The sequence below is a fragment of the Protomyctophum parallelum genome, assembly GCF_964188405.1.
Source record: "Protomyctophum parallelum genome assembly, chromosome: 18".
NCBI classification, from domain to species: Eukaryota; Metazoa; Chordata; class Actinopteri; order Myctophiformes; family Myctophidae; genus Protomyctophum; species Protomyctophum parallelum.
In genome coordinates, this window is record NC_139716.1 from 32,998,881 (window position 1) to 33,070,969 (window position 72,089).

The following is a 72,089-nucleotide window of genomic DNA, read 5'->3' on the forward strand; positions in this document are numbered from 1 at the left end:
GTGTCTGTGCGTCCATCCGTCCGTCTGTTACCAGCTAATCTCTGGCACCGTTAACCCGGTCGATGCCGAGGCATAGCCCAGTGTTATAATTGTGTGTGTGTGTGTGTGTGTGTGTGTGTGTGTGTGTGTGTGTGTGTGTGTGTGTGTGTGTGTGTGTGTGTGTGTGTGTGTGTGTGTGTGTGTGTGTGTGTGTGTGTGTGTGTGTGTGACTCACCACACTGATCTCTAGTCTAGATGTTATTATAGCCAGCAATTCTTGAAAATGCTGTCTACGAGGTCTTCTTTTCTGTTGTGTAATAGCGGTCTTTGGTTGCCACGGTATGTTATCAGCAATACAGAGCTTAAACAAAGAGAGAGAGATAATCATTCACTAGGCCAACTGTTTACTGATAGACATGTAAGTAATAAACTGCTCTGTTGCAGCCCGGACAACAAATTATGTTAATGAATAATCTACACTACAAAATGCTATAGCCTTGGCCTATTATGATACTCTTTGTTTATAAACAAAGGGTATCATAATATATATATATATATATATATATATATAATGATACCCTTTGTTATATATATATATATATATATATATATATTATGATACCCTTTGTTTATAAACAAAGGGTATCATAATATATATATATATATAATGATACCCTTTGTTTATAAACAAAGGGTATCATAATATTATATATATATATATATATATATATATATATATATATATATATATATATATATATATATATATATATATATAAACAAAGGGTTAACAAGTTATGTTAACATGCAGTAGGCTACACAAATAACACATAAACGTTGGTTTATGAAAGCACATGCATCAATATTTAATAGGCTACTAGTGCAACTCCCAACATGCTCTATTAAACTCTTGGCAAATGGCAAATATGCTCCTTGTCTTCGGTTAGCGTGCTGTGGCCTCGTAATGATGAAACACAAAAGCAGCATGCACTTACTTTTTGATCCACGCACAGGCAATCCAATCGGAATCAGCTCGTGAAAAATGGTCATCGTGCGGCATTTTCCACATACAGTAGGTTACTACAGTAGGCTTGTTACTAAAGTATCTGGACTTGAGTCCAGAGTGCTGACGAGTACAAGTTGGGACAAGTTGTCAGTAAAGATCCTGATTCCTGAACTTCCCCCTCATTAGACATGGAAACTGCGCGCGCGCGTGTGTGTGTGTGTGTGTGTGTGTGTGTGCGCACGTGCGTGTGCGCAGTGTGTGTGCGCGCGTGCCTGTGTGTGCGTGTGCGTACCAATTGCCGAACACAGTAGGCGGGCTCTAACCAGCCATGTGACGCTAATTTCCCCATAGTCACTTGACAGTTGACACGTTGATAAACGTGATAGGTCATGAGCAAGCACGCACGCCAATGCCAAGCCATTAAGCAAAGCCAACCCTCCTGTCCTGGAAGCTAAACCCTCACCAAATTATCACAGAAAATTACATCTGCTCTACTCTGTTAAAAAAACGTTTCTGGGGGAGTTAAATAAAACATTAATTAAACTTGTGCATGGATTTAACCTAACAGTGCCTAGGCTCTAGATTCTAGAAGCTCAACTGTTGATGTTTATACCACATTACGGTAGGCTACAATGTACAAATACAGCATTGATACCGGTATACACAGCATATTCTTTGGAGTATGTTTTGCACTCCGTCCGTGTGTTTGTCCGTCCGTGACTTAGTTTTTATATTACTATATATGTGTAACGTGTTCAAGACGGATCTGTCCGATATTTTATATTCCAACTCTGGTTTACCAACTCTCCGTCATTTAGCTGGGGACCACCTGGAGGCTGGAACCCCCTCGGACTGAGGTGGTCTAACATCTAACACGGGTTTTCAACTGATTGTGAACCAGGGACCTGGGACCACCACCTTGACTAAGGATCAACCTGGGGACCACTAGTGTTGTAATGGGATATGGGCTAAGATTAGTGCTTTCGTAACACTTGTTATGGAATGCATCCCATGTCTTATGCTGTTTCTCAAACGATGGTCCACGGACTTAACTGATATACAGTACTGACAGTAGGCTACTGATATCTTGTATACAGTACCTACTATAGCCTATATTACTATATAGTAAAAATGGCAAATACGTGCAAGATATAGCACATGATGACATGATTATATGGGCACATTTCCTAATAATGATGACTCAATCAGGCAAGCTGGTACACCTTTTCTGTGGAATGTCTTAACCTCAGACTTCCCAGTAATTCTGATAACATTGACGCACTTCCACAGAACAGTGCATGACAGTGCACGTTCTTAAATCTTCTATTAACGGTGTGCTGTCATGCTCATTTCAGCATATTAGTTTCAGTTCCTCAACATTAGAGAGAGAAAAAAACCCATATATAATATAATATTTTTATTTACGCTAAAGACTAGAGGCTGGTCTGCGTTCATGCGAGCCCCGGAAGTTGACAGTAACATAGCTCTAAATGCAACGCATTAGAGCTATATGGACCAGAGCTACTGAACCCCATGTAGGCTACAGTATAGATCAGTGCATGATGGCTCTCAAACCTTTTCATGTCAAGGACCCCCAAATTAATGTGCATTTGGCTGCGGCAGACCTCTGAAAATAATTTGTGCCAGGAACCCCTATACGATTTGTATTACATACAAAACGTTCACAATTTTGAAATGGCTGATTCTGGTGATTATACTGACTGATTGTGATGATATGTGCACTAATATTGCTGGGGACCACTCAAGGACCCCTGGGTGTACCTGGACCCCACTTTGAGAGTGGCCACGGTCTGTCTGCATGCCTGCCTGCCTGCCTGCCTGCCTGCCTGCCTGCCTTCCTGCCTGCCTGCCTGCCTGCCTGCCTGTGTCGTGTAATTTGAATCATATATATATACTTGGTTAGTTATAGTGCAAGCCTTTCTCCCTTCATCCCATTGCAGTGTTGTAACTATTTGCATATCAATTGTCCTACAGGCAGGAAGCCTGTGGCTTCACCCTTTAACTTCAAGATAATTCTTGGGGCGTGATCTTTCATCTGATATTATCTAAAGGCCTTCCTGTTTGATAAGGACAGGAGGCTACAGTTTGTCTGTCATGCATTTTATGAGTACTACAGGGACTGTCACAGTTGGGGGTCTTTTGATTAGCACACACACACACACACACACACACAGGGACAAAAAGGTGACACCCACTGCAAGTTAGGTAGTATAAAGATATGTGCTGGGAGGTTTTGGGGGGGACTTGTGAGTTGGGAAGCGGAGGACAGGAGGCAGGACAGGGCTTGACCTGGCCTGGAGGTATACCATGAGAGGATGACTTGAATGCTTGTAACTTGATGTAACTATGGGACATGCCTTGATTGAATAAAAGAAGGACTTTGCCTGGGAAAACGGAGCTCATTTCTCGTTCTTGTACAGTGGGGAAATAAGGTCATAATCTACAAACTCCTGGAAGAAAATATACCACAGATTTTGGCGCCCGACGTGATATTTCGATTCCGTGGTTTACTACGGCACGAACATTGGACCTGCGAAGGATTTTGTGGATTTTCCTTAATTTCTATTTTTTTTTTTTTGGAGTGAGTTCTGCGAACCAAGGACTGGCAAGAATTCGTAAACTAAGTGTGTGGATGATAGTGTAGGTCAGTGCACACTGTGTTAGGATGTTTAGGGATTGTGCGTGTGTGCGTGGTATGAGTGAGCGACTGTGTGTGTATGTGTTTGGTTTGTTTGAGTTTTGTCTGTGGGTCTGTGGTCGTATATGTGTTAGTGCTGGTAGATCATTGTGAGCTGTGATTGAATGCCAAATAGTTCTCAATCAAGTCTTTTGTTGCTATTTTTAATTGTGCGGTCTTGGCTGTATAAATTGCTGTTGTTCAGTGACTTACACGTTGTTTGGGTGTGATTTGGCATTTATTCATTGTTTCGCGTTTGCTCTCCTGGTTTAGTGGGAGGCCTTCCTTTGTCTCAAGGGCTGAGGGCTGGGGGAGGATTTTATTTTTTACTTGGGTGGTTTAAATTTGGGCTGGTTTTTTGTAAAGCGTTAATTGGTTTCTTTTAGATATTTCTGAAACATGTGAAACAAGTTTCAGAGGGGGGAGTATATAGACAATTACATTGGGGGTTTAGTTCAGGTTTAAAATTAAATTGGCTTTAATTTGGGGTTAAATCTAAATTTTGAGTTTAGTATGAGAATACATTTCACATTTAGGATATTTCATTGATCTTTTGTAAAATTAGATAGGTTAAATTGGATTGTTAAGCCTACAGGTTTATTTTAGTCAAAATGTATAGTCTGCATATAAGTAAATTGACCTTAGGGCTGGTTGCTTAAATGCAAATGAGATAGTGAGTACATTTTGACAGGCTGGTGTCAGGTCACTGAAGTGATCAAGGGGGGTATTTTCCCTAAATCAGTCTAAAAGAAAATAGAGGCATTTCTATATTTCTTTCTTAAATTGCAGACTAAGTATATAGTTTGTCTATCTCATTTCTTTATTTTACACTTTCCTGTGTGAACGGGGATAAGAAAGTATTGCCTGTTTTCCTTGAGTGAGTGAGTGAGTGAGTTTGTGGACTATCTACTCATTCTATGCCAGTATGCAAATGAGTATGCGTGTCTGTGACTGTGTGAGGTGAGGAGACATGCATGCGTGAGTGTCCCAGAATGAGTAACAGTTAGTGAGATTAGCTACAATTTAGTAGTTATGGCCACAAAGCGTACTCCAGTGCAGATTATGCACAAGAAATATCCATCTAAGAATATTCCCAGCATTTCAGGAAAATGGCATAAGCGTTGGCCGCCATGGCCAAAAGAGGGCTCTTTCGAGATAGAAGACCTTGAATCTATAAAGGCAGAGGTGTGTAGATATAGAGCAGATGAGACGACAAAAGAGAGAGAAATGAAAAGGAAAGAAGAACTGTCAGTTTTAGACTTGTTCTGTGAAGAGGGGCGGACTCGAAGATTGAAAGAAAAAGTGAAAATGGGTCCTCATATTGTCGCACATAGAGCGAGCCAGAGGCCTACTGTCAGGGAGGAGATGAGCAGGAAATTGTCAGACTCCGCACCATTGTCTGTGTCAGTACTGCCGGAGGAGAAGATTTCCGCTGATTGCAGCACAGACAACCAGAACCAGTGCATTGACATTGTGGGTCACAGCGACAACTCAGCACAGACTCAGGTGGACGTTATGGAGAACAGTGACATGAGGACATCAAAGCCAGACGACAGCGACACTCAACGCTCTGTTAAGAGGGAGCTGGAGCGGGTACGTTCCCTGAAAGAGGACGTGACCAGTGAATTAAGGACACAGAGACAGTATATGCGTGCTATAGAGACACGTTTGAGTGAAATTCTGATGAAAGAGGCCCATCTGGTCCTCGACTTGATTGACCTACATGATGAGGCTGCGCACAGCCACAGAGACAGTTTACAAGACATCTACAGAAGGGCAGCCCGCCCCAACACAGACACGAACATTGATTCTGACACTGAGGAATGGGATGACAGTTCTACTCAAGCCCGCAAGAAGAGAGACTTACAGCATTTGAGACGACTCTATGAGAAATGTGGGGACAAAGACACTGCGCAGAACTTTATGGAAAGTATTGCTACAATTGCTATGGAAGAAGTGGACTTGACCGCAGGATGTGAAGCTGCTCGAGAACCGGACAAGCTGAAAAACAGGCAGAGTGGAAGTAAGAGGAAGAGGAAGAGCATCAACAAAAGTGATGAGGACTTTGAACAGGACAGCAGTGATTGTGAGAGGCTTCCCCGCACTCGCACACATTTGAGTCAGAGACGTGTGAGAGACTCCAGGGGGGCTTTGAGCAGGCGCCCATGCAGACCACAGAAGAGGACTGCCAGTCGCGCACTAGGATCGGAGGACGAGGGTGGAGATGGCGCGGAGGAGAGAACACCCGAGGCTTCCCACAAAAGACTGCTCGAGATCAGGGAATGCAAAACACGACAGAAGGCTGACCTGAAGGGATACAAACATAACAAGCCCATCATGGCAGCACTGGTGGCTAGTCTAGAGGAGCTGTCGAGGGAAGAAGAGGAAATCAGTCGGTTTTTGGTCCAATGGGAAAAGGGGCAGGAACTGTCAAAGCAGGGCCGAGAGCGACAAGAGGAGGCGGCACAGGACTGGGAGGAAGCAATCGCTGCCATGTCATTGACCCTAGACCGGAAGATGAGAGACCTGACGGAGGTTCAAGCACGTCAGACCGCATACATGGAGGAGATCATGGAGAAGAGGGCTGAGATGCCCACACCTGACATTGACACAGTTGTCACTCAGCTGCCAGTGATGAGAGGGAAATATATGCCATGGTACCATTCAGACTTGTCATACGTTTTGAAACGTCTGCCACCCCTCGAACAGGGAGCATATCATTGGATTTCGAAGTTTCATGCATTGATGAAGGACCCACAGTTGGGAATCAGGGATAATCAGTTGGCTATCGGTGACATGAAAGCGTTGATTGACAAGCTGGAGAATGTGCATGTTCTTAATGATCTCTTGACCAGAGCAGATCTCAGAGAATATATCGACAATGCAGAGAATGACAGTGATCCTTTTGTGGCACACAGAAGTGCATTCTGGCGTGCTCTGAGAGAAGTTTACCCGCTCAAAGTGTACACGGATAGTGTCAACATTGACCCGCTGAGAGCCACAGAGAATCCGAGGGGGTACGTGGCCAAAGCGCATCAGATTTGGATGGACGTGACGGGGAATGACGCCCGCGGTCCAGGTTTCGACCGGACACTTGTTAGAGACAAGATATTCCAGGGACTGCCAGGGCCTGTACAGACGAAATTGGAGGAGGTCGTCTCCCTCTCAACACTGCCTTTGGAAACCTACACAAACCATATTGCTCACTGTGTCGACCTGTTCCGGAAAAAACAGGAGTTCCAAAGACTTGAAGATGTTGACCTTGTACGTCAAATGAACGAGAATACAGTGTCACTACAAGCGGAAGTGCTGACAAAGATTCAAGAAGAGAGACTGATTCAACCAGAAGTGACACATTTGCAGGACAGCGCAGACCAACAAAAAGTGCCGCCATGGAGAGTGAGGGCACCACAACAGCCAGTGTCACCCTATCAGTGGGCTGCACGTGCACCTCAGCAAGGATATATTCCACTGACACGTCACAGTTCAGAAAGCTGGAGGATGAAAGGAGAGTGTCATAACTGTAGGACACATGGTCATTTTGCTGGACAGTGTGACCAGAACCCACAACGGGAAACTTTGAGGGAAGTCAAGCTTGACCGGATCTCATGAACAATGATTTGGACAGCTAAAGGAGAAGTGGCATGGCTCCTCCATGTTCTTCTTTTGACAGTTGACTTGACACGCCCCTCTCTGTGCTATTGACAGCATGGCTTTTGATCTGTCACCTAGCTGTCATCTGACAACTGACTCTTCCTAGACTCCATCTAAGTGCGCTGAGGAATAGTGCTTATCTATTGTTTCCATGTTGATGTATTGATGTTTGATTTTCATGTACTGTATGTTTCTTCATTCATTTATTCTTGAGATTGAGATTGCAATAGTACAGTTTGATTGACAAATATTGTTTTAGCTCTTGGTTTGTGTTGCTTTCCGAATCATGGTCAGGTGATGGTTTCTGCAGGACTATCATCTGTCCATTGTTCTGTGAAAGTTACTCACAAACTAAGAAGGGGGAAAGGGGGGTATTTGTTTGTGTGTCTGAGTGTATTCAAGTCCTGGCCAGGCCTGTCTGTGATAGAAAAAATGTTGGGGTACATTTATATATTTGAATTAATTTTAATTATTCTGTTTAATTCTATACAGTTTTCTTTTAATGTGTTAAGTTTTATTTGTTGTGAGGAATTCTCAAATCAGGACTTTTATGTCAAGAACAGTATGTGAGTCTAAAACAGTCGCAGGGCAAGATAAGACTGATAGGGTCATTATCTAGCAGATGTCAAATAACATAGCTATTGATTTTGTTCATTTTTGTTTCGAGTGTTGTGTCAACCTGACTGTGTTTTACCTTCTCGAAGGACAATGGACACACACGTGAGTGGCAGTGCGCGGGACAAAACATTGCAACAAGGTTTCTTCATAACATGATGCAGTTCTCAGTTTGACCACAAAAGGTACGTCATACAAGTCACATGTTTAGGAGGGAGAAATTATATTTGAGAGGATTTAAAATACAGTATGGACAGTTTCTGTGTCGGAAATGTGGGCTAGAGTAGTCAAAGTGAAAATAGCGGTCAAAATAGGTTAGTCTATTACTTCACTGTAGTAATACGTGTGGGACTGAAAGTAACTATGGTGAAAAAGTAGCATGATATTGGGTTATCGCTTCATCTTGGGAGCAGTGACTGTTCTTAAAGTAGATTGATTGTTTCTCAAACGAATAATAGATATTAAACAAAGTTAAGAGACAATGTTTTGCGACACCAAAAGAGTTCATTTATAACAGATGGAAGAGATTCAACAATCTATCTGTATTCAAAACGTTTGTGTAACGTAAGTTTATTCAACATATAATGTAGGCATGTGTTGGATGTGTGTTTTGTCGAAGTTTAAATTAGTTAGAAAGTTGATTAAAGAGCCTATAGGGTCTTGGAAATGATTAAATAATGGTAAGCTTTATTAAAACAATTGATGTGGCTGTGTCAGGCGGACGATAGCGGTCCTATCAATACGCGTCAGTACGTAATTCGTCTTGGTATTAATAGAGCTAATTATGGTTTTCTCGTATGAAATTTAGTGTGCGAATATAGTCAACTATGAAAAGGCAGTTAGTTGCCAGCGATGTGCGAGATTTTGCTGTTAATATCGAGATAACTTGGACCTTTGGACGTGAGTGAGTAAACAGTAGTAGCATAGGTCGATTCGTCATTTACCCAGGCCCTTAAAGGTGGGTACTGGGATAATGTAATTGCAGCGTGCTGTCATCAAGATCAAACTTTTGAAGGGAAATAGTTTCAAAATATAAATGGATTATTGAGCGTGTCTGAAAAAGCTTGTGTGTTTAAAACTGAAACACAGGGTAAGACAAAGTTGTGGTGTGTTTAAATGTCAGTTAATTGTGAAGTGCAAATGTAAATTTTCATATATGCATGATGCCTGGAATTATTTTTTGGGAACTTTTAAAGTGGAACGTTCTGTTGTTTCTTTCCTAATGTTTAGTATAGTACATGTGATTGGGTCAAGGGGGGTGTAATAGAATTATTGTTCCATATTTTTATGTGACCATCATCATGGTAATGGTCAAGGGGGGAATGTCGTATCTGGACTCGATAATTCTGTACTATAGCATGCTATAATCAACTCTAAGTTGATTGTCTAGTCTGTCTGTCTGCAAGTTTGAAAGCAATCACTCAGTCAAGTACTCTGCATTGTTCATTACTCCTTTGAAGCTTCTCTCAGGTGTGAATCAAAACACACGTAGCAGCCATCTGCTATTCCTATGCACGTTGTTGATCTTTATGTTAAATCCCAACCCCTCCCAGAACTCAACTGTTTGATGTAAACTATATATATGTCTGTAAATACAATGTTGAGTTAGTCTTGTGGGGGCAGCTGCCCGTACTGGTCAGGTATGCTCTAGGGCTCCGCGGCTCAACTCAAGGGCCGCGGAAAGCCCTCTGTCTTTGTCTGACTTACTGCAAATAAATACATCGATGGATATTCAGCTCATCTCTCTGCCTGCGTGATTTTCCTCATCCGACCGTCTAAGAGTTTACCGTCTATACTCTTCGTTACTTTGTCTATTTTAGTCCAGTTTAGATGAGTGTACTTGTTGAATTTACACGACACCTGCCTGCCTGCCTGCCCGCCTGCCTGCCCTCCATTGCTCTCCATTGCTTCTTTCTACTTTTTGATGTCAAGAACCCCCAAGTTGATATAACGGTATGTATTTGTAGGTAGGTTTAAAGTGGTTCAACTGATTTATATGCTATATTAACACTGTAGCATCTGAGCCAAACCAAGACAAGAGCCAGAACCAACATCAGCCCAACAGGCATAATTTAGTACAAAATCACAGCGGAATTCAGCGTTGTCAGGTAAGTGGGGGGGAAGGGGTTGCAGCTTCAATAATAACTTAAATTGTAGTCTTCTTCCAGTAGGTATAGGTTCACCTAGGTATATGTAGGCCTATAGGAAACAACTAGAATAGGATTATTACACGGTAAGGCATGCATGAAGTTAAGTCAAAGTATCTCATTTCACAGGATAAAGTCAATGGTTTGTATTTTCTGAGTCCACTTATCCTTCCTTTAAGAGTCAGGTGAGTGGGGTTTAATTTAGGCTTCCTCCTTCCTTCCAAAGCGACTCGTTTGTGAGTTCCTTAAACTTTCCTTTTAAATCATTGTCATCGGGAGTCAGATGCTCTGTGCACTTGCCTAGGGGCGAGAAACAAACAGTCACTTACCGACACTATAGAACACTATAGAGCACTATAGACCGAAGTCCTGACGTCACTGTCTGAAGAGGGCGTCAGTCCCCAGGTTCATGTATTTTTTATTTGCATTGAAATCCCCATTTTAGATCTCTTCATATAAGAACTGCGTTTGAAAAATAAACCGATCACCCCGGCCTTTTCACTCATATGGATATGAAGCATCGACTGAAGGTGGAAATGTACAAATATACCCAAAGAGTAACAAAATAAGCGTTATAAACGAGTCAAACAACCCAGAGACTACATTTCCGGGTAGGCCGGGTTGCTGCATCTGCCCGTCGCACAACAGAAACTGAATGTTAATTACGTTTATTTTTATTTTATTGATATTTAATGTTCTGTGGTTAGTACGAGTCGAGTCACCACCAGCTGAGCTTACGTCAACAAGGAATCTCAGGAACCCAATGTGTTGACAGCTGGGTGTGACTTATATTAGCAGCGACATTGCCTTCATATGTAGTTTCATGGCTTTTGCGGCCACATTAATTCCATTTTTTCCAGAAACTGGCTGTATCAAATATGAATGGACATCATTAACGACGCACAGCCACTCCCCTGACAGAAAGGCCGGGGTGGTCGGTTTATTTTTCAAACACAGTTCTTATATGAAGCGACCTAAAATCGCCCTATGGGGATTACAATGCAAATAAAGAAATACATGAACCTGTGTATTGGCGCCCTCTACTGAAAGTGACGTCAGTCTTCGGTACTCTATAGCTTGCATACATCATATACTGTACACTTGGTGCTAGATTTATGTGGTGGAACAATGAAAAAGTACAGTATTTACTGTTGTTTCCACCATCATATACTGCATGCTTGAAACTATCATGTTCCAAGTTCTGTAAAATGTAGCCTGGGCCACATATAGACTTGTTGCCTGTCTCTCGTGACATCAAGATAAAGCAAACAGTTTGGCCAATCACACACAGCCGCACACAACTCTTAAGATGCGGCCTACATCCGTGAACTCTTTCCACTCGAGACAAAACTTGAAGAGGATGGCAGCATCAACGATTGTCCTGCATTTAATGTGTCTACTTCTGTGGGGAGAAGGTAAAACAAAACACACATTTAACCAATACTGTACAACCATAACAAACATCCATTCTAAAAGTAATGTTTGTTTTTTTGTAAATATATTTAAATACATTTTCTTTCTGTTTCCAGATAATTTTGCTCAGTTATCAGTGCTAGAACAGCAGAGGCGTTTCATTATGGCCGATGTCGGAGACAACGTGACTTTGCCCTGCTTCCACCTAGAAGACTTCCTGTACGTCCACTGGTTCAAGCAAGATCTCGGAGAGAAACCTGAGCTGTTGGTGTCCCGGAGCAAGTACAATAAGGAGTCTGAGAACTTAAAAAATGGCCGTTTCTCCGTGGTCTCACTCTCAGGAGAAGGAATAAATCCTCTCAATATCTCGGACGTGCGGTTGTCAGACTCTGCAGTGTATTACTGTGGGATGCAGATGTATAGTGACATTCAGTTCAAAGAAGGAATCACGCTCCATGTCAGAGGTTCCTCTTCCAGCATCCAAGTGATTGTCCAGCAGCCTCCAGAGAAGAAACCAGGAGACTCTGTTCATCTGAACTGTACCGTCGTCCACACTGCTGGTGCTTACCACTGTGCTGTGGCCTCAAATAAAAGGTTGGGCGATGAGGAAAGGGACTGCCGTGACCAGTTGGACAACCTGGTGTTTCTCTCCATCTGCAGAACTGGATTTGTGCTCTCCATCGTCCTCGTCCTCACCATTGCCTACATGGCCAGAAAATACACCTGTCATGTTGAGGAAAGATAAAAACATTCAATTGTGTCCTGATGTTTTCTAATGCCAATATTATAATGATTCAATTTTCATCCAAAATAGTGTAACTAATAGCTTAACGTATTGTACTATTTACTTAATTCTATTCTATTCAATATTCTTTATTTTGTGTATTTTTTCCATCTTTATTATATAACGATGTTTCTTATGTTATATATAATATAAAGTTGCAATTACATGACCATTTTTTGCATTTCTTCTATTCACGTTGTTCAATATTGTCTTTCAAATGTTCATTGACTTTACTTTGCATATAGGTGTCATTTTAAAACAACGTTCACTGTGTGCACAATGTGAGATGTGTTTTACCAGCAGACCACATATCCTGCGTAATAATAAACCTCTTGTTATGAAGACAGTTCCTAGTTGTCTGTGACAATGTGGTGATGTTTGTTTCGCTTTTCGCTTTCACATTGTAGCCATAGAGTAAAATGTTATTACAGTATAGCCTATAGGTATATTTTTGCACACTATAAAAACAACAATACTTCCGGACTCCAGTAGTCATTAATAGTGTGTGTAACTATGATGAAGTAACTGTGAAGAAGCATATTGCAGTAATGGCATGGTGTGCAGAATGTACACAGGGGCAGGGGCACATCATCCACCAACACTAATGCATTCACAGCAACAACATGCAGGAAGCACAGCTATGGCGCTTTTTAAACCACAACAACCACTGATCATATATCATAGGCCTCCAGCCCTCCACAACATGCAGGAAGCACTCTGTTTTAGCCTACTGAAAGGCAAAGCATGAACACAATAGAAACCAATGATAAGTAATCATTATTTGTGATAGTTATTTTTTAATGAAACAAATCAAGGGTATAGGCTAATCTGGACTAGAGGTGTATATTCCGGACTATCTTAATTGCGTCATTGTCCTATAAACCAGGTTTATAATTAAGTCACTCTGGATTGGAGCGTACAAAATAGTAGTGTTGGGTGGTAGTTGTGTTATTGTGCAAATCTGGCGTAAACACAGCACCCTGCACTTTCGATATGTTTCCATGGCCATGGTATAGTCACCATCAATCTCTCATGACCTCGTCACAATTCACAAGGCAGGGCAAACGGTTTGCCCAATCACACACACAGCTGCACACCTCTTAAGATGTGGTCTATGTCCTTAAACTCTTTCCACTCAAGAGACAGACTTGAAGATGGCGGCAGCGACAAAGATCATCCTGCATCTCATGTTGCTTCTATGGGGAGTCAGGGGAGAAGGTCAAAATCAAATACCACTTGAAGTTCAGTGGTTCAATGGTTCATCGAATGATTTAATCATGGCCGACGTCGGAGACACTGTGACTTTGAACTGCTCCGTTCCACATGACTTCAGGAGCTACTACTGGTACAAGCAACGTTTCGGAGATAAACCTGAGCCATTAGCCGTCCGGAACAGTGTGGGAGCTACTATATTCAAGAAATTTAACAATTCCCGTTTCTCTGTGGTCATAGGGGAAAGAGAAGATCATCTCAAGATCTCGGATGTGCAAATGTCAGACTCTGCAGTGTATTACTGTCTGATGCAAATATTTTTGTTTGACATTCAGTTCAAAGAAAGGATCACGCTCCATGTCAAAGGTTCATCGTCCGGCATCCAAGCGATTGTCCAGCAGCCTCCAGAGCAGTCAGTCCAGCCTGGAGACTCTCTGAATTGTACCGTCGTCCACACTGCTGGGACTGACTATGCTGTGGCCTTGTGTGGGGAGATGGTGCCCATCCACTATGAGGAAGGTGAGGAAGGTGACTGTCGTGACTGTCTTCACCAGCTGGAGATGCTGGTGACTCTGTCCATCATCAGAACTGGAGTTGTGCTTGGCATCATCTTCATGTTCACCATCATCTACATGGCCAGAAAATACACCTGCCAATGCCATGTTGAGGAAAGATAAACAAAGAAAACCAATATTTTCTTGTCACTCAATTTCAAATGTTTTCTAATGCCAATATTTTAATAATTCCATTTGCATTCAAAATAGCTTCTGTACTATTCAATAGTCTTGTTTATTTTTTCCATATTTATTATACAACGATTTGTCTTATTATTGTCAAAAAGTTGCAATTAATTTTTTTGCATTTCTTCTATTCACATTGTTCAATTATTGTCTTTCAAATGTTCATTGACTTTACTTTACTGCGTATATACGTATAGGTGTCATTTTAAAACAAGGTTCACTGTGTGCACAATGTGATGTGAGATGTGTTGTACCAGCAGACCACATATCCTGCGTAATAAACCTCTTCTTTCTATGAAAACAGAGTGTAAAGTTCCTATAGTTGTCTCTACATCTCTGAGCCGGGAGGGCCTCATCACTGTCCGCCAGCAGCCAGCACTTTGACAATGTGGTGGAGATGTTGGTTTCGGTCAACAGCGCAACAAGAAAACAATAAATTATTAAGAATGACACGCAGTAGTAAGTAAGGTTTTAAAGCTACATCTCAGTAGACACATCCACCGTCGTGTGGATGTGTAGTGCCCCCAAACAAGACCTAGCTATAGCCATGACAGCTCTGCCAATCCTGCTCAGTAGGTTGTGTGTTGGTTTGCTGAGTGGGAGGCTGGGGTTCTACAGTACTACAGATGGGTCATACTGCTGAATATTTAATTGTTTATGCGTAGTGCCACACTGCAACATGCACCATGCTTATTTATAATCACAAGTTAAAGGTGAACATATAGCAATATACGTTGTCAACTAATATTAGGATGATACGTGGTCCCGGGAGAAGCGTCAAATCATCAAGATCTTGGATGTTCAAATGTTAGACTCTGCCGTGAATTACTATTCACTAGTCACTATTATGACATTCAGTTCAAAGAAGAGATCACGCTCTTCGTCAAATGGTCATCGTCCAGCATCCAAGCGATCGTCCAGCAGCCTCCAGAGAAGAAACCAGGAGATTCTGTGACTCTGAACTGTACTGTCACACACGACTACTGTCCACACTGTACTGTGGCCTCAAATAACAGGTCGGACGATGAGGAAGCTTGGTGACTGTTGTCACCAAATGGAGATCCTGGTGTTTCTCTCCAATCGGCAGAACTGGAGTTGTGCTCTGCATCGTCCTCGTCTTCACCATCGTCAACATGGCCAGAAGATACACCTGTCATGTTGAGGAAAGACACCAAATATTTTCATGTCACTTCATTTAAATTGTTTGATTGAATACACCTCCTCATCCTAACTATCCAGCCAATATGGCATACAGTAAACGTACATAGCTAGTAGCTACATTGTGCCAGCTTGTGGACAGATGCAATTTGTCTCTCACTCGTTTAGCTTGCTGAACTTCATCGTCTGATGTCATTTTGATAATGCTGCTATTAATAATAATTGCATTTGCCTCCAAAATAGCTTTATTTTAAACAAACTTGAGGAACAACAAATATCATTATATGATTATTTTCTATAGGCTACTATAGTCTATTGTATCATACAATGATACATCAAAAGAAGTTTCAATTTCATGTTTTTCAAAGGTGCATTTACTTGCGAGAAGTTTAGTGGCTAGTGGTTTCTCTCTACAGGGGGGCCACGGGCGCCTGGCTCATCACGCTCTTCAGCCTGTAGCCAGCAGCTTACTATTGTGGTAGATAATAGTTTCGGTTCCTCAACATTAGAGAGAAAACAAAGCCAAAACCAGGTGTATAATAATAAGGCAATATGATATGCCCATGTGTATAGGCTATAGGCTACATACAAAATAAGATATGTGTGTGTTATTCATCTAACAGTAGCATTAGGCTGCATTGAAACTATAAACACTATATGCCAGATCAATATTATATGACCTGGCATCTGTCTACATAGGCTATAACATGCTATAAAGGCCTAATGGTAGGCCTATGCCTATACCTTTATGATATTTTTGCCTTTGCATGTGCCTGCAAGGCGAGGTGAGATACCTTTGGTTGCTTTGTAGGCCAACATCAGTGTTTTTACCCCCCCATTAACGAGCAGCAGTTTTTGCACAATCTCCGAATTAAAACAATACCAGCAGGGGGAGGGATCTCACTTTAGGCAGATTTCAAGCCACTAATCAATACAAAAGTCTGACTAGGCTACAGTGGGCCCCGCGGCCTACTTCAGTAGAGCACATAATTAAGAGATGTCATTTATTTGTACACATTGAATACTCTATAAGTGAGAAATGTCATGTTTAAATTTGATGTTTGCATTGACTGAAACATTTAAGAAAAAAAGGTTTTGAGATACAATCTTGAAACTTTATTTAGCAAGATAGTTTCTGTGGCTTTGATGCCATAGGCCTATACATTTTTGTTCAATCAAAACATGTCTGTATTATTTGTGGAAGAAAGTCTGAGCAACGAATGTGGAAGGAAAGTATTTACTATTATTTACTAGTATTAATAGTATTAATAGTATTTTACAGTTCACGAGGAAAAAGAGAGTGATGGACTTTATATACGGGCCCGGGTGCTATTCATGATTCACGATTGCCCTCTAGTGACGGGCTTTGGTACTGCACTAGACCAGTTAGTAAAAGCTTCACTTCCTGAATCCTGAGCTAGCCAGTGTGTGTTTGTGTGTGACGACCATATACTGTAGGGTCACGGGAGTCTGTGTCAAATCCAGTAGTTTAGTCTTCGTCCAAACCTTGGAGCAGTGAGATTTATCCGTGAGTATCAGATGGTTATATGTGTATTGTTATAGAATGGGGGATCTTGACATTTGAGGTTGACTTGAGGGAATTCTTGTTGTTTTCCATGTTGCTACATATGCTTCTAGACAAGTCCATGTTACGTGCTGTCTTGTTGCCTGGAATGATAATTAATGGGTTTATGTTCCTGTTTCTGGATAAATGTAAAAACATGATGTTTGTCCCGTGGTTGTAGAACAGACTATAGGCCACAGACAGTATAGGCCTACTATTGGACTTTGTCTTTACAAGTAGCTACATTATACTGACCTGTAAGAAAGATATTTCATAATTCATACTTCCTGTCATGTGTACTGTAAAGCAGCCCTGGGTCTTCAACAGGGGGTCCGGGACCCCTAGGGGGCCCTCAGAGGCCATCAAGGCAAAATAACCAAAACAAAAACATTTATAAATTTACACAGCACTAATGACAGTGCTGTGACTGTCAAACAGGTATATGAAGTAATGCATGGAATCTAAAAACAAATTGAATCTTCAACACAATTTATTACAAGGGCTAATGGTAATTCAGGATTCCAATTGAAAAGAGCAAATACAGCAGCTCTACAAGCTCACATGTGTAACTGCGACACACGTTTTGAGCTTGTAGATCGGCTATTTCTGCTACTTTTGTGTGACATAGAATAACGATCGTAGGGCATTAAAATATGGAGATTGCTGCCCGACAGTATATGCAATGTGGCCTTCTGGAGTGAGTGTGGAAATGTAGTTGCCCTCTGGAGTGAGTGTGGAAATGTACTGGCCCTCTGGAGTGAGTGTGGAAATGTACTGGCCCTCTGGAGTGAGTGTGGAAATATAGTGGCCCTCTGGAGTTGGTGTGGAAATATAGTGGCCCTCTGGAGTTGGTGTTGAAATATAGTGGCCCTCTGGAGTTGGTGTTGAAATATAGTGGCCCTCTGGAGTGAGTGTTGAAATATAGTGGCCCTTTGGAGTGAGTGTGGAAATATAGTGGCCCTCAGGATTTGGTGTTGAAATATAGTGGCCCTCTGGAGTGAGTGTGGAAATACAGTGGGCAGTGGCCATCTGGAGTGAGTGTGGAAATATAGTGGCCCTCTGGAGTGAGTGAGTTATGTTCACTGTTCAGAAAACCAGGAAATAGCTTGAAGCGGTATCTGTCTGCTATAAAGCGAACAGGGAAGCAAACCGCACGGCCGCAAACCATGTGGCTGTGTTTCAGGTCAATGGTGACATTGTATTGTTGCAACATTGTCAGAAACAATCAGATTATGACACTGCATTTTTGAGTGGGGCAACCACTCCCTTACGGAGCTATGTGTGTCGGTGGGTAGCTGGCTGGGTGCCTGGGTATGAGCACGAAAACAACATGGTTGTTTTTCACCACCTGTGCGCAACCTAACGCACACACAAATACACATGCACATATTAAATGTATATATGATGCTTTCGGGTGTGCCAGTACAGTACAGTAGAGGGTACAGTAGAGGAACTGCTGCACAGTAACTCTGTCATTTCTCAACCATTTCGGACGCGGGGCGGCACGTGTCCCCTGGGAAACACCCACACGGAGTTGCACCACTCACTTCACACGGGTGTGATTTTTTGTAACCTTTTCTGTATGGGTTCAAAATGTTACAGCAACTGAGCTGTGTAAGAGTTTACAGAACAGATGCACTGTAGTGTGTGGATGTTGAGAACCATGTGGAAAAGATCTGTCTGGAAGTTAGTAGTTACTTTACAAATACTTACTCAGGTCTTTTAGTCCTTTGGGAACATTGTTGTGTTCATACTGCTCATTTTCAAGCATTGTCAGGTTGATTTCATGTAGCCTGTAGTCCTGTATGGTAATTAATGATGCTGTATGCAAGCATAATGCCTTTGTCAGATCGATATTAGTGGTTGCTTACTGTAATTATTATAACACACACACACACACACACACACACACACACACACACACACACACACACACACACACACACACACACAAATGCTCATTGAAGTCCTCTGTCGACATCCCTAGCTGGGAGCCAGATAAGCTAGCCAGTTCTACACAGTCCTTTCTTGTATGGTATACCCCTCACTAACAGTTTCTGCCTTGGTCTTATCCTTGGTCATCCTCTCCAGCTGTTTCCACCTACAGTAGTCCAGAAGGTAGTAGTCCAGTCAGATAATCCAGCGGTTCTCAACCTGTGGGTCGGGACATGCAGGGGGGTCCCCACATGATTTTTGGGGGTCCCCACCCAGATGACAGTGACGTGACAATTTAAGGACTTGTTTACTTTGGACCTTTTTTAATAGCAGAAAACCCCCCCAAAAAGACCATTACTGCATCAAAAGTAATCAACAAACTATTCTATAAAAAACTGGTCAAACATAACAACCAAATAATATTCAGATAATTTAAGAAAGAGGCAAACATTTAGAAAATAGCTGATCTACGCGAGGCGTTGTGAGCTTGTAGTGATGTAGTCGCATTCATTCTTGGCTTAGCGCCCGCACAACTCTCTCTCTCTCTCTCTCTCTCTGTCAGAGGGAGGAGGACCCAAAATGCACTGCGATTTTGGTCAACAACATTCGAGGGCTTTAAAGCGTGATTTTAAAATGACCGATTAATCGATCCAGTGTTGCTTTTTAATTCTTCTGTTTTGTTTTAGATCCGGAGCTGTTCATTAAACGTTTGACACGACGCCCGTCCGTTTTCCATCTGTGTGTGTGAAGAGTTGCAGGAAACCACCATGGTTAAAACAGCTGAGATCAAGTTGTACACAATAGGTATGTAATGTTTTCATTGTAAACATTTAAGGCCTATTTATACTCCATTTATTATTATTTACTACCCTGAGAGATGTGTTTGGGTGAGCGGTGAGCCGATTCCCACCGCGGCGTCGACGTCATATTGTAGTTCACCGTATCACCTAAAACTGGAGTATGAATAGGCCTTTAGTCAAAATGGGTACATGGGGCCAGATTCACGAATCTAATTTACGATCGGGGGTGTAAATGAACTGCGTAAATTAGTGTGTATAATCCGTACGATCAATCTCACCTGTCATTCACAAATGGCTGTAGCTCATTTTTGCCTCACAGTTACGGGACTCGCTATTTTCGAAGCGTTTCGCACCGTTTCACCACCCATTCTACCTCCATAAATGGTAACTGGAAACTAACGTGTTTCTGGTTGCTCCGAAATGGACAGATCTTCAAGCCTTCCTTCACTCCTTGCTGAACGTTAATAACTGATGAAGTTACATTCACGTATAATGAGAAAGAAGTTAATTTGTACAGTTCAACCTCACGACCAAATGCTATTACAAGTTGTCAAGGATATTATAAAAGCCCTTCCTACTGAAGAATTGCGCACTGCACCTTTGCAGAGGTAAAAATCAAATCTGATAATTTTCATGAGAGCTTTATTGTTTACTGGGGTGATTGATTCCCTGCCCTCCGCTGTCCCACTACATCGGATTTGGAAATGAAATGGAATAATGGACATGGACACAGATTTCATGGGACCAGAGTTTTTCCTTTATTTACTGAAGGTTAATCAGTTTTTGGATTTATCATTGTTCTATACGTTTTGTAATTGTTTCTTTCTTTTCCCCCCTTTAGATCCAGAGCATCTCAAAAAACATTTGACACCCAGGCCTGAGTCTGACGACATCCATCCTAAAGTCTTCCATCAGAAAAGGAAGAACGGAGTTGTAGCAGTGATGCAGACCACCATGTTGAAACCAGTGATCAAGTTACACAGACTTGGTATGTGATGTTTTATTATAACTTTAAGGAATATGATCTGAATGTCTTAGTACTGATGTTATACACTGTCCTACTAGATAGATAGATAGATAGATAGATAGATAGCTTTATTGTCATTCAGCAGATACATAAAATGCATAAGAGAACGAAATGTCGTTTCACTGGCTTTTAGTATGCTAGTTAAAAGAGAGCTAAAATACTATTAAAATCTAAAATCCACATAAAAACAAATAAATTAAAAAGCACCATTAGTTCATTGAGAGATAGATACTGTATGTATAGATACTATGTAGAATAGATACTATGTAAATAAGTACTGTGAAAATGGGTACGGCACTGACTCTGACAACGAGCATGGTGGCTACAGACAGCCCTACCAATTGGTAGGGCTGTTGTCTCTTATATGAGACGACAGCCCTAACAATCGGGCTCAGCCCTATTGGCGCGATTGGTTGAGGCCAGTGGTCAAGTTACACAGACTTGGTATGTGATGTTTTATTATAACTTTAAGGAATATGATCTGAATGTCTTAGTACTGATGTTATACACTGTCCTACTTACACAGAGTGGGGTTCAATCCTCGCTAGCTGCATATCACTGCAATACACATACTTATGTTTTTGATCAACATTATTGAGGGCTTTAATGCAAGATTAGAATGACCAATGAAATTATTTGGGGCTGTTTATGTTGTTATTATTATTAATATTTTCTATTGTATTTCCTTTTTAGACCCGGGGCTGTTAAAACAACATTTGACATCCAGCTCTAACGACATCCATCCTAAAGCCTTCCATCAGAGGGTGAAGAACAGAATTGTAGCAGTGATGCAGACCACCATGTTGAAACCAGTGATCAAGTTACACAGGATACGTATGTGAATTTCTGTCAATAAGAACATCATAGAAGCCTCAATCAATCAATGACTTTACTGCCTGATTGGACTAAACTTTCATGATTGGGGCCAATTCCCCCCCGCTCCTCTGTCCGCGACCACACGACAGACTGTATCAAATATGATTGACTGACTATGGTAAACGATACAGAGACACCTCCCCAACAATATCACAGAGACAGTTTGTTTATTTTTGGACCACAATTCTTATAATATATAAGACGATTTAAGATGACCCCATGTTATTCTCCTTAGAGAAAAACTTCAGTGAACCAGGGGATGAGCGATTGCGTCAGGACTTTGGCTCTATACTAATAGTATAACGCTTTACAAACACATCAACCAGCCCAGGCCCTTTCGCCAACCCCACCTATGGTATGGCCACTGATGACGTGGAGGAGAGAACACGCCCACAGCGTCCCCAGGGGGAATCGAACCCAGGACCTTCTTGCCTTGAGGCGAGGAGGTCCCAGACCTTCTTACCGACTGCGCCACCGTGGCCCCCAGTGTCTGATATTGTTATCATATCATTCCAGGTCCGTCTACGGAGTCCAGACTGCAGGTGAGGATGAACTCTCCAGACACAGCCACACCTGGCTCTATTCGACAGAAGGAACATGGAGACCACCAGGACCTCGGTAAGTTGCATGCTCTCTGTTTCTTTACTTTGTCCTGAGTCCATCTGTCAAGGATGCAGACAACAATGCCATTATTTCAGAATAAAACTCTATGAAAACATATTTCAGAATTGCAGTGTTGATTTTGCAGACTAAACCTATGTCAATTTTCTTTTCCGTTAACCACCTTTTTTTTTCACTGACAAACTAAATAAAAACTAAGCTGCGATGACTAAAACAAGACTAAATATATTCATAATTTCATCAACAAATAAAAGCTAGACTGAAATGTTAGGGGAGATTAGTGGAGAAGAGATCCAGTAGAACTGAAAGACAGTTTAGTCATAACAGTCATTTTATGTTCGGTTGCACTTACAACATACAGTACATACATTTTAGTCTGTAGACTTAGTCGACTAAAATCTAAAACTAAAACATTTCAGATGACAAAAATATTCAATCGTATTCAAAAGACTATAACTAAAACGAAATCGAAATTGACTGTCAAAATCAACACCGTCGTTTTGTAATGAAATTAACCTAGCTCTTATCAGCTCTGTGTTTTCTACCTCAGATACCCGTCCTGTCCTGTCCTCGGTTAATACGGAACGGCGCCACGGCTGTGACGAATGTGGGCAAAGCTTCACTAGAAAAGCTAGCCTCGTGGACCACCTGAAGATTCACACCGGAGAGAGGCCATTCGGCTGTGATATATGTGGCAAGCGTTTCGCTCGGCGCATGCCCTTGAAAAGACACAAGCGCGACATCCACACCACAGAGAGACCTTATGGCTGTGACGAGTGTGGGCAAAGGTTCACTCAGATCGCGAAGCTGCGGATTCACCAGAAAAGACACACTAAGCCCTGCTGTGAACAATGTGGGAAAACATTCTCACACAAATCTAACCTCAGACATCACATGATGATTCACACCGGAGTGAGGCCGTACAGCTGCGAAACATGCGGGAAGAGTTTTGCTCAGGGCACAAGCCTTAAATTACATCGGCGTGTCCACACCGGAGAGAAGCCCCACCAATGTGCCGAATGTGGGAAAAGGTTCGCTCAACTGGGTAGCTTAAAATCACACCGGAGAATTCACACTGGAGAAAAGCCCCACCAATGTGCAGAATGTGGGAAAAGGTTCAATAATAAGTCTTACCTCAAAGCACACCAGCGGATTCACACCGGAGAGAGACCGTACAGCTGTGACCAGTGTGGGGAAACGTTTAAATTCACCAGTTATCTCAATACGCACAAGAGGATTCACACCGGAGAGAAACCGTACGACTGTGACCAATGTGGGGCAAGCTTCAGACAAAGGCAACACCTCGTGGTTCACATCAGAGTGCACACCGGAGAGAAACGTTTCACGTGTGACGAGTGCGGGAAAACGTTCAACGAAACATCTCTGTTCGACGAACACAGGAGGATCCATGCTGGACAGGAGCCCTACCACTGTGACCAGTGTGGGAAGGAGTTCGCTGCGTTGACCAATTTCAAAAAACACCTGAAAACTCACAATTTAGAGAAGCCTTACTCCTGTAACCAATGTGGGCAGAAGTTCAAGGCTTTAGCTCATCTCAGAGTACACCACAGAATTCACACGGGAGAGAAGCCTTTTGGCTGTGACCAGTGTGAGAAAAGGTTCAGCACAAGTGCAAGACTCAAATTACACAAGACGGTACACAGTGCAGAGAAGCTTTACGGCTGTGACCAGTGTGAGAAAAAGTTCAACTTCAGGACAAATCTCAGAAGACACTTGGTTTCTCATACCGGAGAGAAGCCTCACGGCTGCAACCAGTGTGGGAGAAAGTTCGCTCAGATGACTTATCTAAAATCACATCAACGAAGTCACACTGGAGAGAAGCCCTTTTGCTGCATCCAGTGCGGGAAGTGGTTCGCTACATCGGGCAATCTCAAGTCACACCATGTAACTCATACTAGACCTAAAAAAGAGAGGCCTACTACTGTTGTGTTCACTATGGCACCCGCGAAGACACAGGCCACCATTCATTTTCAGCGGAAGCCAGCAGCGACATGAAGATGCAAAGATGCATCCGACGTTTGTAGCTACTGGCTCACACTAAAGGTCCCCAAAGTAGTGGACATTTTAACAGCGATACGATACGTATCACAATACACGATATGATACATGGACGATATTTGTTCATTCATGGCGTTACAATACAATTCAATTATTTAAAATCGGTAGAGTAACTATTTAGCAAAGAAATTTACGTTTTTAAGGAAATATATATTAAAAAAATTAATATGGATATGTAAACAGTGATTCTCTGGCAAATACATGTACATTTACATATTTGTACAAACCCATACCTTGACATGAACACAGAGAATACACACATTTACCAATAGACCAAAGTGTAGCGATATTGAATGGAATAGTAATTAAACCCCTCTTTCAGTTACTTTTCTTCCCACACCTTCCAATCGACTGATGCCTTGAATAAGAGCTCAATCCTGCATGCTTCACCCAATCAGTTTAAATTAAATGCAAACATATCCATCAATGCATCACATATCAAATGAGATTAATTGTTTTTGTTAAAAAGTGCCAGCTAACTCCAATAAGATTCAGATCTTATGTCCTTTAAAAAAGAAAGAAAATATAAGCTAATAGCTATGGTGTGTGTCTGAGACATGAGTTGCACTAAAACAAATTGAAAATAATATTTTATTTGCATTTATTAATGATTAAATATTTTGCATTTATCCATTAAAGCATTATTTATTTGTATGTGTCGTTTTTCAAATTGATTTGGAAACGTACTTTTCTGACAATATATTGGTCAAAAAACAACGGCGATAGGTGGTCTAGGACTCTGCAAAAGTAAATTTTGTAGGACATGGTCATTATTCAAAATAAACGTGTATTGCGATACAATAATTGTATCGCGATACGTATTTATCGTGAGGCTGTGTGCAATACCCCGCCTATGCTAAATCCGGTGTATTTACATTTAATATACGGTGTCCAGTCTGAACAAACAAATTAAAGCACCCCATTCGACCGTTATCTCTGTATTGGATAGGTGAAATCATCCGTTATCAGCACCTTGGAATACGGCCAATATGGTCATACTGGCATACTCACTGTTTCAGTATGTCATTATCACCTACATATGATTCTCTCTTGTTGACACCACTCTGTGGTGTTAAACACCGTGTTCACCTCCAGGCGGGTCACAGTGCCACAGTCTCCAGCAAAACGGTACAATGTGGCTGAATGAATCTGTGGCTTCTGTGAATGACATGAAGGCTGTCTTATAGCGCAGAACCACCTGGAATTATGAGAATATGACATAATAAAAGTCATACACTGCATGACTTTGATCCTGTCTCTGTTAAGGTGGATACAGACGTTTGTAAATTTGTTTTGTGTCATTTGTGAAATTATCACATCTACAATCTCACCACGCATCTCGATGTGATGTGAGATTGTAGATCGGTTATTTTCACTATTAGTGAAGCTTTGAGGCACAGGGCTTTGACAGGGCTTGAAACTGGCACAGCTAAATTACTTGAGTCTAAAACAAAGGACATGTTTTGTGATTTCAGTTTTTGTTCATTTTTTTCCACCGCATTCCATTTCAGTTACTTTGTTCTTAAAACAGCACGAGATAACTTTTCTCTTCTACTCCGGAAGTCCGGATTTGAACCTGGTTTCCTGTGCAGTTGCTGATATATATATTGCCTGCTTGCTCAGGGGATGAATTGGATCTTGACCATCAGGTCAACATTCATGTCAGATCCTGTGTCTATGTGTGTCTTTGACACAAACTAAATGTCTCACTTGAAGAGCAGTGAGACAAGTTATATTGTATTGGCATACCTTACCATACAGATTGGTCAAAATTACATTTATTTAATTAAACAAAATTATTTCCGTCACCTAAAAGTGTTTTATTTTTTTATTCTAGTTTTCGTTTTCACGTTGATTTAATTAACGATGATACTCTGGACATGTACCTACCGTCATAGTTCCATTTGCGTACGTGTCCTTTGGGTCATAGGTCACGACAACTCCATAAAAGTTGTTCTGTTGGGTTCCTCCATGCTGCGCTCCACAGAGCAACAGCAACGCCACTGCTATTCAAGAGACACTCATGCTTTACTGAGGGAATGTAAGATCCACTATCGTGTTTTATACACACACACACACACACACACACGCACACAGTGCAGATAATGACCTGGTATGAGGAAATGTTCTGTCTTTCTGTCAAACTGTGTCGGCCTGACAGATCAGCTACATATTACTACATACACTTACTGTTTTAGACAGTATACAGTAGGTAAAGATAGACTATCTCTGTTAGTACAAATATAATTTATGAAAAGCTACTACAGTGAAGTCTGTTCACAGAAGTTGTTGTAGGATATGTGGGGATTATCTGACGAGGTACCATTTGAGGGGGCAAAACCTTACATATACTAAATAATACTAAATTGTTTATAGGTTCAATATAAGTCAAATAATATAGCCTTTCCACAGGAGTATCTTTTTATATTTTTCCAAAAAGAATACAAACAGCCAATAGCATATTACAAAGTTATCCCCCTCACTGGGGAAAATTCCGGGAGGAAAAACGGGCAGTAGTCCAGTGTTCCCTGGGGGGGGGGGCAGCTCATGCTCCCTTCTATGCAGCTCATGCTCCCTTCTATGCATGAGGAGTCCAAGCTGCTTCTTCTAACCTGACAGGGAGTTTCCCCGGTTGGACGTAGCGTGTGGAAGGAACACGTTATTCCAACCAGTTTCTTTCCCCTCAATCAAGCTGTCTAACCGGTCCGTCCATCCTTCCGTGTCATGGCATTTTCTGTTCTGCAGAAGACTGATCCCATGACCTTTCCTCTAGTGCAGTGGTTCTCAAAGTGGGTGCCGTGACGCAGGTCCAGGGGTGCTGCAGAATGCTTTGATATTTGGAATGTATCAATGTCACTTCAGTTCAAACTATAATGTGATAGTTCACTTTAAAAAAAAAAGGAAAAAAAACCTTTGATCATTTTATTGTCTACTCAGGCTTTTGTGAACACCCCAGACAGTTAAGTTGCTTGATTCAGTATTTAGATATTTAATATTCATTTTCACTGCCTCCCCCCCTTCCTATAGAAACCAATTGTAACTTTATTACCCATGGAAACTTCTAATCGAAAACACCTGTTCTTGGTTATGACTGATATTGTCCTAATATGTGAGGTGCCTGCGTGTTTCTTCTAATCAGTCATTTATTTTCATATATGATACAGTGTGTGTATGTATGTATGTAATATATATATATATATATATATATATATACTTACTTCCTGGATATACACAAGGACTGTCTAAAGAGGACGAGATGCAAAGACCGTACTGGCGACGCCATGTTGCTCCATGGAAGAAAAGAAACATGCGCAGTTGAGACCCGGAAGTTGTACACGCACAAATTTGGGCATGTACAACTTCCTGGTCTCAACTGCGCCTTTCTTAACACAAATCTGGGCTGGGGGTCCCAGGACCCTAGAACAAAACCTTTACAGGTGGGGTCTTATAGTCTCTCGAATGTTTCATTTGCGAGGACCACCTCAACTGTGAGAGTGATCAAATGGAACCAAAGGGTCTAAAGTTATTTTAAAACTAAAGTTTTAAAATAATTGTAGTGGAGTAAAAGTACAATCTCTGAGATGTAGTGGAGTAGAAGTTAAAGTAGGCCTACTGGAAATTGGAAATACTCCAGAAAAGTACAAATACCTCAAAATTGTACTTTACAGTTAGTTAGTTTTCCACCACTGGACATCATGGATGCATGGATTAAAGTTCTCAGTCGCCAATTTCAGTCTTTTTGATTCCATAGCAGCCATCATCATGTCTTCTTTGGAGGCATGTTGCACAGCGTTAACCTGCTCTCAATGCAACGGCAACAACTCGCGAAGAGGGCTTGAGAGCTTGCAGATCGTCTATTTTCGGTTATTTTTTTTAGAGCATTTGATGTGGTCAAACTAGCAATATGTTTTGATTTCTGAAGTATCTTCCATAAAATCTGTAATAGTCTCGGTCGGATATTTCATATGAAAGCAAAGGTTAAAGCCTCAATTTGCGATTTCTTCCAGCTGGTTGACAGTGGGGACAATACTGATGCATCCTTTTACATATTGTATTGATTGTTTAGGAATCAGTGCTAGTGTGCGGCTCCTTTCATGCACGTCTAACAAATCACATATTTAAGGACTTGGTCATGCAAACATTTTCAGTTGTGAGATTTTATTTTGCTTAATCCATGTGGATGGATCCTCCTCACAGCCTCTCTCCATGTGGATGGATCCTCCTCACAGCCTCTCCAACACGTGCTTTAGGGTCCTTCAATGAAGTCCTTTGACTGGGGACTGAAAAAAACTAAACATAAATACTTGAATAAAATCCCATTATTTGTAGTTGGTACATCATGGATGAATAGCGTTGTCATGGAGGTAATTTTAAAGGACAACAATGTCGTCATTATAGAGCACTGAAGTCTGACGTCAATATCGGTAGAGGGCGCAAATCCACGTTTCATGTACTTTTTATTTGCATTGTAATCCTCATAGGGGGATTTTAGATTGCCTCATATAAGAACTGTTTGAAAAATAAACAGGCCGCTTCACTCATATGGATATGAAGAATTAACTGACGCTAACGCTATTGTTACTGCTACTGACATTTTCGAAACAGACTGTATCATATATGAGTGACTGACTGCCGCAAACGATACAGAGACACCTCCCTGAGAATAACGCAGAGACAGCTTGTTTATTTTTGGACCACAATGCTTATATGAAACGAGTTTAAGATGACCCCATGTTATTCTCCATAGAGAAATGACTTCCGTGAACCAGGGGAATCAAGGGGGTGAGCGAGTGACGTCAGGACTTCGGCGCTCTATTGCTCATAGATGAGCACCAAACACACAGTAGTCAGGGCTTAACTCATATAAAAGGACAGTGGAAAGTTCCATGAGGTTGTCACTTAGCCATGATACAATGTACCATTTGATTTGCCAACCTGTTTTTTTGTTTTATTTTGTGTTCATAATGAACTAGAAAAAGGCCTCCTGATGGCGCTATAAAAGGCAGATGTGAAAAATACAGGTCAAAGGTTTGTCCTTGGCCTCTAGGGAGTGTGCATGTAATGTTTCAAGCACATCGGTGCAGTTATAGGTAAAAAAAGGGTGAAAAGCTGCCTCATGGTGGTGCTATAACAGGCCGTTCTGGAAGATTTGGGGCAGAGGTTCATCGTTGGCATCCAGGGAGTGTGTGTGCAAAGTTTGGCATCGACCGGATTAGCATGCGTGCCGGAGATTAGCTGTTAACAGACGGACGGACAGAGTTCAAAACATATACTCTCCCCATGCCTTCGGCTGGTGGAGACAAGAAGTAGAAGAAGTGAGTTTTGTCATTGACTAACAAATGCAAAATGTTATACATTACCTCATTTATTCTTCGCAAGTTGTTGTTGCCGTTGAAGTCTCTTTTTCTTGGAGCTTGCTATCTCAACCATCTGCTGCTTTGCGGCCATTTGCCTGTGGGGACAGATTGAAAGACATCAACAAAGCTCACGCACGTACACACGGTTGTAGGGAATTACAGTAGGTTAGGGGTTGAGAGACTCATAGCAGCAGTTGCAATTAGAAGGTGCCAAATGTGATTCTGGTGTGTGTGAAAAACAGTGACAATAGAAGATCTACAAGCTCACAGCACGTCATGATGATGCGATGCATTTGCTTGGAAGATAGATAGACAGTCTACTCTATTTTCCCTATTCATCCTACAGCAAAGTACATATAGGGCTTGAGTGGTTAACCCCTTTTGGTGATTTACCCCCTCAGGCCGGGAACCCATTTTTGGGTTCTGTACAGTATGTACAGTATTCAAAAATGTAAAATATTTGATGCTGCTATATCAATATTTGAAGTTTTTCAGAAAACTTAGGTCAGGATTTAGAGGCGTTTTTAGAATCGGTCTCAGGCCTAGCAGCAGTCTCTTTGAAAACGAGTCATTTTAAGTTTTGCTCATCATTTTGTATGGATGCAATGCAAGTCTTGGGCCATTAGCAAGACTCTTCTTATGGCAGTGACCCCCAGTTTGATATGCATTCTTCCACTATGTACACTATTTAAGTAGTTTTGAGAAAAGAATGCCGCTATTTGTCCCATGGTGACTGCAAAAGATTGGTGCTATATATGACATAGCACTGTTTACACAACGCTGTACCCCCTCCAAACTGTATATACTTTCCCCCCAGTTTGAGCACTTTTTATTTAGTTTGTTTTACATAAATCTTCTCTTCTGGTGCATGGTCCCTGGCACATAACCTTTTCAGGTGGGAGTCTGTGGTCAAATAAAAACACATATCCATTTTGGGGGTCCTTGACCACAGGTCGATGTGATCACACGGAGGGGTGAAGTCAGGAAAAGGGGATAATACATTGTTGTATAAATGTGAGATGAAGAAAAGAGCCAGTCGTACTTGTTCTTGAAATTTGGAGGAACAGGGAGAGGTTTGTCGAATCCGACTCTTCCGGTGAGCCAGTAGGTCAGTGCTCCCTGAAGAGACACACACACACACACACGACACCATCTCACTCCACTAGCCACAGCATATCGCACAACGGTATACGATGGGCTCAAACTTTGACTCATTTGCGTGGAAGTTACGTTTGAATATAATGTAATTTAAATTAATTACAATAGACCATAACCGTTTGGGCATAATGTATGACGATATTATTTTTGAGGGGCGCTATATCCCCTCCTATATAGAGGGTATGCGCATGCATAAAGTGAATGGGAAATCGAGTGGCAAAGTGACTTGGCAAAGTGAATTGAATGTCGTTTAACATAATTTAATGCAATCAGATTGACTTTTCTGTTTGAATGTAAGGGCTATCAAGGCCAGAAAAGTTTTTTTGCCACTCAGGCGTTCCCGCATAACTTCCGGGTATGATGATGATGATGTCATGCGCATATTTACCCACTATATACAGCTTTAATGTCTGTGTTGTCTGAACAAACAAATTCAAAATGCCATTGACAATGAACGGAGAACTAATTAAAGGGCTTAAAGGGACACACAAAAATATATGTTAATGATATTTAGAAGATTTAGTCATTTAGAACATGTAGTCCAGGAAGTAAGTGAGCCCAGTTTCCATGACATTAGAGACACTGGGCTCACTGCTAAAATCTAAAATATCTAAAACCACATATTACACACATAAAGGCCCCCAGGAAAGTGTTAAATCTTCTAAACATCATTAACATAATTACTGTATATTGTTTTGCAAAAAGGGTGAAGTTTCCCTTTAAGTGGTGAAGGGAACGTCCCCTCTGTTTTTGTATTTTTCACTAAATGGAACCCAGGTTGAAACCCACAGGAGCTCCAGTACCTTGTCTTCGGACTTCCCTCTCAGCTGGACCTTGTATCCCATCTTCAGCTCCATCAGGATTTTGACCATGCACTCATGGACCTGGATCCTCTGGGCTGCAATGGCATGACGACACACAAAGCTGAAGTGCATTTACTAATGTACTGTACTTACTGTAAGTACAATTTTGAGGTATATATTTTTACTTTACTGCAGCATTTGCAATTCTCGTAAGTACTTTTACTTCTACTACAGCTCAGAGGCAAATACTGTTCTTTTACTCCACTACAATTCTCGTTACTAGTTACTTTGAAGTAACTATAGTAGGCTAACTATAACATACATGCGTCAAACAGCCCTTATACTTTCTCTATTTAAAAAAATAGCCACTCCCAATGGGAGTCTGCATAACTTTGACTTTGACAGAGAAGAACACTAAACCCAGGTGATTTTCACCTGGACAATTATGTTCATGTGATTTTCATAATGTTATTGATGTCTGAGGTGGGTGGGTCCTTGGGTAGCTTCATGATGCTCAGTGACATCATAGAAGGTAGGTTTGTTTGTCTGCCCACATCCTTGTTTCTTTTCTACCGGCAGGTATTCGGGGAATTTCACCCATGTTTAGTGATAGAGTGAAAACCCATACTCCCACAATGGCCATCTCTTTTCTTTTCTTTTTTACCATTCTCACATGTCAAAAGAGAAGTTCCCATCTCCATTATTCGTTTTTTTTTAGGAATATTTTTAATTTATACTCACATTTGCACAGATTTTGCCCAACATGATAGTTCTTTTGGCTGAATGTTCATGTTGAAATATTAAAGAGTACTTCAAATTGCCATGTATTGCTGTACTTTTTTTATGGAATATATTACATTGGTGCGGGTTTAGTGATGGTGTAGTTAAGTAAAACATGCAGTCCTTTCCCCACCACTGCCTATACAGGTGGTAGCCAGATGGACACATGATGAGGGCGCAGGGGCGGCCTTAAGGATCGGGAGGCCCCGTTCATGACGTCATAATTTTAATAATTAATAATAAAAAATAAAAAAATATATATATTTTTTTGTCAGTGTGTATTATCGGACTTCAAAGCATGAACAGCATACACAGCCAAGTAGAAAATACACAAAAGCAGCTTGCTTGATTTAGTATAACTGGAAGGCAGCATTGGCTATACAATGATGCAATCGCAACTGTCAGCGCTGCTAGTGCAGTGAGTGCACACACTGGGAAGTGGGAACAATTACAACCAAACAACACACTACACTATTACTACTACTACTATTTATTTTTTCAAAAAAGAGGACTCGAGGCCCGTTTCAATTGAAACGATTGAAACATATATAAGGCCGCCACTGTGATGGCGTACAGTAAACAGATGGTGCAGGCTGCATGCTGGCATGGCTTATATACGTACGCATTCCACTGGACTCCATGAACGAGGCAGTGGTCACTGTTTCTCCAAACAGACAGTAGCGAGGCATCGTCAGACCTACCACCCCTGATACACATGGCCCTACAGGATGCGCACGCACACACACACACACACACACACACACACACACACACACACACACACACACACACACACACACACACAATCACAATGCAAGTCAGGGCAAGGCAAATTTATTTGTGAAGCACATTTCAACAAGCCAGTTCAATGTGCTTTGAAAGAAACGCATTGAACCCAGTAAGACCCATGAGGCCGATTCGACCCATTCTAAATCATAAGTTCTCAAACGTTTTCGTGCCAAGGACCCCCCCCCCCCCAAAATTATATGTTATTGGCCCATCTGAAAATGTTTGGTGCCAGGGAACCCCACAGAAGAGGATATTTGTGTTAGAACAATCTAAATCATTCAAATATGTTTCCCTTTCAAGATCTTTCAGTTATTTTCTGAAATAGCGGAAAAGCTTGCAGTGCAGCACAATTAGAGTGACGCCCTGTGAGCTTGTACATCCACCATTTTTGAGAACCGCACTGTTCTAAACCACTGTTTTAAATCTGTACTGTAGCTTAACATCTTTGTATATCTTTTGCATCTGCCCGTTTGAATGCAGCATGAGAGCCTTTTGAAAAACCTATAGGCCTACCGTATGTTGCTATTATAGCTCAAATCTAAAATGACGCAGATGAGATGCTTTCCTTGTTTAAATGGGTTAAATGACATTTGAGTGTGTTTGTGTGTGCGCACGTGTGCCTGCGCATGTGTGCGTGCGTGTGCGTGCATGCATGCATGCGCTCGCTCACCGGAGTGCAGTCCGATGCGTATCCTGATAGGGACGTCGGGCATGTGCCTCATCTTGAAGACACCCACCGCGCTCAGGATGTCCAGCGACATGTTGGCGATCTCGGCGGCGTGGCGGTTCCCGTTGCGCACCGGTATGCCCGACGCCACCATGTACGCGTCGCCTATGGTCTCCACCTGCGGAATGCAACAAGGGGGAATCGCCATTGATTTTTCTTACATTTACTTTTTACATTTTTATCCAACGATTTTGTATACCCCTGTGGTTTTCATATCAAGGCCCATTATTTAGACTGCATTTAAGCCACGGACCACCACTTGATGAGCCTCTCAGACCCAAAACGAAATAAAAATGTTTTGTTATCGTTGGATGTGATTTTGTCCACCATTCCATGCTGTATTGATGTTGGTATACCATTGGAGAGATAACAGGCAAACATGGTTCAAAAATAACAATTCTTCTATACATTCTCTAATTGTGTCGACTTCTTGTAAATTAAGTAATGCAGATGTTTACAATAATGTACAATAATGTAACTCTTGAGAGCGTAAAATTAAACCAAATGGACCATTTTATGCTCTCAAGAGTTAAATAAGAGTCCATTCCATTTGGTTACCAACTCTCCATCATTTAGCTGGGGACTATAACCTGTTGTAACCCATTTTTTCACCCAGTGTCAATTATCTAGTGTAATCCTGGGCGCTATACACTCCCTCTGCCAACCCGCCGAACCCGGGGAGAGCAACGGACTGACCTCATACTTCAATGCATGAAGAGTCACGTGGCAGATTATTTCAACCAGTTCCTTTCCCCTCTAGGCACCCTGGCTGGTCAGGGGGAGGCAGTATAGAGACCAGGATTACTGCATGCTTTTTTGTTAGGGTAACTACCCTGGCCCTCACAAGTATTTTCATGCAAGTAGAAACACAGCACACACCTTGTAGACGTCGTGTTCGCCGATGATGGCGTCGAACACGGTGTAGAGGTCGTTGAGTAGGTTGACCACGTCGATGGGGTCGCTGTTGGCCGAGATGGCGGTGAAGCCCACGATGTCGCTGAAGTACAGTGACACGTTGTCAAAGTCCTCCGGCTCCACCTTACCGCCCGTCTTCAGCGCCTCCGCCACCGACCTGGAAGCATGAAACACACACACTAGGGCATTAAGCCATTCTGACCTGAGATCAGATTCATACGAGGTTTCCACTGGACACACACTGGTCTGATTAACCCATTCTGACCTGAGATCAGATTCTAAAAATGTCAGTCGTTCTTTGATTTTTCAAAAATAGCAGACCTACAAGCTCGTAGCGCGCCACTCGGTGAATAGGTATTCATTAAACAATGACTAGAAGTGAATGCCCTAACACACAAACACGCTAATGCTGATGCGGTCACGCGGACAGACGCAAAGACACAGTCTACCATGCATTGTCAATGGAAGCCAGCGACATGAAGATAGAAAGATACATCCGACGTATAGCTACAAAGCAGTTGAAGCTTAGCTGGGTTCAAGTTCCACGTGCAAAGCTACAACTGTGGCTGCAATGACCCCCACGTCACTATACGGACGAACGCTTGATGACGATTGTACTTGTACCTGCCCGTGTAAACGCACCATAATGCTGCATGTGAACATGGGCATGTGTCATGAACTGTGTACCTTTATTGTGTAGTTATGTTCCTAGTGTTTCCTTTCTGCTCTATTTGTCGTTGCCTGCCTTGTCTCACCAGTTTGTAACTGCAATTGTATTTCACCTGTGTCCTGTTTAGTGTCAGCCAATCGTGTGTTGATTGTAGTTATGTTGCACCTGTGTCTAGTCTATTTAAACCTCCCTGTGTTCAGTCTTCCCTTGCCAGTTTATAGTTGTTGTCACAATGTCACAGTGTCCTGCCGATGTAAGTCCGATCCAGTTTGTGAATAAATCATCATTGAACTTTATCTGCCTGCATGCCTGCCTATCTGGTTCTGCATTTGGTCCAACACACAGTGACAGGCAAGACGCGAAGATACAGTCTACAATGCATTGTCAATGGAAGCCAGCGCTGTGAAGATACAAAGGTACATACATCTGACGTTTGTAGCTGCTGCAAAAGCTACAACACTACAAACAAGTTGAGCTGCAGGGTTCCAACTTCAGCTACAAAGATGCAAAGCTATATACAAATGTCATTTTAGATTTATACTCAAAAACCATTAATTGACTGTACAAAAACAGCAGAATATACAAGCTGTATACGAGCTTGTAAATCTGCTATTTTTGATGTCCAGCCTTTGAGGGTTTGTGTGAACACAAACATTGTCCTGTATAACACAAACATTGAATTCCATGCGGGTCAACATGCGTTGTGTAGGAGTGTGCATGTTGTTATGAACTCACGGAGGTAGCATCTGCGTGAGCAGCCTCTCCGTCTTCCCCTTCTCCACCTCCAGCTCCTCCGTCCTCTCCTTGATGAGCTCGGCCAGGTTGGACGAGTACTGCTCCAGCATGCGCAGCATGGAGTCAATGATGTTGTACTTCATGCTTCTGTTGATTTCCTTGAACTGCCAGAGAGGAGAATGAGCTTGTCTTGAGCAAAAAGCCAGCTGTCTACAAGCTTAACCCATTTTGACCTGAGATCAGATTCTAAAAATGTCTTCTACATCCTGACAGTTTTCTGAAAAAGCTATGTTTCTATGTCAGTCGTTCTTCGATTTAAAAAAATAGCTAAAGCATAACATAATGCTAAAGCATAACATAATGCTAACACCAAAAGGGGTTCCTGCCCCAAAATGGGTTTTAAAAGAGATTTTGGTGTAGGGGGGGAAAAGTGGTTGGGTCCAAATACAGACCCCTGGGGGACTGGGGTCCAGTGTTGACTAATAGTATGATGAGAAATGTTCGGCGACTACCTTTTTTCACTCGCGAAAACTAAATGAAAACTAAGCTATGATGACTAAAACTAAGCCTAAATATATATATCGCCAATTTCGTCAACAAATAAAAACCAGACTAAAATGTTAGACAGGGACTAGTGGACAAGAGATCCAGTATTATGTAAAAGACACAAGTCATTTTACACATGGTTGCATGCTGAAAATAGCCGATCTACAAGCTCACAACGCGTCGCCGTGCCATTTTCAGCCAGTGTAAAATCAGCCATTATACGACGGCATCAAGGCCCGCCAAAACACATTTTAGTCGACTAAATCAACTGTCTTATTTAGTCGACTAAAAACATATGACATTTAGTCGACTAAAACTAGACCAACACTAAAACGTTCCAGGTGACTAAAATGTGACTAAAACTAAAATAAAAAAATCAACACTGACCCGGTCAAAGATCTTCTCAAAGTTGGGTCTTTTCTCGGGGTTCTCGTGCCAGCAGACCTGCGCGAGCAAGATGCAGGCCCGCGGGGCGAAGTCCGGACTCAGCACGGGACGGCACAGCGGAGAACCGCCCTTACGCAGCCTCTCCAGCACCTCTGGAATGGAAGGACATGAAGGAGTTTGGGATTGAATTATATAAAGAAGAAGCTCTGCCGTGGACGTGGTCCTTGTGGTTGTAAAAGCTGTCAACAGGTGCTCGTTGGTGAGGGTTCGAAAATGGTGCTACTAAAGGAGGTCCTTAAAGGGACACGTACGCGACCAGATCTTTTAACCCATTTAGGCCTGACGTCGAAATTTAAAAAGAATTCGGAAAGATTTCAAGTACATTTTAACGATTTTTCAAAAATAGCACCTACAAGCTCGTGAGCTTGTAGATCTGCTATTTTTCAATAGCTAAACTATAACATAATGTTTAAAACACCAAAAGGGGTTCCCGTTTAGAATGGGTTTTAATGATGTTTGGGAGACCAGAAACACTTTCCTGGTGATGTGGGTAATATGTGTTTATAGATATCTTTGTATTTCAAAGTGTGATGTCCATGATGTCATGGACTGAACTTCCTTCCTGGACCAGGGGGAGGGCTGTCTTACTTCTCAGTAAGACAGTAAGACTTTAGTTACTATAGTTACTTTGTAGATTATTATTATTAAGACAAACTAACCACTTCAGCGCTATATACAGCTTGTAGAATGTCTATTTTTATAAATGTTGTGAAATTGGACATTCTGCACAAGACTTTTGGTACTGGTATATTTTGATGCAGATGCCAGATACTTTTGTATACTTTTACTCGTGTATACATTTTGTACACAGGACTAGTATTGATACTTTTACTTAAGTAAAACATGTATAGTCTATAGTATAGTATACAGTCTACTAATTCCATCACTGACTGTGTACCATGATGAAGAGTCCTCGTTATGTGTATACCAGTGGTGGTAAAAGTACTCAAATGTTTTACTTAAGTAAGATTATCAATACTGTAATGTAGATGTACTCTGTAATACTCCGTGTACGGAGTCCGTATACAAGTAGAATTCCCATATTCAAAATTCACTCAAGTAAAAGTACAAAAGTATCAGCTTCAAAATGTACTTGAGTACTAAAAGAAAAAGTACTCGTATTGCAGAAAATAGCCGAAATGTATAGGGTTAAAGTGGTTAATGTATGTTTTCTAAAATCTCCAATGTAACTATAGCTTTGAAATGTAGTAGGAAGTAAGTAAAAGTACTGAAAATTTGAAATACTCTACTGCTAAAAATACCTAATGGTTTTTCACGCTCTTAGACCATATCCGTGGTCATCATAATGGTCATATACCTACAGTAAAACAATGGGATACATGACATGTTGGGTATTTTTATATCAAGTCCATAAAAAGCCAATTTTAATAACTTCCTTTTGAACAAAAACTGCTGCGTGATGACATAACGAGGCCCGCATTTTATAAAAATTTAATCATGATTTCATTCACCTGTTTGATTCACATTTCTGCAAGTTCCTCCAAGCATGGATTACAGAACTACTCCTTTGTTCATCTTATTCAAGATGACATCCAGACAGTGTCTGTCTGGATGTCTGTCTGTCTGTCTGTCAACCTAAGACGATAGTGTGTGGATGTCGCACACGCTGCCACTGTATCAACTTTCACCACAGTCCTAGTCCTACTACAATGTCACAACCGCCAAGGGAGGTGGAATTTCCCCGTGAAGCGTCCATGGTTTTTGACCTCACAGGGGCTGAGCACCTTCCTGATGCCCAGCATGTTGCCCCCAACGACCCGCCTGAAGGTCCAGGGGTTCTGGTTGTCCCGTTCCCTCTCGGCCCGCTCCCCGTGCATGGCCGCCAGGCTCCCCCTGCTCACCACCTTGGCGGGGAAGGGCAGCTTCTTCGCCACCTTCGTCAGGGTCGGCTCCTCCTCTCCGAACTCCACGCCGCCTCCCCACCTCCACGACGGGCGTCACGTAGCGGTCGACGGCGCCCTTACCCTGGATGTCGCGCAGTCTCTTTCCCTCCTTTTTGGGGGGCGTCTTCGAGTTGGGCACCTTGTCCAGGAACTTGAGTTTGGGGCGTCCGGGGAGAACGACGTCGCTGAAGTCCGGCGGTATTTCGAACGACTTCAGGCCGACGGAGAAAACCTCGGGGCGACGCCCGCCGGCTCTGCGGATGCCGGAAAAACGGCCAGCCGCCGTGTACCTGATTACCGGAATCATGGCTTTTTAAAGGACTACAGTGTGGACATCGATCCGTAACCGCGAAAACATTACGCGTGACCGGTTGACGACATAGTAGGAGATAAGAGATTTAGGAGGTAACAAAATCACACGCTAGAAAGGGCCACCGCCATTTAGCTTATAAACAATCATCTCTCTTTATGCCCACATACGGAGATCACCATAATCATCATCATCAGTATGACGTCATTGCCCTGTATGACAAGCATTGCACGTGAAAATAATTATTACACATGGCTCCGTGTTATGGCTCTCGTTGCATCTTGTGTGTCTGTGTCCCTTCCTTTATGTCCATATATGGAGATCCCCGATGTCATCAATATGACACCATAGACTGACTGACCGTCATGTCTAGACGCTATAGACGTCGGTCTTTCTGTCTGTATACACAGAAACCTAATGTACACTGTGCAGTATTTGTCTCTCCGGTTTTTGCCCAAATATGGATATATTTTATAGATGACTGTCTATGATCATAGACTTCATATAGAGATCAGATCTTATATCAGAGAAAAGATGCATGTTGTTTAATATAATCGGGGTTCGTTTCTGTTTTCCCGTTACTGTATTTGTTGTACAGCGTTAGCCTTTCGTGAGGGGCATACGTTTTGGTTCGACGTACCAAAAATCTGACGGTTAAGACTCACCTGTGGCTCCGATATATACGTGGCCCGTTTGTCCGTTACCGCATTCGTTGCGCCGTGTTGGCAGTCGTGCTATTACCAGTCACCTCGCATCGACCATGCTGTACCTGATCGGCCTGGGCCTGGGCGACGTCAAGGACATCACGGTCAAGGGCGTGGAGGTGATCCGGCGGTGCTCCCGCGTCTACCTGGAGTCCTACACGTCGGTGCTGCCCGGCGGCCTGGAGGCGCTGGAGCGCTTCCACGGCCGCCCGCTCCTCCCGGCCGACCGCGAGACGGTGGAGCAGCGCGCCGAGGAGATCCTGCGCGGTGCCGACGCTGCCGACGTGGCCCTGCTGGTGGCCGGGGACCCGCTGGGCGCCACCACGCACGGCGACCTGCTGCTGCGGGCGGCGCGCGCCGGCGTCCCGCACCGCGTGCTCCACAACGCCTCCATCCTGACGGCGGTGGGCTGCTGCGGCCTGCAGCTGTACGCCTTCGGCGGCACGGCGTCCGTGCCCTTCTGGACCGACGGCGGCTGGCGGCCCGAGAGCTTCTACGAGCGGATCGCGGGGAACCGCGCGGCGGGCCTGCACACGCTCTGCCTGCTGGACATCCAGGTCAAGGAGCAGTCGGCGGAGGACATGGTGGCGGGGAGGAAGGTGTTCCAGCCGCCCAGGTTCATGAGCGTCGCCCAGGCCGCGCGGCAGCTGCTGGAGGTCGTCGCGAGCAGGAGGGGGGGGAAGAAGGAGGAGCCTGGAGGAGAGAAGGAGGAGCCGGCTCTGACCGAGGACACGGTGTGCGTGGGCCTGGCCCGGGTGGGCGCCGACGACCAGCGCGTCGTCACGGCGACGCTCAAGCAGCTGGCGTCGTGCGACCTGGGCGCGCCGCTCCACTCGCTGATCGTCACCGGCAGGCTCCACCCCCTGGAGGTGGACATGCTCCGCCTCTCAGCCGTGCCCGACGCCCTGATTGGCCTGAGGAAGGTGGACAGCTCAACGTACACGTCCTAACCATTGGGTTATTTATATATAATAATGTAGAGAGCGGACAGCCCCGCCCCCCACTGATTTATTTCAATGGAGGTTGCTCAATGGCATTTGAAGGACCCAGAAGAACGCTCTACTTCTGCATTATTTTCTATTTGGACACCAACATTTGCTTTGACCAGTAGGCTCGGCGGCTTCAACATCCGCTCTGGGGGCTTGGTCCTAATGCACAGACTGTCTACACCTGTGATTGTTGGCTGGCTGTATTTGACCGACCTCCCATGTCAAAATATTTTGTTCCATGGACCCCCTCCCCGGAGGGTTAGTCACACTGCCACAAAATCACACTCTGCCACATGATGTAATCTTCAACAGGCATGCATTGGAGGAAACTATCAATTAAAAAAAAATATATATATATCCTATTGGCCTGAAAATAAGCTTTGTCATTGGTCGAACAAAACTCGGGTCGAAATGACTAACCAATCAGGAAGTATCGGCAAATCGTCCAATGAGCTTCTAGGAAAATCTTTGAATGCAAGATTGTGGCCTCTAGATGTGTCACAGAGACTAACTTCTTTTGGGAGCGTTTTACCCATTGCTGGCTGTCTGAATACCAATTTTTTTTTAAAGGTCATTACAAATTTGACATATTAGTGCTCATAGCAGCTTTAAGTATAGTAGGCTTGTATGTGGGGAGGGGAGAGGGTTGTGGGGGGGTTGTATGTCTTTTTGTGAGAGACGCAGAAAAAAGAAAAGCACAGTACTTAACCCATTTTGGGGCGGAAACCCCTTTTGGCATTGTTATGCTTTAGCTATTGAAAAATAGCAGATCTACAAGCTCATAGCGCGCCACCGAGTGGCGCGCTACGAGCTTGTAGGTCTGCTATTTTTGAAAAATCGAAGAACCGCTGACATGGAAACGTAGCTTTTTCAGAAAACTGTCGGGATGTAGAAGACATTTTTTTAATCTGATCTCAGGTCAAAATGGGTTAAACATTATGTTATAATTTAGCTATTGAAAAATAGCAGATCTAAAAGCTCATAGCAGGTCTGCTATTTTTGAAAAATCGTGAAAATAAATAAAAATAAATGGGTTAAATATGCACGTTCCTTTCTACCACTGGTACTACCTGCCTGGAACAGACAGCTTCAGCATGCAGTAGGGCCGTCCTCGGCTCACCAGCTCCTGCATGATGATGGAGAAGCTGTACACGTCCCCAGGGGGGGTCACGGGCATGGGGTGGCCCATCCTCAGGATCTCTGGAGACGTCCATAGCAATTCTGGACCGCACACACAACACAGACATACGTATTATTATATTCAGAACCTTTCTTTGTGGAGTATATACACCTATAGGGTGTAGGTATACCCTCATGGGGAAAGGAACTGGTTGGAATAACGTGTTCCTTCCACGCGTTACGTCCAACTGGGGATAATGCCCCCTGTCGAGTGAATGGAAGCGGCTTGGACTCCTCATGCATTGAAGGAAGTCAGTCCGTTGCTCTCCCCAGGTTGGTAGTCGGTAGAGGGAGCGTAGCGCCCAGGATTACATTAGACAATAATTGACACTGGGTGAAAAAAACGGATTACAAAAATCGCAGGATAAAAACTTCCCCAGGTTTTCCCAAGGTTCTTTTTACTGCATAGCCTTGCTAGTTCCTCTCTTTCGCTTAAAAGTGTCACTTTTTGACACTTCTTGTCCTTGTATAAAATAATCTGAATAGCATTTACACAACACTACCTCTGCAAATGCACTCCTTTCTCATTGACAATGTTCTGACAATTTACTGACAACCCACTGTCTTGCCAATTACATGACATGTGAACTTTCCTCTGTTGCGTTCTATCAGGGACTACAAGACCCTCACCTTCGGGCTCCGGCTCTGGGCAGGGGAAGCCATGGGCTTCCAGAATGGCGTGATGTCCATAGTCTGTGACCTTCAGGGTGAAGCGTCCGTCCACCATGCAGTTCCGAGACTTCAGGCGGCCGTGAAACAGGCCCTCCTTGTGGAGGTACTTCATGCCCTGGTGTGGAAATACACTTTTATAAACATCTTAGTCACTCTGGTGGCACACACACGCACGCGCAACGCACGCACTCGCGCACGCGTAAAGGTTGGAAGAAGTACATTTGTTACTTAAAGTCGGGGTGCAATGGCTTTTTTGTTCATTTTATTTTTAGGTTTTAGTCTGAAGCGGAAGGCTGTACGCTTCCTGCAAAGCATGTTTTCTACTACGTGGCTTATTTATATTATTATTATTATTATTATATTTATTAAAGACGGAGTAGTTCTGTAATCAAAATCAGCTGTTTTTTGAATGGACTGTTGATACAAAAATACACAAAAACGTGGACGTCCATTAATCCACATACTGTATATAAAGCATCCACACACCTTGATGAGGTCCATGAGCAGTGAGTACTTGAACATCCAGTCCAGTTTGACGTCCGGGTTCAGGGCCATGTCTTCCAGGCTGCCCCTGGAGGCGTACTCCGTCACTGTTGCGAACACGCCGGATTCGTAGTAGAAGGCGAAGAGGGGGGTCACGTTCTCATGGTGCAGGCCTGTCAGCTGCGTGGAGGAAGAGGAAGGAGTTCTATGGCAGGGCTTTCCCCAAAACATTTTCACAGAGACCCCCAACATTTAAATTAACCCGTTGAGACCTTTTCATGTCCAGGAACCCCAGAATGTTATGTATTTGGCCGCGTACCCCATCAAAACATATTTTGTTCCAGGTGCCCTCCAGAAGCAAAGATTGGAGTTAAAAATGTTCACTGTGAAAGAATATTCAAGATTTGCACATGTTTTCACGATTTATAACAAATAGCAAATCTACAAGCTCGTAGCACGGCACTATGAGATTGTATGTTATTTCTCAATAGCTAAAGTTTAGAATAATGGTAAAAGTGGTTAAAAACTACAAGGTGACACGAATGCATTCTAGGTCATTAATATGTGGCCGCAGACCCCCTAACCAAAAATAATAATAATATATATATATATATATATATATATATATATATATATATATATATATATATATATATATATATATATATATATATATATTTTTGTACTGATGGGTTGCCATGCAGATCGGGGACGAGGGAAGAGTTGGGTTGTTAAAATGTTTCAAAAACATTCAAAAATTGTCACACTTCTTTCAAGATTTGTTGAAAATAGCCTATTTTCAATTAGCTGATATAGGGATAAAGGTGGTTAAAGAGAGATATTCTGGCTATTCTTTTCCCTTTGTTATTTTTCTTTGCTGATGGGTTCCCAGATTGGGTTTATACTATAGACTTTCGTTGCCTCTCGCAATTTTCAAATGCTTCCATCATACAGTCTGGAGCAACGGAAGCTCTGTTCATGAGTAAGCCATAAAGCGAAGGGGAACCTCCTCCCTGCTTCCATTTTTCTTTACAGTCGCGCAAATTTCAAACATCTAAAGCATCATCTAAGCTTGTTGCTTAGCAGAAAAGGAAATACAATAGAAAAGGAAATAATATGAAAAGATATTTTAATATATAATTTCGTGAACGGAAATGGCAGCTTCCTTACTCAGATGTCAGGAGCTGTAGTTCCAGATTTAGTATTCGGAGATTGTGGAATAGTTGTTGTCTGGCTATACGCGAGACTAGGGTTATAGTAGTGAGGCAAAATTCCGACAGACGGGACAGAAAGTAGGTTAAAAAGGACAGTAACTGACCATTTTAAATACGTCCTTGGTCTTACTGTTGATGCCACCGAAGGATCCAGGTGGAAGTTTCTTCACCCATGCCCAGTCTCCCTATAAAGGAGGGAAAAGAAAGGTTTAACAATTTAATTTACAATTTAGATGATGCTCTTAATCCAGAGCGATTTACAATAAGCAACAGAATCACACCCCATGTGAAGTGAGGGGCGCTATTATCATCTATTGCTTCATTGTTAATGTGAAGGACCGAAATAGCCAATTTGCTCGTCTACATATTGTCCATTCATTGTCAATGGCATTTAATGTTTGTGTTGGGACAAAACTCTACACTATAGCTGAATATGGATCAAGTAAACAAAGAACTTATCATCCGTCTAACAGTATAATATCCGTAAATTGAAACTATGAACACTATAGAATGCCAGATCAACAATGGCCTGGCATCAGTACAATTAACATGCCATCTAAATGACATATTTAGCCTTTGCATTATACCTGCAAGGTCGTCGAGACTAGGGCGAGTGCTACGGCCAGTGCTATTCTCGTATTATTCGCATATTATATACGCGTATTTGCGTATTATTCGTGTATTATACGAGTCTTATACGAGTATTACTGTACAGTAAGTCCCCTAACCTCATATTAGTCTTAACCGGCCACGTAAGTCAGTTTCACTTCCGTGTTTGCTAATGGCAGCCAGTATAGAGCGTCGCAGTCCCGCCCCCTCGAGAGACCCGGAAAAGAAATCCCTGTTTATTTTCCTCATAGACTTTTCAGAAAGTATTTATTTAAAGACATTTACGCCGCGGACAAAGCCAACTCTTGTCGTGACAAATCATGACAACAAACACAATTTTTCGGGCCAAACAAAGAATTAGAAAGTAGAAAGAAACGGCAGGTTACAACACTTGTTGTTTTTCTTCTTTGTAATTATTTGTTTGGTCCAAAATATTGTGTGTGTTGTCATGATTTGTCACGACAAGAGTTGGCTTCGTACGAAGCTTAAAAGGTCTTTAAATAAATACGTTTTGAAATGTCTATGGGGATGCATTGGGATTCATTTCCTGCATGGCCTGGCGTTGTCATGAAAGGGGGCGGGACTGCGACGCTCTATAGGCTCCCGGTATACATGCAGATCGGTTGCATCGTCCTAATAGGTCACCTACTGGTGATGATTGGTTGATAACATTCCAAGCGGGTGACCTCACCTCGTAGTGGATCACATTGGAGATGTCGTGCGTGGGGGGCGTCTCGATGGCGACGGAGGACACGCTGTGCACGAGCTTTGACGTTGTGATGCTGGTGACCCGGCTATCGTCTCCGCCTTTCTGCACGCAGACGGGTAGAGGAGGAAAAGTAACTATGAGTACATTTGCTTAAGTACTGTATGAGCGCACTGTCAGGTGCGCAAACTTCTAGTAATCTGCAAAGTAACAAGCAACTAAAGTTTTTTTTTAATTATTACACTGTAGTAAAAAGTACTATATTTGCTTCTGCGATGTAGTGGAGTAGAAAGTATTGCAAAGTAAAAAGTGAAAACAAAGACCTCAGAATTGCAATTACGTGCAGTACTTGAGTACACGTACATGCTTCAGCAGGAGCGAGGTGAATTTAGCTTACCACCACTGGCTAGTAATGCTACCGTCGTACAGTGACTGTACAAACGGCAGGCGGTCAGTTGGGAAAATGGGAACACAGTGCACTGACCCTGGTGTAAAGCGTTGGGAACAGAACACTGTGCACTGACCCTGGTGTAAAGCATTGGGAACAGAACACAGTGCACTGACCCTGGTGTAAAGCATTGGGAACAGAACACAGTGCACTGACCCTGGTGTAAAGCATTGGGAACAGAACACAGTGCACTGACCCTGGTGTAAAGCATTGGGAACAGAACACAGTGCACTGACCCTGGTGTAAAGCATTGGGAACAGAACACAGTGCACTGACCCTGGTGTAAAGCACTGGGAACAGAACACAGTGCACTGACCCTGGTGTAAAGCATTGGGAACAGATTAACACAGTGCATTGACCCTGGTGTAAAGCATTGAGAACAGAACACAGTGCATTGAAACTGGTGTAAAGCATTGAGAACAGAACACAGTGCATTGACCCTGGTGTAAAGCGCTGGGAACAGAACACAGTGCACTGACCCTGTAAAGCCTTGGGTGGACGAAGGTGACGTCGGACAGCGCCAGCACCATCTTGCTGCGATGCAGCATCATCCTGATGGTTCTCCTGCACACAACACCAAAGCAAATTTAGATTTAGTGTTCGTCTAGTTTTCGTCGACTAAATGTCATAAGATTTTAGTCGACCAAGTCTACAGTTGATTTTGTCGGCTAAATTGTATTTTGGCGGGCCTTGATGCCGTCGTAATGGCTGATTTTACACTTTCACACAAAATTGCTGATCTACAAGCTCACAAAGCGTCGCAGTTGTGAGCTTGTAGATCTGCTCTTTACAGCATGCAACAGCAAGTGTAAAGTGACGTCTACTGTATCTCTTGTCCACTAGTCCCTTCCTAACACTTTAGTCTATTTTTCTTTTGTTGCCATTTAGTTTTCGTCAGTGAAAAAAGGTAGTTGATGATTTGTTTTTGTCATATAGTCTTAGTCTTAGTGGTTCTCAAACTTTATCATTTATCAAGGATCGTACCATAACTCTGAGTGTACAAATGGAACCAGTTTGCTTCCATGTATACATTCTCAGAGTTACAGACCTGTAGGGTCCATTTGGGAAACCCTCATAGGGATGGTAAACCCATTTTGGGGTATAGCAGATCGACAAGCTCATAGCACGCCACCGAGTGGCGCGCTACGAGCTTGTAGGTCTGCTATTTTTGAAAAGATTTTGAAAAGATTTAGAAGAATTCTTTAAAATTTTGAGGTCAGGCCTAAATGGGTTAAAATCCCTAAAGGATTCCCAACCATAATGGTTGTCAAAGTGCAGGGTCCAGGGACAGTGTGGGTGTATGGATACTGGGAGTGGACACTGGACAGTAATACCTGATGCCGTAGATCAGAGTTACAGCTAACGCAGTAGACAGCAGCGGCCCAAATATGATCCCAACGGCCGTTAACGTGTCTACACCTGCAGGGGACGAAACCGTGGACACGTTTGATGTATAGAGGAAAGTTTCAGTTACTCTATAATGTTTTGAGACTCTTACACTGTGTGTGTGTGTGTGTGTTACAGTATATCGTCCCCGTATAGGCCAGGGCTACTCAACTTAAAGGACAACAAGGTTCATGTTTTAGGTGGGCATTCGAACAATTGTATGGCGATTTCTTTATTATTTTCAAACAATCAATCATACTGTACTGTACCCTGTGTACAGTATGTGCTGTGTGCTAGCGTGTGAGTACATTATTTTTCTCTCTTACATTTTTATCCCACGATTTTGCAACCCATTTATTTTTCACCCAGTGTCAATCTAATGTAATGTGTGGCAGTGTGTGAGTACATTTGTACAGTACGGAATGTGCTGAGTGCTATAGTGTGAGAGTGCACATAGTACAGTATAGTGCTGTACAGTATGAGAGCCTCACCCCCGGTGCAGATGACTCCCTTAGCGAACCAACAGGAGTGGTCCTCACTGGGTCCGTAGCCACCGGGGAAGTTGATGTGTCTGCCCAGGAACCGCAGCTGGTTGACTTCCATATCGATCCTGTTGTCAATCAATTCAGTGATGCGTTCAATACCAGTTCACAGTAAAGAGTGGTTGGACACTGGTGCGTTTTTTCTCCGCTGCGTTTTGCGCATCCGAAAGCAGCAGGCTATAGGCTATTACTAGCTGTGCACAGCTGCAGATAACGGATTCAATTGACGCCGTGGTCCGAATAAACTTCAGAGGAAATATTCGGTGGCAGTGTGCAAACGTGAGGTTTTCTTTTTACGTGCTCCGAAATTCGCTCCAATATTCGGCAGAGAACAAAACGCACCAGTGTGCAAACACCTTTACCGATATCATTTACGGTATGACAAGTAGCTTCTGTTGTTGGCACGGAAGTCTTTTAGGAGCTACTGAGCATATGACACATTTTTCTGTAGTATTTTATGAAGTTACACAACCCTGCAGAAAATGTGGACGCATGTGGAAAATATTTAGATTGTTATTGCCACTGTAAGTACAGTTAAGTACAATCGATCGACATTGCAGTATTGATACTTTTACTTCAGAGACATACATGTACGTGGGCTTGAGTTCCCAGGACAGTCCATCTGTGTCCAACACCAGGTAGTTGATCATAGCAGCTCCAGATACACTGGTTCTGACGGGGTGACTGAAACCCTGCAACATGGAAAGTGTACTGTTGACCTTATACTTTTACTTATACTCCACTACGGGTGTGTTCGGAAATTCGCACTGAGCGCCTTGGTGTCAGTGTTGATTTCGTCGACTAATACCAAATACTACCTTTTTTGCGCACGCGTGCACGGTGCACGCGCGCACGCGTGCACACACACACACACACACACACACACACACAATCTCATACTAAATGTGTCTACCTGGAATGTGAGGTTGCGTGCGTGTCTGGCCAAGGTCTCTCCAGTCAGTTCGTCACCTGACGTCCTCAAGCCCTGCACGGCGTGTGCCATCAACATGATGGAGTTGTAGATGGTGCCGAACAGAGGAGACACCTGGATGGAACACACATACGCCACGGTTAGAATAGTTTGGGATTTTCTGGTTTTTGTTTAGTTTTGTCTTTTTGGGTCTCGAGCTAAAAAGTTTTACTTTAGCTATTGAAAAAATAGCAGATCTGCAAGCTCATAGCGTTGCACCGAGTTCCGCACTATGAGCTTGTAGAGCTGCTATTTTTGAAAAATCGTGAAAAATGTGGTGTGAATCTTTGAATACCAATATATATGCTTTCACAGTGAACGTGAACTCAAATCTTTGCTTCTGGGGAGGTCCCTGGAACAATTATTTTTCAGATGAGCTGCTTTAGTAGCTTAATGACTAGTATTAACATTTTATTCTCTTTTTTTATGTCCAAAATTCTCTCTTTTGTATTTAAGTCCAAGTATAACTAAATCTAATGCATTTGGAGAAAAAAAAGAATTCAGGATTCCAATTCAAAAGTAGCAAAAATAGCCAATCTACAAGCTCAAAACGCTTCGCACCACAAGCTTTTTTTGCTACTTTTGTGTGACAGAATGATGACGTAAAAAAGTTCAATTATGGAGGTAAGAGTGACAGTACATATGCAATGTGGCCCTCTGGAGTGAGTGTGGAAATACAGTGGCCCTCTCCATCATCAAAGTTACCCACCCCTGAGCTATAAACTATACTATACGGCAGCAAATGCCAAATAAAATAATTGAAGACTAAAGGATGAATGATACCTGCGTCGGACACAGGTTCTTGGCCACCTCGCCCCGCCGCATGGCGCCCGCGAACGCATCGTAGAAGGACGTCTCGGGCGAGTCCACGGTCACGGTGAGCACGGCGTCGTAGGCCCGGCGCAGCCGGGCGCTGTCCCTCGGGACGACGTACGTCACATTGCGGTACGGAAGGCTGTAGAGCAGCGCGTCGTACGGCACGAACGCCAGCGAGCCGTCCTCCGTCATGCCCATGTCGTAGGCCGTCTCCAACAGCTGCCCCTGGAGGGGGCTGCCCAGCAGCACCGAGTGCATGCACAGGATGACCACTATAGGGTGGGGCGAGGGGGGGGGGGGGGGGGGGGGTCAGGGGTCATCGGCATGTTGGACAATAATGTTATACCGGAAACTAATAGCCTATACATTTTGTACACTCAGAGTTAAATTAACATTGATTTTACAATATAAACTGGGTCCCAGAGATAGAAATCCCATTAAATTTAGGTCTGTCCCGCAAAAATACATTTAAGTCGACTAAATCAATTGTAGACTTAATTATAGTCGACTAAAATCTTATATTTAGTCGACTAAAACCAGTCTAACACTAAAACATTCCAGGTGACTAAAATGTGACTAAATGGAAACTATTCAAGAGACTATATATGACTAAAACTAAAATAAAAATGTGCTGTCAAAATTCAACACTGACCACCGTAAAACATTCAGGACACTCACAGCGCATGTCTCCCATCGTGCGGATCTTGTCCAGGGCTGTTTTGACGCCGTGGGGTGTGTTCTCTATGAAAGCCACCGTTCGGACCGGCATGCCGCGACCTCTCAGAGAGTTAGCCAGCTGGATGGGAGACAGCATTGTCACGATCAGTCTGTTGTATGCTAAAGCAATTAAGCCACAAGAAGTGTGAGGTTACCTTGTATTTTAGGGGAACTACCCATAGATCCGAAGTCCCGTTAGTCCGAACATGCACTGCTCCCGTGCTTGCGGTTAGGTTTAGGTTTGCTCCTGTGCTTGCGGTTAGGTTTAGGTTAGGGTTAGAGATAGGGATAGTAATTTCGGAACAATGAACCTTCTGACTAATGACACAGCACCGTATTTTAGAATGTCTCCAACACATGTTTCAGCTCCAACGAGGCAGCTGAGCTGTGTATACTTTTTTTTTTTTTTTTTTTTTTGCGGCTTACGCCTTTTATTGTTTTTTTTTTTTAAGGGACAGACAGTAGGCTGACAGGAAACGGGAGAGAGATGGGGGAAGACATGCAGTAAAGGCCGTGTCGGGCTCGGGAGTCGAACCCGCGGCACACTGCGACTGGATTACCAGTCGGGTGCCCAGACGGTTACGCCACCGCCTGGGCTGAGCTGTGTATACTTGATCAAATAAGCATGCATCAGGTACTTTTCTGTATAATAATTTTATGTAAAACATTTTTTTCATACCTTGGTGGCTGTTTCCACCCAGTGGTCCTCGAAGGAGGCGATGATGCCCACGTGGGCCCACCTGAAGTAGCGCATGAGGTTGACCAGCACCTGGGCCGGCCGGGGCATGGAGTGGGCGAAGGTCGGGTGACTGTGGGTGTCGTCCAACTCACAGCTCCAGGAAAACACAGGCTGGGGAGAGGAGAGGAGAGGAGAGGAAAGCAGAGGAGAGAAGAGGAGAGGAGAGGTAGGGCAGCAGAACAGGGGAAGTAGAAAATAGTTGTTTGTTGTTGTTTGCTTTTTACATCTATTGACAATGGATGCGACAAATATACAGTTATGCACCACGTTGACTATATAGCTCTGGTCCATCCACAGTGGTGCTACTATAACACCACGTGCACACACACACACACACACACACACACACACACACACACACACACACACACACACACACACACACACACACACACACACACACACACACACACACACACACACACACACACGCTTACATTACCTTGTTCCAGTCTTTGCCCACTAGTGACGCAGCATCACAGTATCCAGGGTTGATTGGTCCTATGAAGCCTGATGCCTTGGCATTGAAGCCCAGGTACGCTTCCAGGGCCTTGGACGTCTCACATGGCTCCTGCAGCGCAACAACAGTGACAGTTTACATTGAGCCGAGCGACACAAATAACTGCAGATTCCACGCTTTCCTGAACTTTGCCTGAAAGTTTTCTGAAAATGCATGTTTTCCCTGCAAGTTATATTCACTGATGATTAGCCTAATGCTAATTCTACTGCTTTGCAACTGAAGATAAGTTTCCGGCAGAGGAACTCTATATATTCAGGGAATCTGAATAGAATTAAGCTAACATATAACACCCAAATGCCTCTCTTCGTCAATTCAATTCAATTCAAAGGGCTTTATTGGCATGAGAAAACATTTTTTTACATTAACAAAGCAGAAAGAACAATACAACAATACAGCAATACAATCAAAACAAAAATGATGTACATTGGAAGGTCAGAATCTTCAATAGATCACTGACAACGTTCTGTTTCTGACAATGCACTGACAATCTACTGAATTGCCAATGGCAGGATCTGTAGACCATCATTTCATAATTATGGATTCTCTTGGCACAGAGTTAAGGCCCACGTCAGCCCCACGTTAGGCCCACGTTAGGCCCACGTCAGCCCCACGTTATAGGCCCACGTCAGCCCCACGTTAGGCCCACGTCAGCCCCATGTCAGCCCCACGTCAGGCCCACATCAGCCCCACGTTATAGGCCCACGTCAGCCCCACGTTAGGCCCACGTCAGCCCCACGTCAGGCCCACGTCAGCCCCACGTTAGGCCCACGTCAGGCCCACATCAGCCCCACGTTATAGGCCCACGTCAGCCCCACGTTAGGCCCACGTCAGCCCCACGTTAGGCCCACGTTAGGCCCACGTCAGCCCCACGTTAGGCCCACGTCAGCCCCACGTTAGGCCCAGTCAGCTTGTTAGGCCCACATTAGGCCCACGTCAGCTTGTTAGGCCCACGTCAGCCCCACGTTAGGCCCACGTCAGGCCCACGTCAGCCCCACGTTAGGCCCACGTCAGCTTGTTAGGCCCACGTCAGCCCCACGTTAGGCCCACGTCAGGCCCACGTTAGGCCCACATCAGCCCCACGTCAGCCCCACGTTAGGCCCACGTTAGGCCCACGTCAGCCCCACGTTAGGCCCACGTCAGCCCCACGTTAGGCCCACGTTAGGCCCACGTCAGCCCCACGTTAGGCCCACGTCAGCTTGTTAGGCCCACGTCAGCCCCACGTCAGGCTCACGTCAGCCCCACGTTAGGCCCACGTCAGGCCCACGTTAAGCCCACGTCAGCCCCACGTTAGGCCCACGTCAGCTTGTTAGGCCCACGTCAGCCCCACGTTAGGCCCACGTCAGCTTGTTAGGCCCACGTCAGCCCCACGTTAGGCCCACGTTAGGCCCACGTTAGGCCCACGTCAGCCCCACGTTAGGCCCATGTCAGCCCCACGTTAGGCCCACGTCAGCTTGTTAGGCCCACGTCAGCCCCACGTTAGGCCCACGTCAGCTTGTTAGGCCCACGTCAGGCCCACGTCAGCCCCACGTTAGGCCCACGTTAGGCCCACGTCAGGCCCACGTTAGGCCCACGTCAGCTTGTTAGGCCCACGTCAGCCCCACGTCAGGCCCACGTCAGCCCCACGTTAGGCCCACGTCAGGCCCACGTTAAGCCCACGTCAGCCCCACGTTAGGCCCACGTCAGGCCCACGTCAGCCCCACGTCAGGCTCACGTCAGCCCCACGTTAGGCCCACGTTAGGCCCACGTCAGCCCCACGTTAGGCCCACGTCAGCCCCACGTTAGGCCCAGTCAGCTTGTTAGGCCCACGTTAGGCCCACGTCAGCTTGTTAGGCCCACGTCAGCCCCACGTTAGGCCCACGTTAGGCCCACGTCAGCCCCACGTCAGGCCCACGTCAGCCCCATGTTAGGCCCACGTTAGGCCCACGTCAGCCCCACGTTAGGCCCACCCCATTCAAAAAAATTACAGTAGGTGCACTATGAGAGCGGTTTTGAAGGATTCAAGGGATTCTTAATGGCTGTTGGTAGGGCGGTCCACATTTTGGTGGCATAGGAGCGAAATTAATTTAGTCCCTTGTTTGAGCCGAATCTGGGTTGCACATTGTTGAGTCAAAAGTCAGTAGTCGTCCGTGGAGCTTTTACTTGGCATCTAAAAAAGAACTACACTTCCCAGAGTGCAGCAGCAAAATGGCTGCTGCTCATTAGAAGCACCTGAAGAGGTTTAAAAGGGCATTCAAACAAACAGAGACCAGAGAGAAGAAGCTCCAAGTTAAATTATTTCAGGAGTTTGACCCAAAGACGCCAATGGTTTGTTAAATTGTTTATTTACTTGAATGTTTGAAATGCTGCTTAATCTCTTCATGGTCTAACTGCTACAATTTAAATTGGTTAAGGCAGCGGTTCCCAAAGTGGGGTCCGCGGACCCCTAGGGGTACGCGACGCATAGCCAGGGGGTACCCAAGCCCCCTCAAAAAAACAAACAAAAAAAAAAACGTTTTTTTTTTTTTTTTTTTTTTTTTGAGGGGGCTTGTGAATCATGGTGTGTGTGTGATATGAAATGTCCAGTACCTCCCCAGTGCCTCCCCAAGTGCCACCCCAGTGTCTTCCCTGCAGTGTCTGCCCAGTACCTCCCCAATGTCTCCCCAGTGGCTGCAGTTTCTCCCCAGTGCCTCCCCAGTGCCTTCCCAGTGCCTCCTGCAGTGTCCCCTCAGTGCTTCCCCAGTGCCTCCCCAGTGCCTCCCCAGTGTCCCCCTGAGTGCCTCCCCAGTGTCCCCCCAGTGCCTCCCCAGTGTCCCCCTGAGTGCCTCCCCAGTGTCTCCCCAGTGTCTCCCCAGTGCCTCCCCAGTGCCTCCCCAGTGTCTCCCCAGTGTCCCCTCAGTGCCTCCCCAGTGCCTCCCCAGTGTCCCCCTGAGTGCCTCCCCATGCTCCCCAGTGTCTCCCCAGTGTCCCCCTGAGTGCCTCCCCATGCTCCCCAGTGTCTCCCCAGTGTCTCCCCAGTGCCTCCCCAGTGTCTCCCCAGTGTCTCCCCAGTGCCTTCCCAGTGCCTCCCCAGTGTCCCCCTGAGTGCCTCCCCAGTGACCAGCCGAGTGCCTCCCCAGTGCCTACCCAGCGTCCCCCTGAGTGCCTCCCCATGCTCCCCAGTGTCTCCCCAGTGCCTCCCCAGTGCCTCCCCAGTGCCTTCCCAGTGCCTCCCCAGTGTCCCCTCAGTGCCTTCCCAGTGCCTCCCCAGTGTCCACTCAGTGCCTCCCCAGTGTCCCCCTGAGTGCCTCCCCAGTGTCCCCCCCGAGTGCCTCCCCAGTGCCTCCCTGAGTGCCTCCCGAGTGCCTCCCCAGTGTCTCCCCAGTGCCTCCCCAGTGCCTCCCCAGTGCCTGCCCAGTGTCCCCCCAGTGTCTCCAATAGCAATACAAGAGCAATAATACAAATCAATCTTAATTTATTAATCTTCATTAATTATTGAATCAAATTAATTAATTAATCAAAATGTTCGACGCAAGAAGGCCCCAGTGCGGCCTGCGCCCAGCACCATGCCAAAGCTTTTTCCTGCAGGAAACACTGCTTGTGGTTGTAAATATATTGTTATCTGTGTTGCGAGGATGAGGGGGTACCTGGAAAAATAGCTACCCCAAAAGGGGTACCTGGTCCAAAAAAGTTTGGGAACCCCTGGGTTAAGGAACATGTAAAACACATTCACTGTGCAAATGAATAAAAAGAACACATCTTTTACTTTCTCTAATAACAACCTAAAACCTTGGTTGAAGAACTCTAAAGTTGTCCTTTAAAGTATAAATTACAAAAGAATAATGACCATGTTGAAATCATTTACATTACTTTAAGAATTTAAAAGACTACTAAAAATGTGGACAGCTAATGATTCAACATGTTAAAGGTTTAAAATGCCTAGCTGAAAAAGAGCTCATCTACAAGCTCAAGGATCAGCAATTTTTCTTTGTTTAATTAAATGACTTTAAATTAGTGGTAATCATTTAAATTAGTCATTGAGTTGTTGAAAGGAAAACATTTGTGGCCCAGGCCGTAGCGTAACGGTCTGGGCACCGGACTGGTAATCCAGTCGCAGTGTGCCGCGGGTTCGACTCCCGGACCTGACACGGCCTTTACTGCATGTCATCCCCCCATCTCTCTCCCGTTTCCTGTCAGCCTACTGTCTGTCCCTTCAAAAAATCAATAAAAGGCATAAGCCGCAAAAAAATATCTTATATAAAAAAAAAAAAAAAAAAAAAAAAAAAAAGGAAAACATTTGATTGGAAAAGTGTTTTCATTTGTTTGGCAATGTTGTTGACCTTTTTGTTTTCTGTCTCTAAGGTTTACAACTACATGATTATTGAACCAATCAACAAGATGAAGCAAACTGTTCAAAAGAAACAAAGTTGGAAAATAAACCATTGGATTGAGTTGTAAATTTTGTGTTGTCTCTAGTCCTTTTGGAGTTGAACAGGAAATGAACTTGACGCACATGGTTTGTTGAACTCCCTCTGGTGTTGTCATTGCAAGATGCTGTACCGTCGACTGTCGTCAACCCTAAGGCCCTGTACACACATATCAGACGAACATGCTCTGTGCCATCCGTGTTTCATGGCTGCCTCAATGCTTTTCCAAGTCACGTGGTTTGACCAACACTTGTGTTTGAGGGGGGCAATGAAACACAGACGACACAGAACATGTCCGTCTGTGTGTACAGGGCCTAAAAATATTCCAGCCTGTCAAAATGGGCAGGGGTGAGGTTGGTTCGGGGAGTGGGGCCAAGTAGTAGCCTGGTGAAGCACTTGCACGTCACATCGTGGTCCTTGAAATGAAAACGGCTTGTCAGCTGATTCATAGGAACTTCAAAGTGCTGGTACTTTTGGCCATATAGCAGTCATCACAAATGTGGTCGGCGCATTTGGGCATGTTTTTAGCCTAATGAGTGTTTTTTGTGCAAAACTAATGATTGGAATGGATTCAGAATCATAAACTCCCTCGATTGACACGTCACATGCTACTTACTGTAAATCATAATTGAATTTAGAAAACGTTGCCTTATACAGTAGGTTGTTAATAGTGGCCACATGGATTTGGCCACTGGCTAAATCATGATTAGAGCCTGCCCTGGGCTACATCTGTGCAAAATGTGACACTTTTAGATGCATAGCGCGAAATAATCCTATGCTCCAACTATATAACTAATTCAACTGTGTCTGTGTCTGTGTGTGTGTGTGTGTTTGTATGGGAGGGTACATTCCACACAACCTGCAATATGGTGTAGTCAAAGGTCTCGGCGTGGGAGAGCGAGGGGTCCCCGTTGATGTGGCTGACGGCCAGCTGGGCCGCCACTCTGGGCAGGGCCTTGGCGAAGAACGGGTCACACTGCCAGGGTCCCACCAGGCCCACCCTGAAGCCCCCCACAGCGCTGACCACGGCGGGGCACGGAAGCACCAGGACCACCAGATGTAGGGCGATGACCCACAGCACGTCACCCAGGTAGGGCTGCAGTCAACAGTGGTGGGAAAAAAAGTACTTGGATGTTTTTTTTCTTTTTAAGATTCGTTTTTGGCTTTTCTGCCTTTTATTGATAGTTTCAAGTGAATATAGAAAGAGGAAGAGAGAGACGGGGAGAGATATGCAGCAAAGGTTGACATGAACAGGACTCGAACACACGACACTCTGTGAGGCCAGAGCCTATGGCATGCACCTGGACCACTAGGCCAGTGGGTGCCCCAAGTACTTGCATGTTGTTTTTTAGCAGTTTTTGAACATTCCAGGTGACTAAAATATGACTAAAACTAAATGAAGTTTAATTCTAAAGACTATAAACTAAAATAGAAATGTACTGCCAAAAACAACGTGTGTGTGTGTGTGTGTGTGTGTGTGTGTGTGTGTGTGTGTGTGTGTGTGTGTGTGTGTGTGTGTGTGTGTGTGTGTGTGTGTGTGTGTGTGTGTGTGTGCATTTATATGTCAGCACGGACAGCTGCAGTAGCGCTCTGTGACCTGGGCTGGCACTGTTGGCCGGCTAGTGCGGTGTGACGGTCTTAGTCCTATTTAGTCTTCTAAAAAAACCTTAGTCTTAGTCACCAAAATTAACACTGCTATATAAGACCAATGGCCCACTCCAGCCCTGTTTAACACAGTTCAGCGGTGTTGAGAAGACGTACAGTGTATGGCGGCTCAGTCAGCTACAGCAGGATAATCTGCTAAGAACCTATAGCCTATAAAACTTGACTGGATTATAATCCTCATAGTTTTATTCAAGTTGTTGTAATAGTGACACTACAGTATGCAGTGTATATATGACTTGCAGTGTCAAGTTCAATGTAAACCACTTGCACACAATCAGCAAAATACCCCATGTGCTCAGTGGTACTTAATTACGCAATTGTTAATAATTACCATGCTAATTAACCATGAACATGTTACATAGGTCTGAAAGTCTAGACATACATGACTTGATTCAATTAAGCATGCATGCACAGGGCGCCCTCTGACAACAAGACATGTTGAAAATGCATGATCATCACTGAAAGTAAAATTTTATTTGAGCTATCGACAGCCTTCCGCAGCTATATGCAATATGGCTATACATTATAGCATTATATGGGCTTAATATCCACTCATCAGCGGTGGAAAGTAACTAAGTATATTAGTTATGTACTGTACTTAAAGGGGAATTCCACTCATTTTCAATATTTTACTATGTCATTAATTTGATGTACTTGATGCCAATACCTTTGTACTTTTACTGAAGTACATTTTGAATTCCAGACTTTTACTTGTAACGAGTAGTTCTATATGGCAGTATTGATACTTTCAGTTAAGTAGAACAATTAAGTGAGTACTTTTTCCACCACTGCCATTCATATATCAAACATTTAAAGACAGCAGGCCTAAGTTAATTTAGGACTATAGTCATTGCCTACCCTGCATCGATGAGATGGACACATCGTGTTGAACCCACAGCACAGGAATGGTGGGGTCATTTAATGAATCTCATCTCTTCGTTTTTAGTTTTCATCCAAAAAGAGAGTCACGTTCATTCCAGGAGATTGTATACGGAGGAACCGCTTCATTTTGTAAAAGTAGTCCCTCCCTAGTGCCTGTAAACGTTGTGACTCGCAGGTGAGGGACTCGCATCGTGTGTGCGTTGTAATCCTGTGTGTGTGTGTCACGACCTAGCATATAGTACATGACACCCTATCGGATTATATCTAATCCAATCAATCGTGGTTGGTTGGAGAAAGTGTGAGCAGTTTGAATAGACCACGGAACACACAACTTGGGAGGAATCCCCATAGACCTTATGCAGACGGTGGCCATCTTGCCATTACGGTAATGGCAGGGCATGTCTGGCAATTTGCCATTGACATCTGATACTGTACATCCAAACAGGAAAGTCCTATCTGATTGTATTAAACGACGTCAAATCTATTCTATATCTGCAAAGTGTTTGTTTCGTAAAAATCCACTGTAGAAATGTTATGAGCTGCTTTTTGTCAAGAAATTCCTTGCAGGTGATTCTTTTTCTATAAGTGCCAAAGTTTGGAAGTGCAAAGCTACATCCTGCATTATGTGCAAATTCAAAAGAGGTGGTACGCACGCAGGGCCGATCTTGCAATGCACACTTCCACCGCCCAATGTTATTTTTTACAATTAATCATTCTCTCTTTTCGGAGCAGGCCTGTTTTGCAGTGCATGAGTCCGTGACTAATACACTTGATATGTGAAAACATCTGAATTCACTGGCATCTCCTGTTAAAGCTCCACGTAGTATATCATGGTGGAAAGTAACTAAGTACATTTTTTTTAAGTACTACTGTACTATAGTACTACAACTCAGAGGCAAATATTGCACTTTTACTACACAACTAGTTTGTAGATGTATTATTATATTATTATTATTAATATTATTACAAAAGAAATAATTAACCACTTCAGCTCTATATACATTTCAACCACTTGAACATAGTCGATCAATATGGAGCCATTTCAGGGCCAAAAGTTTTGATAATTTATTAAAAACAGTTGACGAAAAAACATTTAAATTGAAGTGGAAAAATAAGAATTGAAACCGAAAGTCTCACATTTGTATCTTGAACTTTGAAAAATAAAAAAACGTATTCAAAAGTTTTTTCAGTTCAAATGTATTTTTGATTTGAATCAAAATATATTTAGATTTTTGAGTAAAATTATTTTTTTCAGTTTCAGATCTTATTTTTACGGATTCAAATCTTATTTTTACGGATTCAAATCTTATTTTTACGGATTCAAATCTTATTTTTCGGCTTCAGATTTTTTTTTCTTTTTCGCCTCTAACTTTTTTCACTTTCAGGTCGAAAACTTTTACGTCTTGTTTTGTCCCTGAAGTTGCCTGGGGGAGCAGCCTCAACCGAGAGGGGCGTGGAATCCTGATTGACAGGTCCCCCCCTGTGTAGAGGCCTCTACTCTCTGTGTTGCACCATGCCACCCAGCGTTGGGCAGAGGCCTCTACTCTCTGTGTTGCTCCATGCCACCCAGCGTTGGGCAGAGGCCTCTACTCTCTGTGTTGCTCCATGCCACCCAGCGTTGGGCAGAGGCCTCTACTCTCTGTGTTGCACCATGATGCCACCCAGCGTTGGGCAGAGGCCTCTACTCTCTGTGTTGCTACATGATGCCACCCAGCGTTGGGCAGAGGCCTCTACTCTCTGTGTTACTACATGATGCCACCCAGCGTTGGGCAGAGGCCTCTACTCTCTGTGTTGCACCATGCCACCCAGCGTTGGGCAGAGGCCTCTACTCTGTGTTGCACCATGCCACCCAGCATTGGGCAGAGGCCTCTACTCTCTGTGTTGCTCCATGATGCCACCCAGCGTTGGGCAGAGGCCTCTACTCTCTGTTGATTTGAATCAAAATATATTTAGATTTTTGAGTAAAATTATTTTTTTCAGTTTCAGATCTTATTTTTACGGATTCAAATCTTATTTTTACGGATTCAAATCTTATTTTTACGGATTCAAATCTTTTTTTTCGGCTTCAGATTTTTTTTTCTTTTTCGCCTCTAACTTTTTTCACTTTCAGGTCGAAAACTTTTACGTCTTGTTTTGTCCCTGAAGTTGCCTGGGGGAGCAGCCTCAACCGAGAGGGGCGTGGAATCCTGATTGACAGGTCCCCCCCTGTGTAGAGGCCTCTACTCTCTGTGTTGCACCATGCCACCCAGCGTTGGGCAGAGGCCTCTACTCTCTGTGTTGCTCCATGCCACCCAGCGTTGGGCAGAGGCCTCTACTCTCTGTGTTGCTCCATGCCACCCAGCGTTGGGCAGAGGCCTCTACTCTCTGTGTTGCACCATGATGCCACCCAGCGTTGGGCAGAGGCCTCTACTCTGTGTTGCTACATGATGCCACCCAGCGTTGGGCAGAGGCCTCTACTCTCTGTGTTACTACATGATGCCACCCAGCGTTGGGCAGAGGCCTCTACTCTCTGTGTTGCACCATGCCACCCAGCGTTGGGCAGAGGCCTCTACTCTGTGTTGCACCATGCCACCCAGCATTGGGCAGAGGCCTCTACTCTCTGTGTTGCTCCATGATGCCACCCAGCGTTGGGCAGAGGCCTCTACACTCTACACAGGGGGGGGGGGAGGGGACCTGTCAATCAGGATTCCACGCCCCTCTCGGTAGAGGCCTCTGCCCAACGCTGGGTGGCATCATGGTGCAACACTGAGAGTAGAGGCCTCTGCCCAAAGCTGGGTGGCATGGAGCAACACAGAGTAGAGGCCTCTGCCCAACGATGGGTGGCATGGAGCAACACAGAGAGTAGAAGCCTCTGCCCAACGCTGGGTGGCATGGAGCAACACAGAGAGTAGAAGCCTCTGCCCGATGCTGGGTGGCATGGAGCAACACAGAGAGTAGAAGCCTCTGCCCAACGCTGGGTGGCATCATGGTGCAACACAGAGAAGAGGCCTCTGCCCAATGCTGGGTGGCATGGTGCAACACAGAGTAGAGGCCTCTGCCCAACGCTGGGTGGCATCATGGTGCAACACAGAGAGTAGAGGCCTCTGCCCAACGCTGGGTGGCATCATGGTGCAACACAGAGAGTAGAGGCCTCTGCCCAACGCTGGGTGGCATCATGGTGCAACACAGAGAGTAGAGGCCTCTGCCCAACGCTGGGTGGCGTCATGGTGCAACACAGAGTAGAGGCCTCTGCCCAATGCTGGGTGGCATGGAGCAACACAGAGAGTAGAGGCCTCTACACTCTACACAGGGGGGGGGGACCTGTCAATCAGGATTCCACGCCCCTCTCGGTTGAGGCTGCTCCCCCAGGCAACTTCAGGGCCAAAACAAGACGTAAAGGTTTTCGACCTGAAAGTGAAAAAAGTTAGAGGCGAAAAAGAAAAAAAAATCTGAAGCCGAAAAAAAAAGATTTGAATCCGTAAAAATAAGATTTGAATCCGTAAAAATAAGATCTGAAACTGAAAAAAATAATTTTACTCAAAAATCGAATCAAATCAAAAATACATTTGAACTGAAAAAAACTTTTGAATACGTTTTTTTATTTTTCAAAGTTCAAGATACAAATGTGAGACTTTCGGTTTCAATTCTTATTTTTCCACTTCAATTTAAATGTTTTTTCGTCAACTGTTTTTAATAAATGATCAAAACTTTTGTCCCTGAAATGGCTCCATAGAGTATCTACAAGCTCGCAATTGAAATGGGACATTCTGCATGCACAACAAAGTACTTTTACTTTTGGTAGCCTACTTTAAGTGCATTTTGATGCCAATACTTTTGTTGTAAATGTTGAATTCCAGACTTTTACTTGTAACAGAGTATTTCTATATTGCAGTATTGATACTATTACTTAAGCAAATCATGCTTTTTCCACCACTGCAAAGTCACAGTATTCACTATTGGAGCCCAATGCAGTTGTTCTATTCTGGTTATGAATCTTCATTCTCCCATCTTGCACTTGTACTCTTGTACAGTTGTTCTGTTTTGCTTATGAATCTTTGTACTTGCCACATAGTTGGCAGCCATTCTTGTTTTTGCAGTGACTCAAAGGTTTTGACAGAAAGTAGTCGCAACACAGGAAAAAGAACCAGTATTCCATCACAGTATGTACTGTGTTGTCTGTGGAAGCAGGTTTGATTTACTGATCGTTCCATAACTCCGTCTCCATGGACCAGCTGGGTATAAGGAATGCATGCAGTAGAGTAGATTATATCTGTCTGCAAGAAACCACCTAACTCCAAAATGTTCAAGTTAGGAGGTTTTTGTCGAAGCGCTTTCTAATTACTTTTCTCATATATTATTTAATATTTATATATTTTTGTGTGTGTGTCCAGTGTTAACCAATCTATTATTCACTAACACTATGTGCAGTAAAACAGAATGGATGGAATTTCATTACAGATATCTGGAATTTATCCAGTTATTTTGTTAAACGTACAGCACCGCTCTGACAGCTAGAGGGCAGCAAAGTATGCACAAGCGTTCATTTCATTTTAATTGTCAATAATCAAGGCACTGACTGACTGAAGTTACCCATAGGGAATTTGACATCAATAAGTGAACAAAATAAAAACAGCAGTCAGAAAACAATGAAACAAGCATCATGACAGGGAGACTCGTAAAAAGCATGAAAACGCAAATGGAAAGCAGCGGTGGTGGGAAAAGTACTCAAATACCATACTTAAGATTCGAGATGTAGCGGAGTAGAACTAAAAGTATTGTATTGGTAAGTGGAAGTTCCCAGGTACAAATATCTCGAAATTGCACTTAAGTAAATGTACTTGGTTACTTTCCACCACTGGAAAGCAGATTGAAGGAGAGTCCAGATGCTTATCATCACCACCACCATCATCATCATCACGTCAGTCTCTTGAGAGGCCATGCATTCACATTCACAACAACAGATGCACACAGAAGAGAGTGAAGGGATTGTTGCACAACCACGTGTTGTGTGAGTTGTTGCAGATCGAGGGAAACAACACATCACCGTTTGTTTAACAATGTTATTGTCCTTCCTTCGTGGGGGTCATTCTCATTGTCCAGCAGTGGTGGTGGAAAGTTTACTTAAAAGTTCTGTACAATTTTGAGGTGTTTGTTCTTAATTACTTCCACTTTTCAATACTTTTACTTCTACTCCACCACATATCAGATCCAAATATTATTGTACTTTCACTCCACTACAGTTATTTAAAAACTCTAGTTACTATATAGTTACTTTGAAGATTTTGATTATTATTACAAAACATACATTACCCTGTATACATTTGGACCATTTGAAAATAACCGATCTACAAGCTCACAATGCGTCACATTGTGAGCTTGTATAAAGATCTGCTATTTTCAATATATATATAATTGGAAAACTTGAAATGAGACTCAATCTGTGTACTTTTACTTTTGGTGCTTTAAGTACATTTTGACACCAATAGCCTACCTTTGTACTTTTACTCAAGTAATATTTTGAATTCCAGACTTTTACTTGTAACGGAGTATTTCTAATTCTATATTGCAGCATTGATACTTTTACTTTGAGTACCACCACTTGCAAACACAAGTAGAACACATAAAAGAAAGGGTGTGTGTGTGTGGGGGGGGGGGGGGGGGGGGGGGGGTGGTGTGTCTCATGTGTGTCTACTCCTCTATGATGTCATGGAGTTTCAGTTTGGGAGTTTTTGGGGTTGGGAGGTTAGGGGAGAAGTTGAATATAAACTGATGTTCTGCTTCGGTCATTTCTCAACTTTCTTACTTTGAGTCATCGATCTCTTGAGGTTCATACAGCATCACTCTTGTTCCCTTTTCATATCAAGGTCCATTGTTTATTCATTCAGCATTATTTTCTCAGGCCCTGCGAGACTAAGGGCCGATTCATACTCCTATTTTAGAGCCGAATAAAAGTCGGTTCGGCTCTGTAGAGCCTACAATTTGACGTCATTTGAGGTTCGGGGGGGCCTAAAGTCGGCTCTTCGGTGCTACTGAAAATTTCTGACGAGCCGAAATCATTTCGGCACTACAGCGCCGAAACAGCGGTAAAATAGGAGTATGAATCGGCCCTTAGACTATGTTGTGAATAACATTTTGTCCACAGTACCATGCTGCATTGATGTTAGTACCATATAGGAGAGATAACAGGCAAAAGTTGATCAAAATAACAATTCTTCTACATTCTCTAATTGTGTAGACTTCTTGTAAGTTGTAAATTTGTAAATTTGGTTTCATTTCTCTCTCTCTCTCTCTCTCTCTCTCTCTCTCTATCTCTCTCTCTCTCTCTCTCTCCCCCTCCCTCAGTGGTGTAATAAAGTAACTAAGTACACGTACAGTACTTAAGTACACTTTTGAGTGTAAACATTTACTTCCACTACATCTCAGAGGCAAATATTGTACTTTTACTCCACTACAATGGTGCGTAATGTGGGACGTCCTCGTGATCGATGCGTGTCGTGTGTTGGTTCACATTTAGTATTCCTCCATACAGAATCTTGTTGAATCTCTCTCTCTCTCTCTCTCTCTCTCTCTCTCTCTCTCTCTCTCTCTCTCTCTCTCTCTGGTTCTTGTTCTCTAGTGGTCGTATAGGTCAGTCAGAGGCAGAGCCAAGACAAACGGGCCCAGATGTGCGCTGGTTCCAGCTAGACCTGCTGTCTCCAATACAGCGTAACACTATATTCCTAGTCTGATCCCGGCCCTTTCCCTGTTTGCGAATAACGGAAACAAATGAAGCTCCCCGTTTGGCCACTAGGCTCTGCATGCTGCCCTTCTCCCCTTTGCTGAGTCCTTGATTGACAGCCCAGGTTCAGCTCGCTGCATGCGAGCTGTTGGCCTAATGACTTCTTGGACTATTTAAGAATGTCAGTGTTTGCTCTCTGTGCTGGATCATTGTATTTGTCACGTTGTGTGTTTGCATATAAAAGCATATAAGTATGCGGACGTCTCAGACGTTTATAACAAACCAAATTGTTTGAAAATCGGTTGAAAATTGAGCAAGTTATATGGTTATAGTACATGCCCTATAAGTACATGCCCCATAGACATAATGTTATGCTGCACTGACGTCGCTCTCCATTGGCCAGCAGCCACCTTATGTGAGGTGTAGTGTACATTGTTTTGTATTATGTTTTAAGTTAAGTATAACTGTTATTCTGTTCTCCCGAGTTCTGCATTTGGGTCCAAAACACATTCCGGGGTCCTGACGGCCTCACACCCTTCAATACACTTAGACTAACCTTCATACATCATCTCATTCTCGGTGCTGGAAAATGCACTCGCTCTCTCTCTCCATTCTCTTTACTAACTCAGATTAGTCTGTCCCCCCTTATCGTTGCTCTATTCCAACACTAGCTGTAATCGGCGGTGGACAGTCAGTAACAAAGTATACTTGTGCTTGAGTACTAGTATTAGTACAACGTGTGTACTTTTGACTCCACTACCTTTCTATGAAGGGGAAACGTTTAGCCTTCATTATAAATCAAGACCTATTTCAAATGAATTTGGGAAAATATAGCAGATCTGCAAACTCACGTCTCATGATGATGGGATACGTCTTGAGTGTGCAGATCTGTTAGTTAAGTGTCAGGAGTAAAACAAATCTATGATGCTCCGTGACATGATAGAAGTTGCTGGACAAAACAGGATAGAGTCTGCAACACTGCAGTGCAGGATACTCGGCTCCACTGGTTTCATTCATGAATCATTAATGAATGAATTAAGGGTCATTCAGGGATGACTGGAATAGTGATTCCCTCTGCGTAAGCCAAGAAAGGGTCCCATACCTCATGGAACTTCACAACAGAGCCCGTATGATGTATCTAATCCTTTCACGCTGCAAATTATTACACACATCCATCCATTGTGTATGGGAGGGCGATTACATAAGTATTAGAATAGTGTTACAAAATACTATACGGTTTGCTTGAGATCTAGACAGGGGCAGTTGAGGAATGCCAAACAGAGCGGTAATGGCGTTAATACTGTGAGTCTCAAAGATTTCAGTCCAAAATGTGCTCAGAGATGAACATGACCAGAACATACCGGTATGTGCGTGCGTGAGGAAACGCATGGTTTTCTATTAGTGGGGCCAAGGGTGGAGAATTAAGGTCTGTAAAGGTCAAAGTGTCTTTAAACGGATTCCAAATTTGTAGAGAGGACTTAACTATTAGGCCTATAATAGGGAAGAGGAGCAGTTGAGAGGGCCAGGAAGGGTTCCATTTGTAAGAAAAAAGGTGAGCCGTTGAGAGCTTGTGTATCTGCTATTTTCACTGTTTCGGAGGTTTTTAATTTCTTTCCACAGTTCCTGACAAAATGTTGACAAATCTGGAACAAACACATTCTTTCTCCATTACAAGCAATATAGGAATACTTTTCCCACTGGTCGGAATCGTGGTCCAATGTTTCCCCGATACTTTCTGTACCATGAGTTCATTATGTGCCTGGTGAAGTTAGTAGGGTTCAGCTACAGGTTATTGTCCCCCATCATGTCTAAATGGTCTGCTTATATGCGGGTGATGACAGCCCCTAACATAAAGGAGACTTTGAGTGGTCAGCAGAACCAGCGTCCAGTTTCGTGAATGGCAGTTATCTTTATGAAATGGGCACTTAAACATGCTCATTCTCAAGACAGGCCGGCACCACCACTGTGTGTTTATAGAACTATAGAACCGATGGAAGGGAGGGAGTCAATTTGACTGATTATTATTATTTTGTGTGTGTGTGTGTGTGTGTGTGTGTGTGTGTGTGTGTGGTGTGTGTGTGGTGTGTGGTGTGTGTGTGTGTGTGTGTGTGTGTGTGTGTGTGTGTGTGTGTGTGTGTGTGTGTGTGTGTGTGTGTGTGTGTGTGTGTGTGTGTGTGTGTGTGTGCTCACGCTAGCTACACAAATAAGTCATAATATATATGTAAACATGAGAGCTAGAAGATGGAAGGAGAGATAAACGGCAATAATTAAAAGTGGGAAAGAGAGAGTTGGCAATAGCCCAGGCTCATTCTGCATACAAAAAAAGATATATACTCCTCCAGATTCCAAATCGCTACACACTATCTCCATAGTCATGTGTTCGAGACGGATCTGTCCGATATTTCAGATTCCATCCTAATTGGCCATCATTGGCTTTCAAAGTTGGCAGGATTGGCCCGTTTTGAACAAAAACCCTCAAATCATGAACGCAGCGTGCAATTTACGTGAAATCTTCCACCCTTTTCACATTGGCCTGTTATAGCGCCACCAACAGGTGGATTTTTGCATAACACAGTTCTTGGAACAAAATGCCTCGAATCATACATTTGCCATCCAAGGCGTGAGAAGAAATGGCACCCTTTTCACATTGGCCTATTATAGTGCCACTAGGAGGCCACAACCTGACCTGCCCTGGTGGAGACCTGTGGGGCACTTTATCTAGTTTAAACACTGGTTTGCAATACATCAACATCAACTGTGCACTGCCTGCCCTGCAGCAATAAAATTGTCACTGGTCATGCTAGGCTGTTTTGTAGCTTTTGTCGCAGCTTTTCCCCTATATTTAAGGGTCTGATGAACAACGGAGTAAGAGAATGCATGGTGGAATAAAGTTTGGTAGACTTGGAAAGAGACAGAGAGAGGAAGCTGGAGGATAACTGAGGTGCCCGTGGGAACATTTAGGGCCCAAAATAGCAACACTTGACCTCAGGTTATCGCCTGTTGCTTTTACTGTGGGCTTGTGGCACTGTAGTAGCAGAAACAGTCGGAGGGGGGGGAGGGGATTAAGCCAGATCTATACATGGTCATTCGCTAACATGTAACGGTCCAGAAACAGTCGATCTGTAAGCTCACAACGTGTCACATTCTCGACGTGTTGCTGTGAGCTTGTCGTTTAGCCATGTCCGGTCCGTGACGCGCTGTATTACGACGGTTTTGAGGAATTCCTCAGAGTAGCCTCTACTGTAGTCGATCTGTTCCAACTGTAACACAATGTCAGAATGCTAAAGTCTGTAGTACATGCACCTCCCAAAGGTCCTACACACCGCCAGGGAGCTGTAATTTGTATGCCGTTTCGGTTCACAAAAATATTTCACGATCAAGGACCACAGCACCAAATAAAGAAGTTTAGCGACATTTATTAACAAAAAGAAGAATGCATGAAACGATGAAGGAAACTAATAATGAACAGAAGGAAGATAATCTGGCCATCCAGCTGGTCATCGGGTAATTTAAGCCGAGGTGGGGAGAGCTGTATAGCTCCCGGGCACGACGAACCCGAACCCTCCTTAGGGACCTGTAAAAAAAGGAGAGGTTGGAGAGTAGGATGAGAATTAGGGTGGGGGGGAGGGATGACAAAAGTTAGAACAGAGGGAGAACCGTGGGTTGGATGGGCTTGGATATACGGGTGGATGTGACCCGATTGGAGGTGGCTTGATAGGAGGTGGAGGTAGCTGGATTGGAGGTGTGGTCCTTCTCCTGAACTTCAGCTATGAGCTCCGTATATTTTCAAAATGTTCCTGAAAGTATACTCCCTTTCCTTTTCTAGTAGGCTAAATCAGGGGTCATCAAATGATGTCCGATACACGGACAAACATGTCCGTACACGGACAAACATGTCCGTACACGGACAAACATGTCCGTGGCAAAGAGGTGGTCTTTTTTAGACCACACCATCATAATGTTCTTATTTTGATCATAAGACCCGTATTACTGAATGTCAAGTCTCCAGGTCTTCTACGACACTGGTTTTCTTCGATATTATGAGTCCAACTAGTACTAGTGGTTCTCAAATGTTTTATTTACAAGGACCACCTTTGCTCTGAGAGTGTTGAACCCGTATAAGGATCCATTTGGTTCCATTTGTTACAGACTTGTTATGGTCATTCAGGCCAGGGTCATTCTCTTTATGCTTTTCTGGTAATATTACTGTCCGCTCATTTTTCATTTACGTGGCAAACATGGAATTTTGACAAAAATGTCCGCCACAAGCCAACATGGGCTACATTTGGTCCCAGCAGTACCTCATTTTCAACAAACACTATCAAATATTATTTTACCCTTCCCCCACCAACACAAACAGTGTTTTCAGCCCAGTGTTGTGCCACCTTCAAATAAGAGCCAGGAGGGAAGCACGCACATCTTCTTGTATTCTACAGGTGCTGGACCAAGTATACGTACATGGAAAGGAAGGAGGGAGGTCCGCACACTGTTATGAGCTCCAATTCTTTATTTAAGGTTACAACGTTTCGACCTCTTGGGTCTTCTTCAGGTAATGATCTGACTATGGGTGGTAGGCTGTATATACACAGTGTGATGAGTACATAATTAGTCCCAAGCAGTCGCAGCTGCATTGGTTTTAGTCTGCTACCATGATACACTGACTCCACCTGTTGGACAGTGACTGTCTTGACTGGTGAAAAGTAAAATTGACATGATTGAAGAAAAATATAATAAGATAAATATATATAGTCACAGAGGTTAGGAGGTATTTGTTAACCAATGTACTAGTTTGAGATAATAGGGTAGTGTATCAGTAGCTGCAGGGGTACAGGGCAATCAATACTCTGTGGGTGAGCCCCAATGATATTCGTAGGAAACTCATCACATAAAAGCCTAGATGATAGCGATCAACAAACAATATTTAAATCAAACAAACAAGTAGGGTACCGAGATGCAGTACAGAAAAATAGTCAAAAGAACAAGGCAAAAGGACAACAATGAAGGCATTGAACATCAAATAAGTGTTAAAAGAATAAAAAAGAAAGCCATTAAAGAAAGGGTTTTAAGTCGAATTCCTCATTTAAGCCATGAGGGGCTAGAGTGTGGAGGCTGAAAATATGATGAGCTTCCTTTTGTAGGAGGAGGCGAATATGGTCGCCACCTCGAGCAGGTCTATTCACTTTTTCTATGCCCCAGTAGCGTAGGGTGGATATATTGTGTCCCATTTTATTAAAATGGACTGACACCGGGTTGTGTTCATCATTGCATCTTATGTTGCTTCTGTGTTCACTTATTCTAGTGCGTAGTGCTCTGCTGGTCTGTCCAACATAAGCGAGTCCACAGGGACATTTGATCAGATAGACAACATGGGTAGTGGAACATGTAATGACCCCCTTTATGGGTATTTCTTTGCCACTATGAGGATGACTATCCTCATCATATTTTCAGCCTCCACACTCTAGCCCCTCATGGCTTAAATGAGGAATTCGACTTAAAACCCTTTCTTTAATGGCTTTCTTTTTTATTCTTTTAACACTTATTTGATGTTCAATGCCTTCATTGTTGTCCTTTTGCCTTGTTCTTTTGACTATTTTTCTGTACTGCATCTCGGTACCCTACTTGTTTGTTTGATTTAAATATTGTTTGTTGATCGCTATCATCTAGGCTTTTATGTGATGAGTTTCCTACGAATATCATTGGGGCTCACCCACAGAGTATTGATTGCCCTGTACCCCTGCAGCTACTGATACACTACCCTATTATCTCAAACTAGTACATTGGTTAACAAATACCTCCTAACCTCTGTGACTATATATATTTATCTTATTATATTTTTCTTCAATCATGTCAATTTTACTTTTCACCAGTCAAGACAGTCACTGTCCAACAGGTGGAGTCAGTGTATCATGGTAGCAGACTAAAACCAATGCAGCTGCGACTGCTTGGGACTAATTATGTACTCATCACACTGTGTATATACAGCCTACCACCCATAGTCAGATCATTACCTGAAGAAGACCCAAGAGGTCGAAACGTTGTAACCTTAAATAAAGAATTGGAGCTCATAACAGTGTGCGGACCTCCCTCCTTCCTTTCCACCTTCAAATAAGGCATTACCATGGCGCTTATCCAAATAAATGTTTGAACAGAAGCAACATGTACGTACTGTATGTAAATGTCAGTGGTGGAAAGTATACTGTGCTTTAATATCGTAGTACACTATGAGGTATTTTTTACTTTACTTGAGTGTTTCTATTTTTCAACGCTTTGTACTTCTACTCCTCCACTACGTCTCAAAGGCAAATATTACGCTTGAGTAC

The 72,089-nt window shown here is 43.5% G+C and overlaps 4 protein-coding genes across 5 annotated transcripts; 2 read left to right on the forward strand and 2 right to left on the reverse strand.

Moving 5' to 3' along the window:
• The first annotated feature begins 16,822 nt into the window (after positions 1 to 16,822).
• On the forward strand, positions 16,823 to 24,377 carry LOC310875429 (uncharacterized protein). Of its 2 annotated transcripts, XM_083788657.1 has the most exons (6): positions 16,823 to 16,934; positions 19,592 to 19,709; positions 20,547 to 20,693; positions 21,426 to 21,566; positions 22,125 to 22,226; positions 22,780 to 24,377. In XM_083788657.1, exons 2-6 carry the CDS (start codon positions 19,673 to 19,675, stop codon positions 24,243 to 24,245), a joined length of 1,893 nt encoding a protein of 630 aa, XP_083644783.1. In that variant the 5' UTR covers positions 16,823 to 16,934; positions 19,592 to 19,672; the 3' UTR covers positions 24,246 to 24,377. The 2 variants fall into 2 exon arrangements, with proteins under 2 accessions (XP_083644783.1, XP_083644784.1); XM_083788658.1 differs by lacking the exon at positions 19,592 to 19,709 and having other exon boundaries at positions 16,842 to 16,934.
• A 4,128-nt stretch (positions 24,378 to 28,505) lies between these two features.
• Positions 28,506 to 59,072, reverse strand: LOC310876097 (retinal guanylyl cyclase 2-like; the record flags this gene model as incomplete). Its single annotated transcript, XM_083789543.1, has 25 exons — positions 28,506 to 28,588; positions 29,669 to 29,760; positions 30,708 to 30,784; positions 31,627 to 31,721; positions 33,029 to 33,127; positions 33,866 to 34,040; positions 34,802 to 34,994; positions 36,243 to 36,406; positions 37,176 to 37,327; positions 42,217 to 42,363; positions 42,952 to 43,108; positions 43,480 to 43,656; positions 44,807 to 44,875; positions 45,991 to 46,110; positions 46,933 to 47,017; positions 47,788 to 47,872; positions 48,331 to 48,449; positions 48,970 to 49,073; positions 49,295 to 49,426; positions 50,135 to 50,439; positions 50,846 to 50,963; positions 51,564 to 51,734; positions 52,066 to 52,194; positions 57,385 to 57,621; positions 59,049 to 59,072. 24 exons carry the CDS (start codon positions 59,070 to 59,072, stop codon positions 29,670 to 29,672), a joined length of 3,225 nt encoding a protein of 1,074 aa, XP_083645669.1. The 3' UTR covers positions 28,506 to 28,588; position 29,669.
• On the reverse strand, positions 38,909 to 39,446 carry LOC310875617 (large ribosomal subunit protein uL16m-like; the record flags this gene model as incomplete). Its single annotated transcript, XM_083788905.1, has 2 exons — positions 38,909 to 39,171; positions 39,221 to 39,446. 2 exons carry the CDS (start codon positions 39,444 to 39,446, stop codon positions 38,909 to 38,911), a joined length of 489 nt encoding a protein of 162 aa, XP_083645031.1.
• Positions 40,210 to 41,103, forward strand: LOC310875547 (diphthine methyl ester synthase-like; the record flags this gene model as incomplete). The annotated part of the gene is made up of 1 exon (XM_083788821.1): positions 40,210 to 41,103. The coding sequence occupies one exon, from the start codon at positions 40,210 to 40,212 to the stop codon at positions 41,101 to 41,103; it is 894 nt and encodes a 297-aa protein (XP_083644947.1).
• Positions 59,073 to 72,089: the final 13,017 nt, after the last annotated feature.

Bases quoted from the DNA above. Each gene is read 5' to 3' on its own strand.
- LOC310875429 (XM_083788657.1), top strand. From the start codon at position 19,673: ATGGTTAAAACAGCTGAGATCAAGTTGTACACAATAG. The intron at 19,710-20,546 runs GTATGTAATGTT...TCCCCCCTTTAG, and splicing joins GATCAAGTTGTACACAATAG to ATCCAGAGCATCTCAAAAAA. The intron at 22,227-22,779 runs GTAAGTTGCATG...TTTCTACCTCAG, and splicing joins TGGAGACCACCAGGACCTCG to ATACCCGTCCTGTCCTGTCC.